The sequence below is a fragment of the Castanea sativa genome, chromosome 2 (genome assembly GCF_040712315.1).
Source record: "Castanea sativa cultivar Marrone di Chiusa Pesio chromosome 2, ASM4071231v1".
NCBI classification, from domain to species: Eukaryota; Viridiplantae; Streptophyta; class Magnoliopsida; order Fagales; family Fagaceae; genus Castanea; species Castanea sativa.
The window spans coordinates 6,946,515-7,001,158 of NC_134014.1; the positions used below are offsets into that span (position 1 = coordinate 6,946,515).

Genomic DNA, 54,644 nt, shown 5'->3' on the forward strand with positions numbered 1-54,644 from the left:
ATAGGGTTAGGAATTTAGTATTTTTAAATTTAGGAAAACTATTTTTTAAATTGTAAAACAGATTTAGAAAAAAGAATGGCAATGACATTGCTACTGATGTGGCTTAACCTGGGCATAACAACATTAAATGCTATACTCCAGATACTACTAAAACTCTATCACACGGATTACACAATATAAACCAATAATATTACCATCTCAAACATTAAAAAAAAAACCAAATAAATTTTAAACGTAGAAACAAACAATCATATATTAGTACAAATACCCAACCTAAATACATAAAAACCCATATATGATCCACAACACAAAAGACATAGTAACAAAATTAAAAAAGGAAAAAAGAAAAAGAAAAAAAAGAACAATACTATTAATCAAATCCTTACATTGAACTATTATGCAGGGTAGTCACAAGAATAGAGGTCAAGAGCAATTGGGATTTAGAGATACCTAAACTGAATCGTCCAGCTTTTCAGTATTAATATAGTGAGAGGAGAAGAAGAGATAAAGGAGTTAGAAAGTCAAAGCCTGGCGTTAGGAAGCTGAGGGGTTGCCATTTGAGATTGTAACCATGGAACAAAAAGGGATGCTCTAAAATTGTAACTGTGAAAGAGAAAGGGTTGGGAATTATTTTCTTTTAATTAGTATATTTAAATTTAGTAAAACTATTTTTAAATTGTAAGACAAATTCAAGAAAAAGAATGGTAATGACATTGTTGTTGATGTGGCTCAACTTGGGCGTAGTAACATTAAATGCAACGCTTCAGATACTACTAAAACTTTATCACATGGATTACACAATATAAACCAATAATGATATTGTCTCAAACATTTAAAAAAAAAAAAACCAAATCAATTTTAAACATAGAAACAAACAATCATATCTTAGTGCAAATACCTAACGTAAATACATAAAAACCCATATATGACCCATAGCACAAAAGACGTAGTAACAAAATTTAAAAAAAAAAAAAAACAGTAATAAAAAAGAATAATACTATTAATCTAATCCTTACATTGAACTATTATGCAAGATAGTCACAAGAATAGAGGTCAAGAGCAAATGAGATTTAGAGATACTTGAATAGAATCATCCAGCTTTCAGTATTAATATAGTGTGAGGAAAGGAAGAGATGAAGGAGATAGAAAGCCAAAGTTTGGGGTTAGAAAGCTGAAGGATTGTCGTTTGAGATTGTAACTGTGGAACAGAAAGGGTTGCCGTCTAAAATTGTAACCGTGAAAGAGATAGGGTTGGGATTTTTTTTTCTTTTTATTACTATTTTTAAATTTAGGAAAACTACTTTTAAATTGTAAGACAAAAAAGAATGGTAATAACATGGCAGTTGATGTGGCTCAATCTGAGCATAGCAACATTAAATGCTACGCTTCAGATAGTACTAAAACTCTATCACACGAATTACACAATATAAAACAATAATATTACCGTCTCAAACATTAAAAAAAAAAACCCCAAATCAAATTTAAACATAAAAACAAACAATCATATATCAATACAAATACCCAACCTAAATACATAAAAACTCATATATGACCCACAACACAAAAGAGGTAGTAAATTTTTTTTTTAAAAAAGCAATAAAAAAGAACAATACTATTAATCAAATCCTTACATTAAACTATTATGCAGGATAGTCACAAGAATAGAGGTCAAGAGCAACTGAGATTTAGAGATACCTGAACTAAATCATCCAATTTTTTAGTATTAATATAGTGAGAGGAGAGGAAGAGATGAAGGAGTTAGAAAGCCAAAGTCTAGCGTTAGGAAGCTGAAGTGTTGTTGTTTGAGATTATAATCGTGGAACACAAAGGGTTGCCATCTAAAATTGTAACCTAGAAAGATAAAGGGTTGGGAATTATTTTCTTTTTATTAGTATTTTTAAATTTAGAAAAACTATTTTTAAATTCTAAGACAAATTTAGGAAAAAGAATGGTAATGATATAACTGCTGATGTGGCTCAATCTGAGCGTAACAACATTAAATGCTACGCTTCAGATAATACTAAAACTCTATCACACGGATTATACAATATAAACCAATAATGTTAAAGTCTCAAACATTGAAAAAAAAAACCTAAAATCTAAATAAACAATCATATATCAGTACAGATACCCAACCTAAATACATAAAACCCATATATGACCCACAACACAAAAGACTTAGTAACAAAATTAAAAAGAAAAAAAAAAGCAATAAAAAAGAACAATACTAATAATCAAATCCTTACATTGAACTATTATGTAGAGTGTGAGAGACCGCAACTTCTTGAGAGGGTGCTCTCAAAAAAGAGATTTGGGTGTCTTTTCAAGGCATCTTCCTTTTTGGGTAAATGGTGTGAGTCGCCACTTATTTTTTTTTATACAAAAAAAGAAAAAGAAAAAAAAAGAAATACAACTTTACATGATCAAAATGTTTCATTGTCATTGATTGAATAAAAATAAATACAATCTTGATAAATTGAACCTTACAAGGCTTTGAGTCCTAGTTACAATCTACCAAAAGAATACATGGCATTTTGTCCTAGTTACAATCTACCCAAAAATAAAAGAAAGACAAAGCATATGTCTACCTATCCAAAAGAACTAAGTTCGGAGGCTAGGTTACAGAATAGGAAGGTGTTAGGCACCCATTTCACTCAGACAGAATTTGGTCTTCTAGACTCTAATGACCAATATACCATTTTTGTATGTTGTGAATGATATGTTGAACATACATGATACACTTGACCAAAACTAAGTCACATAAATCTATCTTATGAATGTATCCTTTTTTTAAAATAAAAAAATTCAGATTTGTTTTTGTAAATAAAAAAATTTATTTGATTCATTAAAAAGTAAAGAAAATTAGATATGTTTTTGTGAATTATAAAGAATGAGGTTTTTGCTAAAAAAATATCATATTTGTTTTGGAGCGAAGTTAGAAATTGTGATTTTTATTATAAAAAAAAAAATCAGATCCATTTTTTATGGATAAAATAAGAAAAAGACTTTTGTAGAAAAGGAACTACACTCATGAAATAAATCTATGTTACATGCATCAATCCAAAAATCATCTCAACTCTTTTAAATTTCAAAAAATTTGCTATTTTGTGACAAAGAAAATTTTCTTTAAGAAAAATCAGACCTGTATTTAATGAAAATACAGAGTAGTTTTGTGTTTAAAAAAAATCATATATGTATTTAATGAAAATACAGATCAATTTTGGGTGTTAAAAAAAATTAGATCTGTATTTAATGAAAATACAGATAGGTTTTTTGTGTAAAAAAAAAAACAGATCTGCATTTAATGAAAATACATATCAGTTTTTTTGTGTAAAAAAATCATATCCATATTTAATGAAAATACAGATCAGTTTTATGTTTTTAAAAAAATCAAATTTGTATTTAATAAAAATACAGATAAGTTTTTATGTGTTAAAAAAATCAGATCTGCATTTAATGAAAATACATATATGTTTTGATTTAGAAAATCAGATCTGGAAAATTCAGATCAGGCACTTCCATCATCAATTAAACCATCGAAACCTTCTTTCCTTTGGCATCTACAGTAATGTGCAATGGGTCATTGTGGTGCTTCCCCCTCTTTGTCAGAGTTGGAAATAGTGAGTTCCCTACTTAGGGACCCAATCATAGCATTCAAATCTTGAGAAGTTGTGGTTGTAGAGACTTGGATTTGATTGAGAAGGTTCACTAGATTCTGGTGGTGCTTGTATGAGGCCATAAGTAAACCCCATAAAGATATGTTGGCTTGTGTCTTCTGTAGTTGCTTGAGGACCTCATCTTCTTCAGCGGATGTTTGTTGGGTAGATTTATTCAGGGCTTCTATTGGGTTGTTAGTCTCCAAATGTGGGGGTTTAAAGTGTCTCCCCCCCTTGTAATGTGGGCAATTTTTGTTGGGTCATTAGGATCGGTATCTTGGGGTTTAAAGTGTCTCCCCCCATTTGTGGATGTCGGGTTACTTTATTGAGGTTCAAAGTGTCTCCCCCCATATGTAGGTACTTGATTCTTTGATTGGGGTTCGAAATATCTCCCCCCATTTGTGGATATTGGGTAATTTGATTGGGGTTTGAAGTGTCTTCCCCCATTTATGGATATTGAATAATTTGATTGGGGTTTGAAGTGTCTCCCCCCATTAGTGGATGTTGGGTAATTTTTGGTTTTCGGTACATCTTCACTCCATATATCATATCCTGTAGTGGATGTCATACCCATCAACTCTTCCCATGTCATCATAAAGCACTCAGGTAAGTCATAGATCAATTCAGATGAGTCCTCTTTACTCTCCTCTTCAGTCATCAAGCAATTAATCCTTGGTCCTCTCCCAAAATTGTGGTTGGGCAAGGAATTATTAGTGATGATAGGCCTTGTAGGCGGTGCAATCACCTTGTTGTCTATTAAGTCTTGAATGGCATGACGAAGGCCAAAACACTTGTCAGTATCATGGCCAGGGCCTTGGTGGTAGGCACACCTCTTATTCACATCAAATCTTGCAGGCAATGGGTTTGGAGTTGGTTTTGGGTCGAAGGGCTTTAGTAACCCTTTTGCTTTTAGCTTCTCAAATACTTGGCTCACAGGCATATACTACTCATGAAACTCCCTCCTAGGCATTGGAGGTGGCCCTTGTGATATTTGCATGGGTGTAATGGGTGCAATAAGTCGATAAGGATCATTTTTGTAGATATTAGAAACTTCTGCAATTTTAGAACTAGATTCTAAATTCTTTTAAAACCTTAGTGGGTCCCCATTCTTCATAGTGCCATTATTTATTGCATCTTCAATTTAGGTTCCAGTAGCAATCAAAGTTTTAAAATTAGGAAAATATTGGGCAAACAAGTACTTATGATATATGAGTGATAAATTCTTTACAAGCATAACTAACTGTTCTTCTTCACTTGGCCTATTCATCATCTGTGCAGCTTTGGACCTCCACTTGGTAATGAAGGTAGAGAAGGATTCTTTCGACTCTTGCTTCGTAGTTTCGAGATCTCTTCATGTTATATCCACCTCTATGTTGTACTTGTATTGCTTGTGAAACTCACGGCAGATGTCCTCCTAACTCCTTACTTTAGTATCTTATAGGTTGAGGAACCACCTAAGAGCGGCTCCAGTCAGAGTGTTTTGGAACATTTGCGCAAGTAGTTCTTCAGTTGCTCCTAGGGGTTGCATGGCCATCATAAACATCTTTATATGGGACTTTGGGTAACCGGTCCCGTCAAACTTGTCCAAGGTTGGCATCTTGAACTTGGGAGGCAATCTCACATCAGGGAAAAGTGAGAGTGATTGGTAGTCCATGAGGTCTTCCATCTTACAAGCTCTCCTAATCATCTCTTACACCTTGTTTATTCTCTCATTGATCTTCTTCTCTCCCTCTATGGTTGGGGAATTATGGTCAGTCTTGTTCTCCTTTTGGCCACTCTTCAGACTTTGAAACTGTTGTACCATAAGGTTCATGTACTCCCTCAGCTGGATTTGACTAGCTATCATGGTGTTTAGTAGCTCTTGGGTGTTCATGGGTTCTGCAGGCCATGTTTGGTTTAGAGACAACTCTATTTTCAATTCTCAAACCTCATTTCTCATCACTCTAAACTCTAATTTAATTCTCATATCTGTATCTATATTTTTCTGTAACTAATTTCAAACTTGTGTTTGGTTGTTATTTCCGGGTGTAGTTCTCACCTAAAAAAACCCAATTTTAGACAAAGTTGTGGATCCCACCACTAACCAATGACAGAGGACTAGAACAGATATATTCACTCCCCCTTGAATTTTCTTTCTCCTTCTCCTCTTTTTCCTCTGACTTCTCTTTCTCTTTTTCCCTTCATCTATCTCTACCTCTCACTCTCTTCTTTCTCATTAGATCAATTGATCAGGCCCTTGTTTGTGTTTAAGAATCCCATATTGGTATCTCTCTCTCACTCGAGCTCTCTCTCTCTCTCTCTCTCTCTCTCTCTCTCTCTCTCTCTCTCTCTCAGTTTTCTCTTAGATTTTGCTTGGTTTCACTGATTGTGGGTTTGCTGATTTTGGGACTGCATTTGATTCGTCTTTTGTCCAACTTGATGGGTTGAATGTTGAGTTTACTGATTATGGCTCAGATATCCAAATAAAAGCTAGATCAGAGACATGCAAGACCTAAATACTTTATATGTCCGAGATGTTGCATGGAGATAAAGTTCCAAGTTTATAAAGTTTAGCTATCTCAGAAAAATACTTTATAAAAAAAATCCACAGAGCTTTAAATGGTGGAGCTTTGGTGAAAAAGATGGAGGAGCTTGACTGCTTGAGCATGGTTTCAGACTTTGGATGGAGGAGCTTTAGTGACAAAAGATGGAGTAAAGGAAGGAAGAAAGAGGTTTAGAAAGAAAAAAAAAAGGAAGAAAGAGAGAAAAAGAACCGTTGGGAGTAATGAGAAGAGTCAGACCTGATGGTGACAAGTCATGTGTGGGTCCCACATAGATGTAAATATTTACCACAATGCCACAATAGCTCAGTTTTCATAACTTGAAAACTTCCAAAAGTTGTTTTCATTTTCACTAACTCAAACTCAAAATTTTGAGTTTTGAGTTATAAAAATTGAAAACAAAAACTTAGCCAAACAACTTAACATGGTGTGGGTCCCACAAAAAATGAGTGATGAGTTATATAAAATGAGTGATGAGTGATGAAAACTTGTTAGACCAAACACCCCCTCAATGTTCGGATGTCCTCCCTCTTCCGCCATGGTGATAAGATCTTCAGTCTTCTTATGGCTTAAAACTGTCTTGTAGGTCGAATATGGAATTGTGATGTTGCAGCAGTGGAGTGTCTTCTATGCTCACGGGCTTCAGTACCGTGATGGGAGTGACGGGCTTGGAATTGGAACTACTAGCTTGAGTATTGGTCTTGGGTTCTCTTTGGAGCCTTCCCTCTAATCTTGACCAAATCCTCCCCTAAGAAAAGGCTTGGTCAGGTCAGTCATAGCTAAGTCCTCATCTATATCAATCAATCAAACAAACACACACAACATGCAATGAAATTTTAACATGGACCATCCTAAGGGTAGGTTCTAAGTCATTACATTGTAGGGTGGATTTGTTGTTTTATTATTTCCCATAGCTAGGACGTTACACCTCCCAACTTGTAATGTAATGAACATTGTGTTGGTCCAAGCAGCATGGTCTATCCTTTACAGTCAACAAGAAATGATCCAGTGACTTTGAGCTATGAGTTGGTGAGTTCACCACTGGGTACCCGAATCTAATGAAGACCGGTGATCCATGGTTACTACCACCATATTGTTGAGATGGGTGCATGCATATTTGTTGCTTTGATGACACACACTATGACAGTTAGGGAAAACTCTTAACAAAAAATACAAACAAAAATATCATACAACACCTCAGGACATAAATAAACAAACAAACAATAATATCATGCAAGACCATGCAAAAGACAAGGGTATATATTTGGTCACTCAAGTCTAACACAAAGCTTAACCCTTGACATCCCCAGTGGAGTTGCCACTGTGAGAGACCGCAACTTCTTGAGAGGGTGCTCTCAAAAAGAGATTTGGGTGCTTTTTCAAGGTACCTTTCTTTTTGGGTAAGTGGTGTGGAGTTGCTACTTTTTTTTTATACAAGAAAATAAGAAAAAAATAAATACAACTTTACATGATCAAAATGTTTCATTGTCATTGATTGAATAAAAATAAATACAATCTTGATAAATTGAACCTTACAAGGCTTTGAGTCCTAGTTACAATCTACCAAAAGAATACATGAATTTTTGTCCTATTTACAATCTACCCAAAAATAAAAGAAAGACAAAGCATAGGTCTACCTATCCAAAAGAAGTAAGTTCGGAGGCTAGGTTACAGAATGGGAAGGTGTTAGACACCTATTCTGCCCAGACAGAGTCTGGTCTTCTAGACTCTAATGACCAATATAACCTTTGTGCATGATGTGAATGATATGTTGAACATACATGACACACTTGACCAAAATTAAGTCTCATAAATCTATCTTACAAATGTATCATCTTTTTTAGAAAAAATTCAGATATGTTTTTCTAAAAAAAAAAAAAGGATTTGATTCATTAAAAAGGAACCAAATCTATTTTTGTGTAAATAAAAAAAAAGTTGTAAAGAAAATCAGATCTATTTTTGTGAATTAAAAAGAACAAGGTTTTTGCTAAAAAATATTAGATCTGTTTTGGAGCGAAGTTAAAAATGGTAATTTTTATTATAAAAAAAAAAATCAGACCTCTTTTGGTGAATAATAAAATCTAGATTTGTAGAGAGAAAAAAATCAGAAATGTTTTTTATGGATGAAATACGGAAAAGACTTTCTTAGAAGAGGAACCACACTCATGAAATAAATCTATGTTACATGCATCAATCAAAAATCATCTCAAATTTTAACTTCTTCTTTTAAATTTCAAAATCTGCTATTTTGTAACAAAGAAAATTTTCTTTAAAAAAATCAGATATGTATTTAATGAAAATACAGATCAATTTTGGGTGTTAAAAAAATCAGATCTGTATTTAATGAAAATATAGATCAATTTTTTGTGTAAAAAAATCAGATTTGTATTTAATGAAAATACAGATAAGTTTTTATGGGTAAAAAAATTAGATCTGTATTTAATGAAAATACAGAGTAGTTTTATGTGTTTAAAAAAATCAGATCTAAAAAATTCATATCAATTTCTAGTTTTAAAAAAAATCTTTGATATTTAGAAGATTTTGAGATTCAAGAGAAAGATTAAAACAAACAAAAGAATCAACTAAAGACATATTTAAAGAAAAATTTAAACAACACATGGCAACAACATCAGAAATAAAAAATAATAAAAACATCCAAAATCTATTTATGCATCATCAAGTAGAATTAATAGAAAGGAACAGAAAAAGAAAAGAAAAACTACATCTTGCATGAGCGTGCTCTTCTTAGTGAAGGAATATTTTAGGATTCAAAGAAATTTATTCAATTCTCTTTGAAACCTAAAATATTTTGCTTACAGAAAAGAAATTCCTAAGGCCAGAGCCTCCAGAACGTCTTTAACGTAAGAGAGAAAAGAAAAGAAGAGAAGAGCTAGAAAGAGGGAAGTCAGAGAGCATGAAAAAGTGTGTTGAATTTTGAGAGACATCCTCTATTTATAGAGGTTGGGATGTTTGAAAAATTAGCTAATGATCAAAATACGAACTGGGATGCGTCCTTATCTCTAAAAAATCGAAAAGGATGAGTTTTATCTCAATCCAATTGCCCTCGGGCCATGGCTAGTGTTTGTGCCAATTGTCACTTGGAAAGTGCAAGTGCCGATCGACACTCCAAAAGTGTCAAATGACCCTTTTGGGTGCCGGTCCCGTGTTTGAGTTTTATTCTACTTTGGATTCATTTTTTGAGGTTTTTTGAGCCAAGACTTTCACTTAGACGCATTTTTAATCCATATTCTAAAAATTAAACTCATTTTCTGGTGATTCAGGTCTCTATAACAATGATTATCTTGTAGATAAGCACTCCCAAAAGTCTTGATTATCCACAATTTTATTGTTATTAGATTATCCTCTTTATTCTCATGCAAGAAAGACTATTTTTGACACTAATTAGCAACCAATCATAAAATTATTTAATTAATTTTAATTGTCTAGCCAATCAAAATTAATTTAAATTAATCATATGTGGTTGGTTCTACCTAAACAAAATACATGTAGACCGTGCAAACTTGATCATGCAATATCTTTCAATCAACGGTCCAATTTGGAAATCGGACATACCATTGTAATCGTTAGAACCTCAAGATCAATTTTATGATATGCAATGAATGAATTAGTGCATGTAATGTAATCATGAATATTAGGTATATGAATGGTCATTCTAGTCATCTTCCTTGATTAAATTATGGATGCAAAACCGAGTGTCTACACAAAGTAGTCACAAGAATAGAGGTCAAGAGCAATTGAGATTTAGATATACCTAAACTGAATCATCTAGTTTTTCAGCATTAATATAATGAGAGGAGAGGAAGAGATGAAGGAGTTAAAAAGCCAAAGTCTAGCGTTAGGAAGTTAAAGGGTTGCCATTTGAGATTATAACCGTGTAACACAAATGGTTGCCTTCTAAAATTGTAAACATGAAAGAGATAGGGTATTGGGAATTATTTTCTTTTTATTAGTATTTTTGAATTTAGGAAAACTATTTTTAAATTGTAAGACAAATTTGGGAAAAAGAATGGCAATGACATGGCTACTCGTGTGGCTCAACCTAGGTATAGCAACATTAAATGCTATGCTTCAGGTACGACTAAAACTCTATCACACGGATAACACAATATAAACCAATAATGTCTCAAACATTTAAAAAAAAAAAAAAAATCAATTTTGAACATAGAAACAAACAATCATATATCAATACAAATACCCAACCTAAATAAATAAAAACCCATATATGGCCCACAACACAAAAGAGGTAGTAACAAAATTAAAAAAGGAAAAAAAAAACAGCAATAAAAAAGAACAGTACTATTAATCTAATCCTTACATTGAATTATTATACAGGGCAATCACAAGAATAGATGTCAAGAGCAACTGAAATTTAGAGATACCTGAACTAAATCATCCAACTTTTCAATATTAATATAGTGTGAGAAGAGGAAGAGATGAAGGTGTTAGGAAGCCAAAGTTTGTATAAATATTTTTGCTATGTGCTGTCCTATTGAGACTAGAGGTAAGCCAAACTCTATTGGGAATTGTCCTCCTTTGAAAACAACACACTTTCCATATTATTAGTCTAGCAAATATGGAAATTAAAATCTAGAAAGATTACAAAATGGCTGAATCCAAAATCTGGAAAGATTATAATAATTAATTATCATTATTTATTTGATAGAATGAGATTTTAATTTGTACTTTTTTAGTTTTTTAAATTAAAAATTTTTATAATTGGAGGAGAAGAGATTTAAACACTTGAAGCCTCCATTAGAAACACTAGAAAGTGTCAATGAGTATGCTACAATGCTCTTGGGGAGTATGTTAATTCCATAAAAACTAGTAATTTTCTTTCAAGAAAGAGTTCTTTTACAGCCATAAGAGAATTTCACAACAATTTTACAATAATCTAAGGTGTCAACTCATCACAAAAGTCAAACTAAAAATAGATTATACCCAGATCAATCAGAACTGAAAATAAAAAGGTTGTCGTAAAAATAGAGAGATTTTATTGTGCCCAAGACTTTCAAGAAATGACAACTCTCCAAATTAAAGCAAATGGAGCAAATCTTAATGGGGGTAAGGTAAAGTTTAGGTACTATTTTTGTAAATTTTAACCATTAAAACCCACTCCACTCCACGAAAAAGAAAATAAAATCATTTGTATTCGCATCTTCATAACTCAAGTTGGATAAATCAATTCTTTTTTCTTTTCTTTTCTTTTTTCTTTTTTTGTGGTGAAAACTCAAAATTTAAATACAACAGCAAAAATATAAGTTATTCTATATTTAGAAGCTGCGAGCTTGACTGTCGTTACTCATATTGAGATTGACTGCCGTTTCAGTTGTTATCATCTTTTATTTGGAAATCTTCAACTTCAGTCAATCTATTTCGATGGCCAACTTGCAAATATTTTTGCTGAATCACACCCAATTGCATTCACAAATTTCTCAAGTCAAGCTCATCTTTTATATGCCATCTTGAGTTGAGTTAAAATCTTTATTGTTTTTTATTTTATTTTATTGTTTGTTCATGCTTTTATTGAGAAAAATACAAAGGAGAGTCACCACTTCCTTCATGAAACATGGTCTTACTAAAATTTCTCTGTGAAGAATATCAGCAGCAATACAACTAAAAATACTGCATGTCAATAAGAAAAAGCTCATTCCTATTGTCAGACAACTGCCTTAATCCTGTGAAAGTTATTTGGGTGGTCTACTCCACAGCCTTCTTTGTTCATCAAAACTTCCTATCACAGCTGACTGCTTCAGGTCGTTGAGCCTGTTTGCAAATAGATCATAATAAGCTGTATAATTCACATCTTCCAATATTTTGACTAGTTTTCCATCTTTTTCATCAATCATAGTTTGTCCATCTGTGGACTCAACACCTTCAGCAAAGACTTTGACAGGTTTTACTTGCATGGTTGGCTTCATATCACCAGCAAGTACAAGTGCACCAAGGATTTCCTGGGAGAATATATCCTGCAGAATATCATTCAGTCAAGCAGCTAAGCAGTGGAAACAAGAAGCGGGGCACAACCAAGATTTTTCAATTCAGGGAGATCCAAAATACTCATGTATCCAATTTGTAACCATCTGCTAAAGTTTAACATGTTACTAAAATTCCTCCGTGAGAAAAAAAAAATGTTGAAATTGGGTTGGATCTCTCTGCAGGGATGCCAGCAGCACTATAATTAACTTGTGTGTGGGTGAGAATGCTATTCTTAGCATGAAAATCATGGAAAGTGTAGGAGTAGCAGTAAGTACTTCAATTCACAGATTAAAGTATTTACCACATGATGATATAAAACGTGACTTTGTTGCAAGCCATATAGCATTGACAGTAATTGGCTGGCGAACTTAGCTTCAGGTGTCCTTTTTGTCTCCTGCAACTTTTTTAAGATCCTTGGTAATGAACCGACTCTACGCTGGATTCCAAGTGGGATGAGGGTGATGTTAAGGTTCGAATCAAAGACTGTCTTTGCAGCCAAAGGGTCAAGAAACATATTGAATTCTGAAAATTCATTGGAGTGAATAGTAAAGACATTTCCTTTGTCCCAGTCACCACGGCTGATGTGTCCTCCAACTATATATACATCCTGCAATGAGATTTGAAATCATTGGATAATGTTAATATCATCAACTAGCCTATCCTCTGATACCTGATTTATTTTAACATAATGTCAAGGAAAATGTTGAGCTAAAACTCATGTATAAAGAATTTAGGAGCATAACATTCCAAATCTTTAGCTTGCTCATGTACTTTTCAAATTTAATTTACATAAGAGATTAAGAAGTATATGAAATTCACTTACTTGATAAAGAGAGGTGGTATTTTTCTCTGATAGAATAATCTTTGCTAGATTAGTAAGGGGTCCATTGGTCAGTATGGTAATCTTAGATCCTGGATCAAGTGTATTCACTACAGACTTCCAAACTTCCAATGCTAGAGGCTGCTTCTGAGGTGCCCCTTCCTTTACAGAATTCTCTTGTGTGTACCTGGTACAGAAGTTCAGATTTTGGTTTCATGCTCAGACTATTCAACCCACAAATAGTCCAGACAAAATCAAAACACTACATCATTACTAAGTTGACCATGACCAAGTTAGATACACACATGCACATGGTACAAGAGCCAGAAATTATTCTGATGGGTGAGGGAAATACTAAACAAGTATAATATCACGCCAATGTATTAAGGTATAGAACTTTTGTGAATTACTTTATACTAATCACTGGATTATCAATTTTATATTAAGCCCCTAAAGCTCTGTTTCATCAACAAGTTGACTTATCGTCTGCATATATACTGGCATATAATATATTGATATGTCTCCATAAAGATAAAAAGAGATGGATATTTTCCTGTTAAGTATTTAGGAGGGAATATTTCCTTAATGGGAAAAAAATCTCATAAGAGCGGCAACCCAAGAGATCATAATTCCTACCATGCTTTTTAAAATAAAGCAGACAATTCAATTCACATTGCATATTCCATTTAAAAATCAATTAAAAAATGAAATAAAAGAGAAACTAAGAAGTAGAAATGTAACAAATTAATGCACCATGTATAAAACAATAGCCTTTATGTGTACTTCTTATAGGAACATAATTTTAAGTACCTTCTAGGGCTTCGTGGCAAATCTCGCGCCAGACCATAGAGAGTGTCAGAGTCAATAAGTCCACCACTCCCATGTGGGATAGCCTTAATGTATTTGCAGTCTCCAACACTAGAGAAGAATGCATCAGATTGGTTCATTGCAAATATATCTCCAAGACCAACTGGAATGTCATCACGGCCCATCATATGAAGTAAATCATAAATGATGTCTATTGTTGCAGCACTTGCCCAACCGGTTGGACTTACTATTATTGCCTAGATGAAAGAAGAAATATAATGCACATAAAAACTGCTGCTTTTGATATCAATTGAATCTCACAACCAAAATAGTTGCCATCTTAATTAGGATCAAACCTATGTTGTGCAATATTTTAAGCATGAGCTGTAGTATTTAAGCTGAAAGAAACTTGTACAAAGTGCTCGAATTATACATTGTTAGAAAGGTGTGACAACTAAACCGTAAACATCATAAAAGAACCTAAAATAGAAAGCCAGGTGAAACATGAAATAAAGAACACTATACTTTGAGGTTGATCACTTCCACAGGTACTTTTAGGAGATAAAACAGAGTTAGAAAATCTCCAGCACTCATATCCATGTCAAAAACAACAGGTTTCCCAAGTTTGTTTGATCCAAAATCTGGTTTGTAAAGAACTTCTTTGTAATAAGGAAATTGTGTTGTAAAATTAAATCTCCCCGTATGTTGCAGGCAGTTTATAACCTGCACAAAAGTGTATTAAATTTCATCAACATATACCTCAATGTAGGATGTAAGACAATTTCAACGAGTTACGAGAGCATGACAGTACTTCATGATACAGGTAAATGTCACTGCATGGAAACTGTGTGAGTGTGTGCGAGTGTGTTAATTTGTTTCAAGCATAAAATAACAAATCTCCCTTGAATGATATTCAAGAATTTATGAACAAAAAGAAACACAGGAAAACTTACATCCAAGAAACTTCGATAAAATTGTCTGTTTAGTGTGCTTTCATTGTTCTGATTAGGTTTTGCATCAGTAGCAACTAGAATGTGAACTGCTTCTGGACCAGTTACCTCTGCTGTATAACCATCCTATTGGATTATTGCATAGTGCATGAATTTTAAACAAGACAAAAATATAAGTCCAAGTAATATTATTACTTCTCTACAAATGAAGAAAAACTACAATTCAGCCTGAGCATAAGTATTTTATATGTATGTATGCACCTACCAAAGAAGAATTAAGGAGGAAAAGAAAGAGAGCTTTGGTGGGTGAGACAGATAAAAAATGAGTCCAATTTGGGGTAAGTGGTAACTATTAAGTGGTTGTCTATGGAAAGTTACAAGACTAAAGCTACTACCTGACATTTTCCCTTCCCATTCTTCACAACGCAGAATGGATCTCTAAGTCCGGTCTGAACATGACCACTATGTACTCCACCCTTTGTTAAATTGAATCTTGGAATGTCAAGGCCATCGAAGAATAGATTGGAGCCATCATTCATCCCATAAGGTTCGTTTGAAGTGACTACAGTTATATTCATATACTCCATTTCAGCAAATTCATTTTCCCCATTTGGGTTGTTTGATTTACTCATGATTGAAGCTGCCACACCAGATGCAAAGGAATCCCACATAAAAAATTCCTGCAACAAGTTAAATTGTATTACCTTAACTTACTTGATCCTTGAAATTGACGAAAATAATATGTTTAATAACTTTGCAAGTATTCATATGGCATACTCATAATTCACAGTCAAAGGAAAAGTCTTGAATAGAGTAAGATCATGTTAACATAGATTGACTAGAAGTCAACATCAAGAACCTTTAAGAAAATACCGTATAAAATTGGTCCCCAAGCAGTGATGCATCACGAGCTGTTTTCAATGACTGGAAGCAGTATTGTGCCTCATATGTATTCTGACTCTGCTCAAATGTGTTAAAGAAATTCTTACTTATTGGGATGGAGTTTGTTGCATCCAGAGGAACAAGGGTGATGGGAATTCCAGAATGAAAAACCTGAGAGGAAAGTAATCATTATCAAAGGCAGTCACTTTTAGCTTCAAGAGATACTTTAATAATAATAAAAAGCATATACTATGTTGATGTAGTGATTTTGCTTTTGTCAACAAAAAAAAACTATATGTTAATATATCAACAAAATCATTGATTACATAAAGAAATAATGATTGGTTATTAGCTAGTCCTAAAAACTGCCTTACCTGGTATGCAGCAAAGGGATCACCAAATATATTGGACTCCGCATAAGGATTACTAGTATAATCTGTGAACAAATTACCAGTCGGGTTTTTTGTCCTCACACCACCACCCATGATATAAATATGCTTGATGTTTTTCTTTAGATGTGGATTACTCATAAGGAAAATGGCAAAATTTGTACATGTTCCAATAAGAAGTACAGTTATGGGACCTGCTGATATTCTGTCAATCATCACTTGCTGAGCAGTTGGTTGCCAAAGAGGAGTATAATTCCTTCTCCCCTAATAACATGAAAAATAATGTGAGCCATGTAATAAATGATATAACCATATAGAATCAAGGAATGAACAAACCTCTATTCTCATGCGAACTAATAGAACCGTTATTGAAGTTCAGATATGATATTTGCAAACCCATTGAATAAAGATCTAGTTTGGGTTTTCAATATCAAGGAACAGGAATATGGTTTGTACATAATAATGATGGGAACTCAAAAAGACCATTTACATTTACCTTATGTAAAATACAAGAAACAATCTCTCTACTTATTAATATAAATTTTTAGCTGAATTCTCTGTTTTGGACAAAATAGTAAATATACATTTAGTGAAAGTACATTTGACATATGAACAAACCATGAACCAGCATCAATTTCAGAAAAGCAAAATATTTTCCCTAGCAATAAACAGAACAGTACAGCTAAAATTATTTTCATTTCCTGGTAAGAATGAATTTACTAACCCTAGCAAAATTTACCAATAAGAGGTTAGGCCTTGGTGCAATGCCAATTGCCTTCCACCAAAAGCAATAGGTTACAAGTTTGAATCCAAGAATTAGTCTCTAAAAAAAATTGAGTACTGTGTAGCAGTCACCTCTCCCTGACATTGCAAAAATGAAAGCTTTGTGCACCACAATTTACTAAATAAACGCAAGACAAACTCAATGGGCAAGACACATCTTTAGGTGTCTGTCTTATACCAGTTCACCATGATTTCAATTGAGAACTTCAACTTATGGGAGTGATCCTTTGGTAAGTTTCTACTTCAAGCAAGTTAATCATGTCAAAATTGAAAACTCACATGAAACCGTATTGACATAGGACAAAAAGTCAGCATATTCATTTTTCAAGAAGCACAACATTAGGTCAAAGACTAAAATTTCACTGTTGGAATATTCACATGTGAGTGGTGTGTTTTGCTAAGTGGTGAGATCCCACTTTGAATACTAATAACATGAATGAGTGGTTAATATAAATTAATTGGGACTAAACCATTGGCTTAAGCTTTTATATTGTTATTTCATCAGCATGCCATAATTTATGGAATGCAGATCCACAACAGGCACAAGCAATAAAGATTTCATCCAAAATAGAAATTACTGTACAAATTCATACCTGTGGCAGGAAAGCTTTTCGGATTCCAAAGTTGGCATCAAGATCTAACCGCCCTCCTCGACCAACAGGATTAGCTTGTCTATATCTACAATATCCTGCAGTTGTATATCCCTGATACATTAAACTCACAGTTAGAACCATACACATAATAACACATTAATTTACGAATTCATTATGATTTTTAAAGCCAAACATTCACAGTTGAGGCTTTGAAAATTATAAAAAAGATGTAGTTTAGTATGTCAATGTACATGCATACGACCTTTCTAGTAAATTATACATATATAATTATTACAAAACACTTGTTCACACCTGTTCAATAAGAGGAAGATAGCCTCCAACATTTGGCAGTATTGTACCATCTTCAAGTATCCCACCATCACCTCCAACTCCAACCGCAACATCATCACGGTCCATCATGTAAAGAATGTCATAGATTTGATTCACAGCATGTCCAGCATCAGACCATCCATTTGCACTGATAGTGACTGCCTGCAGCAAGTTAAAACCAGAGTCACTATCTTCTCATTGAGGGGAAAAGAAAAGGTCACTATCTTCTTTAATCACAAAAATAGTAGGTGCTTTTAGGATGTGAAATTGATAAATTGTAGCTGTCATCAGAGCAAATATGGCTGGTGATATTGGTCCCAAACTTCTAGAGTGTGCATGAGTTTTTGGCGGTGGTAAACTCATACTTAACGTGTTTACACTTTACAATCACAAATATGGCTGATGATTTTGATTCTAGAAAGCCTACTTTAGATAAGATAAATAAATCATTGCCTATGAGGAAGCTTCAGACGTGTAGAAGAAAATAGGCATGGCAGATCACCTAACACAATCAGAGGGTGAGATTTGTTAAAAATATTTAGTATTCGTTTTAGGAATGATTGTTCTATACCTATTATTTCATAGTGGAAGTTTCGATTGGACTAAGTCCCGTGGATTTTTCTTTCTTATTAGAGGTTTTTCCATGTAAAAACTTCAAAATTTTGTTTGTGATATTGTGTTAAGTTTCAGATTGTTGAGAGTGTCGGCAAATCCTAGTGCCATGACATATCAAATCTACAGCAAATCTTCAAGGATTTTCCTTGGAGTGCTAGAGGTTTTGGTTCATGGAAGAAATTCGCATAGGGTTCTAGCTCTGTTACAATAAAGAAGGTAAGTGGGGCATTTGCAGTTGTTGCAATATTGTGGCTATTCATACAAAGGTTTTGTAAGAAGATTATTTGTAATTGTTTTTCTTGCATAGAATTTTTATGGGACTGAGTCCCCGATGGTTTTACCATTTTACTATTAAAGAGGTTCTTCATTGGTTGTCTACTTTGTTACCAAATCTGTGTCTTTTTTCTATTTTATTATTATTGTTTAGATTTGTTGAATTAATTTGTTTATTCCAATACATAAATTGATTGAGATCTAAATAAAATATATTCAATTTGCATCAGATAAATTAGAACACATAGGGGCCAAAACAGAATATTTTTCAAATTGTAGTTGATTTTTCCGTTAATGTAGAATATTGTGTTTGGTTAATTTATTTGAAGTACTTATCGAATTTGTAAATAGACGATAAAAGGAAAATATATATGTTGTGCTTTGTTTTTATTATTGCTTCTTTTCTCACAAAAAACAAAAACATTCCACTGTTTTTGACTCACGAAAAATGTTTAAGATTTAAAGTAGGTGCGGTAGTGGTAAAGATGGCGATGGTAGCAGAAACAGTGGTGTGGTGACAGCAATAGTGCAGATGGTGGGACATTGGCGCAATATAGTGATGGTGGTGACACTAGAGGTGATTATCAGCAGAGACAGTGGTCATGATTATAAGGAACACATTTAGGATTAGTGTTCTTTGATGAGGAAACTCTGTTCTTGATGATTTAGTTGTTGTATTTGTGTGTTTAAAGTTCTGGGATTTCAATTATGTAAGGTTTTAAAATGGCTACTGAAGAGGAAATATCACTAGGAATATTGATGGATGATGGAAATGCTTGTGAATTCTTGGAGAGAGTCATGTTCTCTATTATGATATTGCTTCTAAGGAATATCTATCTACCTCCAAGAGAAAGAAAAGACAAGTGAGGAACACACAAAATGCAACAACTTGACTAAATTTCATTCCAGATTATTGAAATTAGAGTTAAAAGCATATATCTAAGGATGATTAGCCTAATACAACAAGTGATCATAAAGATTTACATGTGTTTATACCCTAACTAACTCAAGCTAGTCTATCTCGAAATAACTAATTTGTAACTAACTGAGCTCTTAATGTGAACCAACTGAGCTCTCAATTGTCATATATCAAGGCTGAACCATAGATGTCAATAGGCACTTACGATCAAAAACTCAAACCTTGAGTTTCCGCCTTCGTTTGCAATTTGATCAAGCTGGCATGAACTTCAAGCTGTGACAACGTTTATGGCCGTAATGGTGGTGGTTTTGGGAGCCAAAATGAATGAAAGAGGATGAGGAAACAAGTGAATAGTAGAAAATATTTCAAAAGCGTAAAACATTTTCCATTGCACCAGATATGGAGGGAAGTAGGAAACATTTTTCCAAAAAAAAAAAAAAAAAATTGCCTAAACAAACTAGCTTAAAATGGCAAGAAATAATTAACGTTGAAACAGTTTGAGTTTCATCTGAACTTACTTCCACGTTAAACTCTGATCTGTTTAGCTTCAAGAGGTACAAGAGACCAAGCAAATCATCAGTATCAACATCTGTATCCAGAAGAATTCGATGCGGGAGACCCTCAAAACTGTACAGATTAGCTCCAGCAAAAGAATAAAATAAAAAATAATAGAGATTAGCTCCAACAACTCCTATAATCATTAGTACTACAACCCAGAATTTCCCTTGCAGCAACATTCTCATGCTTTCAAATCCAACCACAGAATTCTCTTCCCTGCAAACGACAAAAATATCAGCATCAAACATTGAAAGCAAAGTATAACAAAAACATACAACAAATAATATCCAACACAAGCTGTACATTAGAGGTGTTCATATATCACAGAATGAGAAGTTAGTACAAGAAGGACTAGGTTGAATAATGGATCAAGATCATCTAAAGTTCATATGGTAACTCTACCATATATAGAATGAAACAAGATTAGGTTTCTATGAATTTATTAAATCACTTATTTAGTAAAAATGGTTGGAATTTTAAGAACTTTATGAGATAGAGTTACCCTAAAACTCTGAAGGATCTTAATCCAATGAATCATGGTGAAAATGCCTGGAACATGAATCATAACACAACTGCATAATAACTGTCACTAGCAGTCTAGCAGGACTTCATTTTATCGTTCAGATTTAGCTTTCAATAATAAACTAGTGGCAGACCCGCATGTTGAGCGTAATAATTTTTTAAGTAAAATATTATTTTAGTCCCTAGACTTTATAAAGAGTTTTTTTAAATTAAAAAAAAAATTTATCATATTTTTCATAATCTTGTCTATAACATTTTTTACCATTATCATATATTTATTAGTTGATGATTTGCATAACGTAGACATTAAATAAGAGGTAGAGCTATTCATTAGATTTTTTTAAGTCATGATGAATGAAGATTATGATTATATATATATATATATATATATATAAAAGGTTAAATGAAATGTTAAAAAATGTGATTATAAAATTTTTCAATTTTATTTCTAATATAATTTCCAAATTACTGAAGAACATCTCATTTTTAGTTGTGATAAGAAATGTGGGGGGTAAAAGGACCCAAATGGGCATATGGGCCTTTGGACTGTAGCATGGAGGGCCGACCTGCTCCAGAATTAACTACGAATTGGCCCATACGCCAAGGATCCGAGGGTACAGCCGAGAACAAGCTTCTCCTCGGACAAATCCAAGAGAACTCAAAACTTCATTATGAAGGTCAAGGCATAACTCTGGAAAGACTAATGGTTAAAGGGGGACACCCTGAACCTTCTAGATGCACCAGTTGTAAAGAAAATATCAAGTGCAAAGGCTGCCACCTCCGCATTAAAGGCTCTGCACCTACCTCCCTGGCCGCATTAATAGGGAAGTGACCCCTGAACAGTAGGGCTGAAACTTCTAGTCACTGTCCAAAGGGTATCAGGGAAGGAAGTATTTAAGGGGGGTGGAGGTCAGAGAAAAAGGAAGGAGATCAACAACAAAGAAAGAAACTAAGAATTGTAACTTTTAAGGAAGAAATAGCAATAATACAGAAGTTGTCCTCGGCTTACGTCCGAGGAGGCCTATTTTCAGTCATCTTTTGTTATCTACATGTGTTTGTAACTCTTAACCCGTTATCAAATTCTCAGCACTTCTAATCTAGGTTTCAAGTCCACGCTCTACAAATTTTATTGTCTAAGGCTCGTTGGGCCTGAGCCCGTAGTTGTCTTTGGGTCCAAGTGCAATTGTGCACTTACAATTGGCGCCGTCTGTGGGAACCTAGTCTAGTAGGAGTTGGGATACTATGGCAGGCCTGGGTTCTGACCATGCAGAGTCACAGGGATCACAACCGGAGGATCTTTTCGAGCGTCTTGAGCGTCGAAGGGATCGAGAGGGAAGTGTCCATACAGAATACCCCGGGGCTAGCCATACTCATGGTGGGCATAGCACCACCCATGAGGATGGTGCTAAAGCCATGCAGAAGGAGATTAATCGTTTGAAGAGAAAGTTACGGCGCACCAGACGCAGGTCTTCACCGTCCTCATCTAATCCTTCCTCGGAGGAGGTACGGGGAGACAACTACAGCTCAAGGTCATGCTCACCCCCCAGTGCAATGTCCTCTGGTAAGGAGGACGACCAGCCAGCTCGCAGACGCAAGAAGCCTCCTTCTAGGGGCTTAGGGAACGATGCTATAAGTCGGGCGTTGCACCAACTCTCCAAGTCTCCGTTTTCACGGAGGATTGAGAAGGGGAGGCTTCCCAGGAGGTTTACTCAACCCACCTTTACCATCTACAATGGCCGGACTGATCCGGTGGAGCACGTGAGTCACTTTAACCAGAGGATGGCGGTGCACTCTCACAACGAGACCCTGATGTGTAAAGTTTTCCCCTCTAGCTTGGGGCCTGTTGCTATGAGGTGGTTCGACGGCCTTAAATCGGGGTCTATAGGTTTGTTTGGGGAGCTTACTAGAGCATTCGCTTCGCGGTTCATTACGTGTAGCAGAGTACCTCAGCCATTGGACTCGCTGTTATCCATGACCATGAGGGAAGGGGAGACGTTGAAAGCATACTCCGACCGTTACTGGGAGATGTTTAATAAAATAGATGGCGACTTTGATGAGGTGGCTCTCAATACCTTTAAGGTAGGTCTTCCTACTAATCACGACCTGAGAAAGTCTTTGACTAAAAAGCCCGTCAGCAACGTACGTCGCCTCATGGACCGTATTGACGAGTACAAGAGGGTGGAGGAAGACCAACAGCAAGGAAAGGGTAAGGAGAAGGTTATCCCGCAGGAGAGAAGAGATTTCAGGTCGGACAGGTACCACAATAACAAGCCGAGGAGAGATTACATTGGGCAGTCCGGCAGGGCAGCACCTCAGGCCGTGAACACTGTGTTCCGAGAACTAGTACATCAGTTGCTGGAGAAAGTTCGTAAGAAGCCCTTCTTCAGGTGGCCTAGCAAGATGGCAGGAGATCCCACAAAGAGGAATCAGAACCTCTTCTGCCAATACCATCAAGATGTGGGCCACACTACCGAGAATTGTCGAACCCTTTGGAACCACTTGGAGCAGCTTGTCAGTGAAGGAAAACTGAAGCAGCACTTGTGCCAACCTAGTAGGCAGGGCAGTCAATCTGGCTCAAACAATCAGAGGAATAATTCATCTCGGCCGGCATTAGGAACAATTAATGTTATTTTTGCTGCACCTGGCAGGACCGGCTCGGGTCCCACCAGGGTGATGGCAGTTTCACATCCTCAGGCCAAGGAGTCGGGCTGCAGGCCGAAGAGGTTGAAGCTAAACTTGCCCGTCTTGGAATTTTTCGAGGAGGATAAGATAGGGACTATCCAACCCCATGACGATGCTCTTGTAGTTACGCTTAGGATAGGGAACTATGATGTGAGGAGGGTGATGATAGATCAGGGCAGCGGTGCAGATATCATGTACCCTGATCTATTTAAGGGGTTGAGATTGAAGCTGGGAGATCTTACTCCTTATGACTCGCCACTTATAAGCTTCGAAGGGAGAGTCGTTGTGCCGAAAGGACAGATCCGTTTGCCCGTTCAATCCGACTCAGAAACGGTTGAGGTGGATTTCATTGTGGTTGACGCGTACTCTCCATATACAGCCATCCTCGCCAGGCCATGGTTGCACGCTCTTGGAGCTGTCTCTTCTACCTTGCATGTTAAGGTTAAGTTCCCCTCGGGGGAATGTGTTTAAGAGGTCCTCGGCAGCCAATCGGTGGCCAGGCAATGCATATCGGCTGCAGTGCTGCACCAGACGGAAGCCGAGTCTTCGGCTCTGGTCACCAAAGACTTATAGCAGTTAACAGCTCCTGATGCATCTGGAATGATGACAGGAGAGGAGGCTCATTGTGAGAAGTTAGAGAAGTTTTTGATAGCCGATGATCCAGAGAGGTTCTTCCAAGTCGGCATACGTTTGCCACACCAGGAGAAAATGGAGTTGTTGGAATTTCTGAAGGACAATATTGATGTTTTTGCGTGGGACCCGTATGAGGCTCCAGGCGTAGATCCGAGCTTCATTTGCCATCGTTTGAATGTCAACCCTGCCATTGTTCCGAGAAGGCAGCCACCTCGGCGTTCTTCCAAAGAACATTCCGAGGCTGTAAAGGAAGAGGTGCTCAAACTCAAGAAAGCTGGGGCTATTAAAGAAGTTTTCTACCCCGAATGGTTGGCGCATACGGTTGTGGTTAAAAAGAAGAATGGAACGTGGAGAGTATGTGTGGACTTCACAGATTTGAACAAGGCCTACCCCAAGGATTCGTTCCCAATGCCGTGTATTGATCAACTAGTGGATGCCACTGTCGGACATCCTCGAATGAGTTTTTTGGACGCCTTCCAGGGTTACCATCAGATTCCACTAGCATTGGAGGATCAGGAGAAAACTGCTTTCATTACTCCAACAGGGAACTACCACTATAAGGTCATGCCATTCGGGTTGAAGAATGCTGGGGCTACCTACCAAAGAATGATGACTAGAATGTTTGAACAGTAACTAGGGAAGACCATTGAGGTGTATGTAGATGATATGGTGGTGAAGAGCAAAACAATACCTTCACACGTCAAAGATCTAGCTGACACCTTCCAGGTGCTAAGAAAGTACAAGCTGCGCCTTAACACCTCAAAGTGCTCTTTTGGCGTGGGGTCCGGAAAGTTTTTGGGATACATGATTACTCACAGAGGCATAGAGGTGAACCCAACGCAGGTCAAGGCTATTTAGAATTTGCAGCCTCCTCGGAACCCAAAAGAGATCCAGAAATTGACCGAAATGATTGCTGCATTGAATAGGTTTATCTCTCGGTCATCTGACCAATGCCGTCCTTTCTTCCAATTGTTGAATAAGTGGAAAGGGTTTCAATGGACCGAGGACTGCGTGTTAGCTTTCCAGCAGCTTAAGCAATATCTTTCTCGGCCACCCATCTTGTCTCGCCCCGAGGCGGACGAGGTCTTGTTTGCTTATCTCGCAGTGGCCGTACACGCGGTCAGCCTGATCCTTATAAGGAATGAAAACGGGGTGCAAAGACCGGTCTACTACGTTAGTAAGTCTTTGAATGAGGTCGAGGTGCGCTACCTACTCTTGGAGAAAGCGCTTCTGGCCATAGTTCACGCCACACGCAAGCTTCCTCATTATTTCCAGTCTCACACTGTAGTGGTTCTGACCCAATTGCCTCTCAAGGCGGTATTACGCAACGCCGATTACTCTGGTAGGGTCGCAAAGTGGGGAACCATTTTAGGAGCTTTTGACGTTAAATACAAGCCTCGCACCTCGGTGAAGGGCCAGGTCCTCGCTGACTTGGTGGCAGAGTTTACTGAACCATTGCTTGAAGAAACTCTAAAAGAAGCACACATGGATGGAAAATCAGTTGGTGTGATCACAGCCGCAGTGCCTTCGACTTGGAAAATGTATGTGGATGGGGCAGTTAATCAGAGAGGGTCTGGTGTCGGACTTGTTGTGATATCCCCTGAGGGAATTATCTTCGAAAAATCTCTAAGGCTGTCATTCTCGGCTACTAATAATGAAGCCGAGTATGAAGCAGTCTTGGTGGGCATGAACATGCTACATAAGATGGGTGGAAAGGAAGTCCATGCGTTCTTGGACTCTCAGTTAGTGGTCGACCAGGTCACGGGGACCATGGAGGCTAGGGACCCAAGAATGCAGGAATACTTGGCCCAGATCAAGCGTCAGCAAGCAGAATTTGACTCCTTCGTCTTAGCTCACATCTCTAGAAGTGGAAACACCCATGCTGATTCTTTGGCTACGTTAGCAACGTCCTCGGCTCAGGGTTTGCCCAGGATTATCCTTGTGGAGGATTTGCTAAAGCCAACTCTTACCCCCGCCAAGGCGGCCCGCATCCATCTAATAAGGCCTGGACCTAGTTGGATTGACCCGGTCATATCTTTTCTTAGGAATGATATCCTTCCTGAAGACAAGTCTGAAGTAGATAAGATACGTCGAAAGGCGCCACGTTTTTGGTTGTCCGAGGACCAAAAACTGTACAAACGATCCTTCTCAGGACCATACTTGTTGTGTGTGCACCCTGAATCAACGGAAGCACTTCTGGAGGAACTGCATGAAGGGATTTGTGGAAGCCACACTGGGGGAAGGTCCTTAGCCCATAGGGCCCTGACTCAGGGTTATTGGTGGCCAAATATGCAGAGGGAGGCTCAGGACTATGCCAGAAAATGTGATCAATGCCAAAGGTTCACCCCTAATATTCATCAACCTGGAGGGGTTCTCAACCCTCTCTCCAGTCCTTGGCCTTTTGCGTAGTGGGGATTGGACATAGTGGGGCCATTTCCGAGAGCTGCAGGAAACAAAAGATGGCTTCTTGTGGGAACAGACTATTTCACTAAATGGGTTGAGGCCGAGCCCTTAGCAAATATCAGAGATGTTGATTCCAAGAAGTTTGTCTGGAAAAATATTGTCACTAGATTCAGTATACCACACACACTTATCTCAGACAATGGCGTTCAATTTGACAGCAAGGCCTTTAGGCAATATTGTGGTGACATGGGTATCATAAATAGATACTCCACCCCAGCTTATCCTCAGGAAAATGGGCAAGCCGAGGCCGTTAATAAGGTCATAGTCAGTGGGCTTAAGAAAAGGTTGGACGATGCGAAAGGCAGATGGGTAGAAGAGCTCCCTCATGTTCTGTGGACGTATCGGACCACACCGAGCAGGTCCACGGGAGAAACGCCATTCTCTATGACTTATGGAGCCGAGGCGGTGATACCTCTGGAATCTGGTTTTCCCACCCTAAAGACGAGCTCTTTTAGCCTGGAGAATAACAATGGACTCCTGGAGAAAGGTCTTGATTTACTTGAGGAACGACGCGAGGCAGCTATGGTCCAAATGGCTTATTATCAACAGAAGCTAAAATGGGGATATAATGCCCACGTGAAGCTAAGGCCACTTGCACCTGGTGATCTTATACTAAGAAAAGTTGTAGGCACTTCTAAGAACCCAGCTTGGGGTAAGCTAGGACCCAACTGGGAAGGCCCCTATCGCATTGTTTCAGTAGCAGGCATAGGGTCATATCGGCTAACTGACCTAGATGAAAGAATTGTACCACACCCATGGAATGTAAATAATCTTAGAAGGTATTATTATTAATAAAATGTGCTTTTGTCAGTTAACATTTCAAAGTTATAAGTACCTCTAATATCTGAAGTTACTATTCTTAAGAATCAAACAGAAACTTGGTTAAGTGTAGTCCTCGAACCATAAACCTTGTGGAAATTGATGTCTTGTCATTTGTTAAACAGAACCTTAGTTATGCTGGGTCCTCGGACCTCCTACTTTGGGGAAATTAACATTTGAAGTTACTATTCTTAAGAATCAAACAGAAACTTGGTTAAGTGAAGTCCTCGGACCACAAACCTTGTGGAAATTGATGTCTTGTCATTTGTTAAACAGAACCTTAGTTATGCCGAGTCCTCGGACCTTCTACTTTGGGAAATTAACATTTGAAATTACTATTCTTAAGAATCAAACAAAAACTTGGTTAAGTGTAGTCCTCGGACCACAAACCTTGTGGAAATTGATGTCTTGTCATTTGTTAAACAGAACCTTAGTTATGCCGGGTCCTTGGACCTCCTACTTTGGAGAAATTAACATTTGAAGTTACTATTCTTAAGAATCAAACAGAAACTTGGTTAAGTGTAGTCCTCGGACCACAAACCTTGTGGAAATTGATGTCTTGTCATTTGTTAAACAGAACCTTAGTTATGCCGGGTCCTCGGACCTCCTACTTTGGGAAATTAACATTTGAAGTTACTATTCTTAAGAATCAAACAGAAACTTGGTTAAGTGTAGTCCTCGGACCACAAACCTTGTGGAAATTGATGTCTTGTCATTTGTTAAACAGAACCTTAGTTATACCGGGTCCTCAGACCTCCTACTTTGGGGAAATTAACATTTGAAGTTACTATTCTTAAGAATCAAACAGAAACTTGGTTAAGTGTAGTCCTCGGACCACAAACCTTGTGGAAATTGATGTCTTGTCATTTGTTAAACAGAACCTTAGTTATGCCGGGTCCTCGGACCTCCTACTTTGGAGAAATTAACATTTGAAGTTACTATTCTTAAAAATCAAACAGAAACTTGGTTAAGTATAGTCCTCGAACCACAAACCTTGTCACTGTTCTTAATATCTTGTCACTGTTCTTATTCTTATCACCCGTTTTATGGAAATCATTATCTCACATTCATTAATTTGGATCTCAGGTTCTTCATTTTTAAGTGTTAAACAAATTTTTGTAAGGAATGGTCTTCGGACCTTACATCCTACTGAAAGCAATATGTCAAATTACAAAGGTTTAACCGTCATGTGAGTTGTCTAACTGTGACATTATTTGATGTCTAAATTAAGTTATGTGGCTGTTTTGAAGACATAGTTGTTTGCATGGTGGAGTTATACTTATTTATTCTGTTTTCCCTTTAACTATTTGTTATTGAAAACTTTCATGGCAAGCACAAAAAGAATAAAGTAAAACAAAGACAACATGAACGAAAGTTGAATAAAAATTTTCTTCATTAATTATATACAACGAAGGGGAGTACAAAAAATTCCTATACTAGGCCCTAAACTAGGGAAGGGGGGTCTTGAAGGGAGCTGCTGCCAGCCTCAGTACTCTTCAATTCCAGCTCAAAGGTAGACAAGGCTTGTTTCCCTTTGTCTGTTGAAGGAATGGGGGGCTCCACGCTTTGGATCTGCTCCTTCTCGGCACCACCGCACTCGTCCTTCTCTTTATGGGAACCTTCAGGTTCTGCAGGAGCAGGAACAAGCTCTTGCACCACAGGAGGAAGGGCAGGAGAGGCAGCAACAGGAGGGTCTTCAATTTCCTGTATGTCTAGGGGGAGCCAGATGTTCTCGGGCTTCCTCAGCTCGGAAGCTTGAGGAACCCCTGCTGCATTCATGGCCTCTCCCTAGACCTGCTGACAGTACTCTCGGCACAAGGCCGCAAAAGCCTCTGTCAGCTCTTCTTGCGTTCTAGTCACCCCCTCCTGATAACTAGCCTTCTTCGCGGCCTCTAGGGTGTGCTTGTGGGTGCGAGCTTCTTCCTTCGCCCGCGTAAGCTCCTTTTCCAAGTCAGAGCGTGCCTGTTGGACTTGGACAAGCTCGTCATCCTTTTGGTGGAGAAGCTTACGCTGCCCCTCCACTTGGCTCTCCATCGTCTTCAGGCTGGCCTTGTCACCATCTCTTTCTCTTTTCAAGTCGGCCAGCTGTGACATGAGCCTCCCGTTTTCTGCTAGGGCCTGGTCTAGGGACCTTTCTGCCTTTTTTCTTAGCTCTTGCTCCATCCCAGCGCGCTTCCGAGAATCCTCCACGAACTTCTCGGCCGCGAAAACCTCTTGGATGGACTGCAAAAATGTTAGGAGGTTAAATGCAGCGAAGTGTTTACAAATAAATATAGAATATAAGTGTAAGATGGAACTTACCAGAGCTAAGCCCCTTTTTAACGAGAGGAACAGCTGCGGCTGGGCCATCTTCTCCAAGGATTCCATATCCTTGGGCAGCAGAAGAGGACGCTCCAACACCTCGGCTAAGTGGTGGGCGTGGCCTTGTTGGACTGCCCTAATGCTGGAGTGGCAGGGAATTGGGGCGCCATCCAGCCTCAAGTCAGGAGACCAGGTGGCTGGTGCTCGGCGCACCTCGGCCACGTCCCTGATCTCCCCACTTTCAACTGAGCGGGCGCACCCTTTGCCCTTGTCCAGCTTCTGCTGCTGGGCCGGCGGCGGCTGTTGTTTCAGCTTCTTTGGCTTCTCGCCACCAGCCCCCTCGGCATCCACTTTTCTTTTCTTCTTAGAATCGTCAGTGGGATGTTTTGGCTCTGCTGGAAGAGGGGGTGGTGGCAAGGCAGGGGGAGCTTGGGACCCTCTTGCTCCCTTCTTTGCCACTCGGGCGCCTCTATCAGTCATAAGGTCCTTTAGCTTGTCCATCTCTTCTTCAATGGAACTGTCGTCCGGACGCGCTATCACTAGACCCGCGATCCCAGAGGCCTCAGCTTCTTCTTCTTCCTCGTCGGAAAGGATAACAAACGGGTTTCCGTGAGGTCGTGGGGAGTCCTCGAGCCGAAACTGGTCTATCTCCTCGTCCAATGTGTTTGAAGAAGACACTCGCTCCTCTGGGACAGCAATTGCCTGAGAGTGCACGGCAAGTGAGATGGCCGCGATGGGCTGTGTGTACAATACGGTGTGAGGGGCGTCAGGGATGTCGTGATCGGCCAAAAAGTGAGGTCTGGCTACGTTGATTCTCCTACGCCTTCGATCACCCGCGATTATTGCGTTCTCGATCTCCTGGAAGTCCGAGGAGACGGGATCGTACCCCAGAATCAAGTGGGCCGCCCTAAGTTGTAAGTCTCTGCTGACGAACACCTCGGAACGTAGCACTCTATTCAAATCTGCAACGTTGCAGTGGCTCAAGCGTGGGCGTACGTTTTGCTTATCTGCAAAGAAAAACATTCAAATAAACAAACATGGTCAGAGGCGCAGAACATATAATAAATTAAAGGTAGACGCTCAAGTAAATGCAAATGCACATTCCTAGATGATTTAGGGAGTTATGGGATGGGAAGTTAAATCCTAAGGTGTCGCACCTGGAACTCCCCACTCAACTGGGCAGTGGGGGCCGTCGTGCCAGTTGCCAGAGACGATGAGGTAGTCATCCTTCATGCCTTTATTGGACTTGGGCAAACAAGAGATCAACCTAACTACGCTGGAGCGGGATTTGATGTAGTAACCTACTCTAGTGAGTTTGTGGCATTCGTACATAAAGACGACATCATGCCAGGTGAGGTTCAGACCCATTTACTCGTTTAGAGCGTCGACGCTACCCAAAACTCTAAAAACGTTTGGGCTGCACTGATCGAGACACAACCGGTGGTTGCGGAGGTACTCCCTGGTTACAGGCTTCATTGGGAGGGTCATCCCACCTTCTATGAAGGCTACCATTGGGATGATGACCTCTCCAGCCTTCCTAGAGTCGGCCACAGCTTCCGCCGGGCAGTATTCTAAACCTACGTCGCTGGGAATACGATACTTGACTCTAAAGCCTTCCATCCCAGCGGCGGTATCAACTAAACATTTAAACTTTCCCATCAGAAAGGAACGAAAAACTAAGTTCTAAGAGTGAGAACTGTTATAAGGGTAGCCAAGGACAGGGTCCGAGGAGAAAGGGTTAAGAGAAAAGAAATGAGAACTTACAAATCTCAAGTTGTGCAAATTTCCACGGATTTCTGCAGACAAAAGGCGATTGCTGATGTTTTGATGGGATTAGCCTCTGGAGAAATAAATGAAGGCGCAGGTTCCCGAAGCGTCACGACGTGCGGGAAGCGGCCTCGAAATTGTATTTGACCCGCCCAAATTTTCATGGAGTAACAAGGACCGTTGGATGCTCATCTCACCGTTGAACGTGGGGGACAAGGTATAACTTACGGTAATAAATGCGCGCGTTTTTTAAAATAAAACCGCCAAGTGGCATCCTCTAGAACGCGAAACGGTCTTCACACGCGTAGTTATTTACAGAACGTGTGGGGAAAGTTTTCGTTGGATCAAAACCCTATTTTTCTCCTCGGATGATGAAAAATAGAGTTTTGAGGGGCTATTGTGGGGGGTAAAAGGACCCAAATGGGCATATGGGCCTTTGGACTGTAGCATGGAGGGCCGACCTGCTCCAGAATTAAACTCTACGAATTGGCCCATACGCCGAGGATCCGAGGGTACAGCCGAGAACGAGCTTCTCCTCGGACAAATCCAAGAAAACTCAAAACTTCATTATGAAGGTCAAGGCATAACTCTGGAAAGACTAATGGTTAAAGGGGGACACCCTGAACCTTCTAGATGCACCAGTTGTAAAGAAAATATCAAGTGCAAAGGCTGCCACCTCCGCATTAAAGGCTCTGCACCTACCTCCCTGGCCGCATTAATGGGGAAGTGACCCCTGAACAGTAGGGCTGAAACTTCTAGTCACTGTCCAAAGGGTATCAGGGAAGGAAGTATTTAAGGGGGGTGGAGGTCAGAGAAAAAAGGGGGAGATCGGCAACAAAGAAAGAAACTAAGAATTGTAACTTTTAAGGAAGAAATAGCAATAATACAGAAGTTGTCCTCGGCTTACGTCCGAGGAGGCCTATTTTCAGTCATCTTTTGTTATCTACATGTGTTTGTAACTCTTAGCCCGTTATCAAATTCTCAGCACTTCTAATCTAGGTTTCAAGCCCACGCTCTACAAATTTTATTGTCTAAGGCTCGTTGGGCCTGAGCCCGTAGTTGTCTTTGGGTCCAGGTGCAACTGTGCACTTACAAGAAATATAATTTCTCTAGTTAAAGTTTGATTAGTTTTAAGTTTAAACTTTGTATTATTATATTTAATTGTTGATTATTGATTTAATTAAGTGAATGTAATGGTTGATTTTATTGTACTATAAAGTTTTCAATGTCCTATTGACCACCTTTTTATTTTCCAAATAACGGTTATTAATTGACGTTTGATTTCATTTATTTTTTTTCTTCCTTTATTTATTCTTTATTAATTTGTATGTTCCCTTGCTAGTTGTAAATTTTACAATTATCAATAAGAAATAGATATCATGGATGACTTAAATAGTTATAGATGTAGTTACGCTAGTGGTACATCAAAGGATTTTTTTTTTTTCCCTTCTAAATTTTCAAAAAAATATGAAAGACATTTCTCTAGTTTGGTCTCAATCAATTAAGATATCCATATATAATATATTAACAGAAGCAATAATGGGCCTTAACTTTTTTTTTTTTTTAATGTATGAAGTGATTAGATTAGTGGTACGTCAAAGTTTTTATAAAAAAAAATTAAAAATAATTCCAAGGAATTGTAAAAGGCCTTTTTTTGAAAAAAATAAATTGTGACTTTTTGAATGGTAGAAATATGATTGTTTTAATTACCTTGTTTATAGATTTCATTATTAAGTTATAAACATCTAAATTAAAGTAGATGAATATATAAATACAAAATTATATGTAAAGTTACAACTACACAAGATAAATATGTATAGATAATATATATATATATTATTCATGAATCATTATTTCATAGTTTAATTATAAATATCTAAACTAATTTTTTTTTTTTGAAAAAAAGAATATAAATTAAAATAAATGAATATGTAAGGTAAAAATATATGAAAAGTTAAAACTACTCAAGATGAACGTTTAACCACTAGTAGATATGTGTTTTTTGAAAACTAAAATTATACTCAATTGCTTTAGTTGGAACTATATAACTATGCAAATATTATTGCAAGTGGTTCCATCATTTGCAAATTATCAAGTTTGGTGGCCTTACAAAACATATATTTCATTTTGCAAAAAACTTTACATGAACTCCTCTTTTGTGACAACCTTTTTTTTTTATTTATTTTTTCTTTTTGCTGAAACAACTTAAGAATATTAAGACTGAAGTTAACACATATGGTAGTTGTAAAACACATCAATGATATGAAAAATACAAAGGATTAAATATTTAAAAAGCATTTTTAGTAGATTGTAATATAAAAAATTCTTTTCTCAATATTTTATGTAACTTTTCCCTTAAGATCAATATTGTTGGCATCCTTTAAAGATGATATGTAATATTTTTGAGAAGAAGAAGAAGAAGCAGAGACGATGCTAACACATAATATAAAGTTTTCATGATTTAAATTTGTGGCAAAAAAAAAATTAATGTATCTATGATAAAAGTTTTTATCTAAATGATATATAGTAGTTCATATTTTTTTAGTCTTGATTCAAAAAGTTTGTTCTCAATAGCTTTTAAGTCTACAAATTGCTCAATCTATAGGCCTAGACACATTCAAAGAGTGCTATCTAAATTATAAATTATATGACCCTTTATCACACAAATATTTTGATTCCCCCAATGTATGGTAAAGGAAAGCAGGTTTGTATCTAGCCATTTTCTTGATTTGTGGTGCATAATTTAATAGTATGGGTTGGATTTAAATGTTGAATAAAATAATATGAGAAGAAAAAAATAGTAAAAATAAATTATATAACAATAAACATCGAATTATCCAAGTCATTTTATGTAATATAATAACATTATATTATTATATACTATATGTATAATGCAGTAGGATAATATTTAATCAAAGAGTATATAAAAGATAACAACTTAAAACGTAAAACTAAATTACATCAACCCAAAGTAGAATTCTAATTAATACAAAAATTCATCAACCTAAAGAATTGATGCAATAAAAATAAAAAATCAAAATCAAACAAAAAAATGAAAAACAATTGAGAGAGAGAGAAGTAACCTTTTTTGTGTGAGAAAACTATGCATAGAATGAAAATGAAAATGTCAAATTTATAGTAAGATATTGAGAATAAGAAGAGTTAAAATAAAGGAAGATAAAAAGGTAGAGAAAAAAAATGATCTTAAGGTAGAAAGTAGCGGGGAGATGAAGAGGTAAAAGTGAGGGAGAGTTTAGAAAATTAATAATAAAAATAATGGTTAAAAGATATTTTAAAAAATAATGGAGTTTTTAAGTCACCTTAAATGAGAAAATGTTTAAAAAATTATATAAGAAAAATTGGAAACAAAAAATGATGATGTGGCTGCTGATGTGGCTCAACGTGAGCGTAGCAACATTAAATGCTACGCTTCAGCTTTTAGTAATATATAGAATTTATAGATAGATATATAGATGATGTGGCAAATAAATAGTGGTAACTGATTTTAAATTTTTGAAGATATATCAACACCCAATTCCTGACTCTATTGTAGCTTAAATGTTGTGTCATCCTATACTCTCCATATTAAAAATAAATGAAGAAAATCCTTTTCACATCAAAAAGACACCTAAGCAGTTCAATTTTCTGTCTTCAAAGGCAAATAGTCACTGCTAAATTCTTGGTCTTTATTTGCTTACATACAAGAGTGTGGCTTGCATCCAATGCATTGGAGTTCTGGACTGGACACAACATACGTCCAAAATTGTCCATGTGTTAAGCTTGTATCATGTTTAGTATTCCAATGGATTAGAGGGAAGTCTCATCCTACATAAAAAATAAAAAATAAAATATAAACAAAACAAAACAAAACAAAAAACCAAAATCTTAGCTTCAATGATATTTGAGAGAGAATATAAAATAGTTAATATTTATCTTATTATCTAACTTTTTATCGAGAGTGATGTTAGAGATACTACTACATAAATCTTACATTTTTTTTTTATAGGAAGACTAAGATTTTATTAATTCAAATGAAAAAAAGAAACGTACATCTTCTAAGAGTATGTTCTAGAGCGTATTCTAAGAAACATGGGCTCTCCACAATCTAAGTTCACCTATCCTTCAAGGATAATGCTTGTTGTCGTTAACTTTTAGGACAAATTATAATTTATCCATGTGTGATTTGACTGAAATTTAAATTGTCCACATGTAGTTTAAAAGTTGGCACTTTGCCCATCGGTTCACCATTAGAATTCTGTAACCCACTTCTGTACTTCTACCATTAAAAACACATAAAATGGTGAAACTTTGGTTTAAGAACATTCTTTCTCTCATAAGAACACTTTCGAACCTATCAATCCAAACAAAACTATCAAGGGGATAGAAAAGATTGAAAAAGAAATCTGTGGTGTGTTTGATTTGTTTTTAATTTTTGGTTGCCGTGACTGTAGATTTATGTTCAAAATTTATGGGTTTAATTTTTGGTTTAAACCCATAAAACCAAACCAAAAACTAAACCCAGAAATCATGAACATAAACCAAAAATAATCGAGTGTCAAGTTCTTCATAAATGTAGAAAGCCATGTGGGGAATATGAGGTGGCTATCAAACAAAACTTTAGGAAATGTCAGTTGAAATGGACGACGAGGCTGTTGTCCACGTTTCTCTCATATATATTTTTTTTAATATAGGAAGGACCTGTGATTCTTTTTGTGATCTATCATCTATCAGTTGTTTGTTATTTCAGATTGATATTATCATTTTCTACTCTCTGATTGGAATTCGTTCCTAAGCTTTTGAATTTTTGCATTACGACAATGCCTCTGTAAATAGTACCATATGTTATAGAGGCATTGTCGTAATGCAAAAATTCAAAAGCTTAAGAACGAATTCCAATCACAGAGTACAATATAATAATATCAATCTGAAATGGCAAACAACTGATAGATGGTAGATCACAAAAAGAATCACAGGTCCTTCCTATATTAAAAAAAAAAATGAGAGAAACATATGGTACTATTTATTCAAACCAAATATATATATATATATATACACGTGTGTGTGGGGTACTATTTAAAAATAAAAAAATAAAGGAAAATTGCCCCTTATGCTTATTGTATCAAATATGTTAGAGATATAATAGACATATTAACCCAATGTAATAGACTCAAACCCACTCCTACTTGTACTAGTAGTCTAGGGTTTAATCGCATATGTATACTCATGCTAGGGTTTATTGTAACACAAGTTATTGTATTACACTCTTACATAAGAAAGATGTATCCCTTACGGGATTCATCCGTTAATGTAGGCCGACAAGACTGAATCACGTAACCCTCGTGTTCTTGGTGTTCCTATTCTATACTGGTCCTTCTGCATCCACTCTAGCATATACAATATGGTATAACACATTGCGTTGCTAATGATATATTTAACATGGTATCAGAGCCAAACTTCGTACTTGGCATCTGTAAGGTTGAATTTATTCAACCATGTGTTAGCTTTATTCTGTGCCAAATTTGTTTGTAATTCAGCAATTAAATACCCTGTATTTAAGTGGGAATCATGTAAGGGTTGTGTGTGTGAGAGTGTGAAGAATTCAAGTTTGTGTACAATCAAGAGGATTCTCGCGAGTGACTCGCGAGTGGTGACTCACCAGAAGTGCCACACATGTGAAGCATGCAGGAAGTTGAAGGGTCATGACAGTTGGAGCACTACTGGACAAAAAATACAGTCTTACCAATTAGTTATCTGGCAACTGAACTTGCAACTTGTCCCAGTCGTGAGTGAGTCGCTAGAATCCCCTGTTTTGCAGATAAATAACTTTTAACATTTCCTCACATACCTTACTATAAATACTCTCACACCTACAAAATGTAGAGAGCTTCCAGAGAGAATTTTGAAAGAGAAACCCTAGAGAACAACAAAATTGATTCATCCACAATCTTATACCTTTGATTCTCAAATTGCTCTACTCTCACCCTCACCATTGACATACCCTTGAGATTGCCTTTAGCCAAATCCTTATCTCACCATACTCATATTAGTGAGAAGGTTATTTGATACTTGGGAAGCAGTTCAAAGAGAACCAATTCATTTGGTTGATGCAATAGGCTTATTACGGGATCCAGTAAGCTAGAAAAGACAAGGTTAGGCTTAACCCTATTGAAGCAAGAAGCTTGGAGGGCTTAGGTGCATCGGGTAGATTAGGCTTGAAGTGTCTATTGCTATTCATGTATCTCAACTGATTTTTCGGTGGATCATTTTACCGCTTGGAGAGCGGCGGAGAGGTTTTTCGCCAAGTTTTTCGGTTTTCTCTTCGATAACACATGCTGGTGTTATCTTGTATTTGCATCTCTCTAACCCTTATTCTTTGCTTTTAATTACTAATGTGTTGTAATTAAATTATGGCTTAGAGTAGTTTGTTTATTTGGGTATAGCTTATATTTATCATTCCGCACATATATTGTTTAAATATAAGCTTGTGAAGTAAAATTTGAAACTAATAATAAATATTCACTAGTGTTTTACACACCAAGTGAACTTTCAACATCAAATAAACATCTCTACACAGTAAAGAAGATTCATACATGCATAGCATAGATCCATAGTACCCTTGCTTGTTTTCAAATTTGAACCCTACGGTATCACACAGCTTCCACAGATTACCGTCGTTGTCTTGCCACCATGTCTCAGATTATAGCCCAAGAAATTCGTGCCTCCCCTTTCAAATTTGTGCAAATCCAAGCTTCACCTAATGAAACCAACACCATAGACATGCTTCACAACTCTCCGGAACCTCTCCCACACGCCGCTGAATTTCTCAACTCCCAGATAAGATTATTGTCACATGCGCCGCTCTGTCGGCCTTGGTGTCCTCCGATCTGCAAAACCTTAAAATATTACGGCCAAAATCTAAAGCACGCGTCTCCACACGCCACTTGGAAATCCTCTCACGTGTCGTCGTCGTCACGCTCCTCCTAGATAAGATTATCGTCATCCATGACGTCATTTGATGACGTCAGCAAAAAGCCACATCAACTTTATCAACGTCAACCCTAGCCATGTCATCAGCCACGTCAACAGTGTTGTCTCGTCAGCACCACATCACCTAGCTAACCATTGACTCGGACCACCAGGATCTGACCCGTGAGCACTGACCGTTGACTTTGACTTTTGCATTGACCTTTGACCAAAAGTTAAAATTTCCAATTGGGCCTATCTTGCTTAGTTTTTCGCATAGATTTTGATTTTGGACTCCGCTTCTTCATTTGAAACTCCAAAATTGGTCAATTGGCATATTCTTCATTGTGTTTTCTTCAAATGCATTTTTCAAGGGATTTTCTCATGCTTATCCAACCTTAAGCCATCATCGAGCTTCCGGCCTTGAGTTTGAGGGAGGGTGTTAAAGATATATTAGACATATTAAGCCAATGTAATAGGCCCAAGCCCACTCCTACTTGTACTAGTAGTCTAGGGATTAATCGCCTATAAATCCTCATGTTAGAGTTTATTGTAACACAGGTTTGTACTACACTCTTACATAATAAAGATGTAGCCCTTAAAGGATTCCTCCGTGGATGTAGGCCGACAAGGCTGAACCACGTAACCCTCGTGTTCTTGGTGTTCATATTCTATGCTTCCATTTCTGCATCCATTCTAGCATATATAATATGATATAACACATCGCATTACTAATAATATATTTAACAAAACGGTCAGATGTCCCTAAGCCATGTACTTCTTCTCTAATTCTTATCCAAAAACTTCTATTTTTGGACCTTGAAATAGTTAGGACTTTTAGTTGCATAAGATTGTATTTATGTTTCCACAATTTTGAACATAAACTCAAACCAAAAACTAAACTCAGAAATCTTGAATAAAAAACAAAAATTAAACCCATAAATTTTGAACATAAACCTGAAGCCACTGCAACCAAAAATTAAAACCAAATCAAACACCACAAATTTCTTTCTCAATCTTTTCTATCCCCTTGACAGTTTTGTCAGTTTTGTTTGAATTGAAGAACTTGAGAATGTTCTTATGAAAACGAAGAATATTCTTAAGCCAAAGTTACACAATTTTATAAAATATGCTTTTAAATCTTGATTTTTATGTTTTTGTCATGTCTTTTGTGTTTTTAACAGTAAAAGTATAAGGGTAAGATACGGAAGCCTAATGGAGTGAATCTCAAGTAGGCAAGGTACTAACTTTGAAATCAATAATAAGCAATTTAAATTTCAGCCAAACCATAAGAAAGTTGTGATTTGGCCTAACTTTTATTATGGTAAGTTATCCTCCTATGGAAAATTAGGCACTTTTCTTATTATTAGTCTAGTAATGGAAGCTAAGAATCTTGTAGTTTAACTAGTAAGCACCTCCAAATGTTTTTATTTCTCTTCTCATGTAAATATCGAATTATAAAATAAAATAAAAGTCACATAAAAACGGAAAGATTATAAACGGTTGAATCCAATATAATAGTGTTCTTCACGGAAGAAGATCCTCTACTTTTACACACTTTCCTTGTTATTAGTCCATTAAAAATAACTGGGAAAGATAGATGCATGTATAAGTATTGATATCTCAATCGCCAGGATCGGGTTGAATCAATTTCTATCAATAATTCTTCTCAAAAAAAAAAAAAATTCTATAAATAATGAGTATCCAATTCATATACCAATTGGACAGCAGCGCATGCTCACGACATATATCCAACTATATATCAATAGTAGGATTTTGTTGTGTTTATGGAATTATTCTAAAGCTAATCTATATTTATATATATATATATATATATATATATATATATATATATATATATATATATATATATATCTATATAGATTAACTTTAGAATAATTCCATAAACACAACAAAATCCTACTATTGATATATAGTATATATATCTAAAAGTTGAAGCGTAGTATTTACTGTTGCTACGCTCTTTTAAGCCACCTCATCCTCCACATCATTGCCACATCATTATTGTTTTTCATATTTGTTTTTTACGTTTAATTTTTTTTGACAATATTAAATATATAAATACATTGGCTTTACAAATTCATCTTAGGCGGTTTTAACTTTACATATTTACTTACATTAATTTTGATGTTATAACTAAGTATTGTCTATACATGTTCCTCTTAAGTGGTTTTTACTTTACATATAATTTTGTCCATTTATCTTCCTTTATTTTGACTTTTCTTATTCTCATCTTCTTATTATAAATTTGTCACTCTCTCCCATTTTATGCATATTTTTCCCACACAAAAAGGTTATTTCTCGCCCCCCCCCCCCTCTCTCTCTCTCTTTCTCTCTCATTTTTTGTTGGATTTTGTATGATGTTTGTACTCCCATTGTTTTATTATTGACTAATTTAAATGTGTTACTTGATGCAAATATTTTTTTTTTTACCATTTTATTTACAACACAAAATAGTTTTAATGTTGTTAACCAGATTTAGGGAAAAATCATATTATAATATGTCCATATTTTGTGTTGTTGTCAGGTTTTAGTTTATTAGGAAAACAACTGGATAGTTTGGACATTACAATGAAGAACAATTAATGTAGTTGAAGAAGATGGTATTTGGGCAGTTTCCTTTCATTATTCGTAAATATTTTGTTTAACAAATTAGAAGCAAATTGTTATGTCTTTATTATATGATATTTTTAGATGCTTGAGCAATTGTTTTAAGCATTTATGAATATTTTGTATTGCTCATATTTGTTGTCTCATTTGTGTATTCTTTGAGATTTTTAAGAAAAAAAAATTCAATTTTGTGTTTAAAATTATTTATTTATTTATCTACTCATTTTTCATATGTTGGATTAGGTGTTAGATTAGATTATGATAGTATTAACATTATACTTCTTATTTTTACACACAAAAAAAAAAAATCTCTAAATTTCCCCGTTGTACTCTTGGTTACAATCATTATATGTAAAGTTATAACCAACACTTTTTTTCTTGAAAATAATGGCATATTTCTATTGTGTCACTTCAAAATCTTATTAAAAATTTTGAATTTGATTATGCATTGGATATTTAGCTTGATCACATCACGTTTGAAATGTTTTACATATTCGGTTAAAGAAGTTTGACTTTGATGAGATTTTTTTTCTCTTTTTTTTTTGAATTGTAATTTTTGTTGATTTTTTTTTAATAAGTTTTTTGGGGTTTTTGATTGTACCGTAGATACAATTGGATTTGAAAAAAGTTTTTTTAAAACTAAAAATAATAAAATTCAAATTTTATATACTTTTTAATGATACACAAAATGTTAGAAATAATTTTATTAAAAAATTAATATTTTTGCTACCTTTTGAATTCTTGAGAAAAATTGTATTGTTATCATTTGGTACGAAAAAAATTATATATATCACATTTGTTATTGTTCCAATAATAAATGAAAATATGATTATGAAATACATTACTATTTATTAAATTGGTCTAAACTGCAAAAAAATAAATTTAATAATATCATTTTAAAATATTATCACGCGCAACGCGCGGGTCCACGACTGGTAATAAGATAAAAGAACACTCAAAATTAAGTCAATGCATCATTCATGGGAAGGGTTTCATCACTCTTTGTGTCAATATGGTTTGTGATTTGCTTTCTCCTTCTAACCAAATTCGCTTTGTTTTTCTCCTTCTGTATGAATTCATTGATCTTCTTTCTCATTTTATAGATTAGCTGTGCATAGACATGGAAATATTGTAGCTGGTCTCATGGCTTTAGATAGAAAACATGTTTAGACCCCAAATTACGGCTTATATCAATTTCAAGTTAATTTCTAATCTATGCCCAATTGTTAATATGATTAGCCAATTGATATATACATGGATACACAAATGCAATAGCAAAAAATCAATAAGACAAAATCAAATCCTGTTGTTAGAGAATTTTTAACCAATTGACTTAGAGCCAAAGTTATTTTGGCGGTGTACTCCACAGCCTTTTCTGTTCATCAAAACTTCCTATTACTGCAGACTGCTTCATATCGCCAAGCCTATTTGCAAATAGATCATAAAAAGCTGTAGGATTCACATTTTCCAATATTTTGACCAATTTACCATCTTTTTCTTCAATAACAGTTTGTCCATCTTTAGATTCAATCCCTTCAGCAAAGATTTTAACCGGCTTTACTTGCACGGTTGGCTTCAGATCGCCAGCAACTGCAACTGCACCAATGATTTCCCCAGAGAATATAGCCTGCAACCAAAAATCATGAAAGTTAATATGAAAATCATGGAAAGGGGAGGAGGGGCAGTAAGTACTTCAATTAAAAGACTAATATTTTGGCTAAATCTTGTTACACTCCTTATTGCATGCTCCTGTACACACTTCCAGTAAAATTGTGTTTTCAAAACACGATTCCAACCAACGTGACAGTGTGTGTACAGTGAATGTGTAATAGCTGGTGTGTGATAATTATTACCTAAAATTTTTACCATATGATTATATAAATGGTGCGATTGTTGCAAGTGGTGTAGCCTCAACAGTAATCGGCTGGCAAACTTAGCTTCAGGTGTCCTCTTTGTCTCCTGCAACCTTGCTAAGATCCTTGGTAATGAACTTACTCTACGCTGGATGCCAAGTGGAATAAGTGTGATGTTAAGCTTTGAATCAAAGACTGTCTTTGCAGCCATAGGGTCAAGAAACATATTGAATTCTGCATATTCGTTGGAGGGAACAGTAAAGACATTTCCTTTGTCCCAGTGACCATGACTGATGTGCCCTCCAGCTATATACACATCCTGCAATGAGATTTGAAATCATAGGATAATGTTAATATCATAAATATGTGTTTTACCCAATACCTGATTTATTTTAACATAATGTCGAGGCAAATGTTGTTCCAGCTTGGCAATACAGCACTTTGTGTAATGAGAAAAAGAACAACATGCTTCTCCTAGACATCTCTATATATATTTCTGCAAAGATTTTGGGTGGTAATTTTACTTAACTCTTAAGAGAAGATTAACATCCATCATAATAGTTGGATCATAATCTTAGATTGCCCATCCACTTTCAATTCCTTCTCAAATTTAAGTTACCTAACAGATTAACAAGCACAGTTACCTGGATAAAAGAGGTGGTATTTTTCTCCGCTAGAATTATCTTTGCTAGATTAGTAAGGGGTCCATTGGTCAGTATGGTAATCTTAGATCCTGGATCAAGTGTTTCCACAAGAGACTCCCAAACTTCCAATGCAAGAGGCTGTCTGAGTTCAGGGTGATCAGTGTTTCGAGGAGCTCCATACTTAACAGAGTTCTCTGCTGTATACCTGGTACAGAACTCTAGATTTCAGACTCACCCTCAAGACTTCACACCCAAATATATAGACAACAGCAAGAAAACACTAGCAACATGACAATGACTGAGATAAGATATAAACATGTGCAAGATGATAGAGCCAAAAGTTATTCTGATGTTGACGAAAAACTGAACAAGTATAGGATCATGACAATGACAAACGTATAAATCTTGTGGATTACTTTATATATAAAGCTCCTAATGCTTTTTTGCATGAAGACATCGACTTAATCGTCTGCATCTTTAATTTATACCGGATATCGATTTGTCTCCTCAAAGACGCCTAGAAAAAAAATGTATTTTTTCCTATTAAGTATATAGGAGGGAAATGTTTCCTTATTCAAAATGAAAAATATATATATTTATTAAAATGATGACAAAAAGGTTTTGCAAGTGAAATGAATACTGAAACAAAATAAATTGACCAATGACACTATAATAGATATATGTTGTGAAGCAAAAACTGGAAAACAACAAAACATTATGAAAGTGTCAAGACTCAAGCCGTCAAGGAAAACAAAAAATAAAGACATAGGCATTGTTCAGCCGGTCTGGAAGGAATCTATTTGACATAATTTAGAGAGTTCGCTATCTTACTCAACAGTACAATGAATCACATCTAAATATTCGAGCTCACTCACCCAAGTTTAACCATAATGTTTCCTAGTCAATCAAGGGTTTATTCTCTCTCTTATTGATTACATGGCTTCCTTTAGTACAGAACATTTTACTTATCCTAGCAGTATTCACCCATGACAAATTGCACCTTCTTCAGCTAATAAAGTACATCAATAATAAGTCTTTGCCATTTATCAACTCTAAATGTGCAACAAAATGCTTATAAATACAATAATGGAACATTAGAGTTGTTGGATATTTTTATAAAAAATATCATATTTATTTTAATACTCATTCATGTGAATTGAGGAAATCAATTATCCCTTATTGTCAAATATGTTGAATGCTAAATTTTGAAATTCAAATATAATTCAGAATTTGAATAGCTATTGTCAATGGTTTTAATTAGGGAATTTTTAGAATATTAATGTGATATTAATACTATAATTGCTAGCATATTTGGTTTTATTACAAATATATACTTTCCATTCTAAACGTTTTGTGTTCAAACGTTCTTATTTGAATATGACATAATAACGTCATATATGGAAGATTTTTCAACACTTAAATGTACAGCTATTGCTGAATTATTTTATATTATAATAAGTTACTATATATATATAATGGAAAATGGTCAAAACAGCTAGCAATTTTTTGTAATACATAGCATTATGACATATTTCCCTTGTTCTCAAGGTATAGATTTGGCAAAGATATGTTTTGATGTCCGGCTTATATATATAGAAAAAGAAAGCTATTAATCACACATTAATTTCAATAATTTTATGACCAATTAAAGTTTTAATGATAGCAAACATTTTTATTTTTTGGCTAAGGACAAGTAACATGTCTGGCTCTATATATATGGAAAGAAATAAATGTTTCAGACACACATATTTTTATTTTTGAATTACAAAGCTACAAACTTTTCAAAAACAACTTTTTTTTTCTTAAACACTTGCGATCTATTGCTTCTTACTACTCACAAAAATATCTTATTTTTAAAAAAAATTTCTAGGAAAAGAAAGTATTATAAAGAGCTTATATCCTACGAGCAGTGTAGGCTCGCAAGGATAATCAGCAAAGGTGGCTGGGCTGTTATATCCTGGGAACAACGTGCAGAAATTATTTGTCTAACTATATCGGATATACCGTAGACGGCACAATTTGTCTCAAGACAGTAACTTGGTCCACGCCTCATCTCTACCACCTATTTTTGGTAAAATCAAATTGTGTAATTTCCAAGGAAAATTAAGGTATTATCTCTCTTTTATTTCTAACAAGAGTTAATGATCAAGGTGTTAACAAAATATTAATGATATATGGTAAAGAAGGAAGTAACTGTACAAGACGGAAAATTCTTAGGTAGTCCCGGAGTATAGTGAAATAGTGCTCCCTCCTCTCACATTCATGGTGGACCCCATCATGAATTTAATGAGCGGACCCCACCATGAATGTGAGATGAGGGAGCACCATTCTCCGTGCTCCGAGAGTATCTAAGAATTACTCGTACAAGAGTGGCTACACAAGATAAAATAATTATTACAGATTGTCATACTTTTTAAAATAAAGTAAACAATTTATTTCAAATTATATGTCCCCTAGAGATCTAAAAACTAACAAATTAATGCACCATATATAAGAGTAGCCTTCATATGCAGTTGTTATAGGAACATAAGTACCTTCTGGGGCTTCGTGGCAATTCTCGTGCCAAACCATAGAGAGTGTCAGAGTCGATAAGTCCACCACTCCCATGTGGGATGGCCTCAATGTATTTGCAGTCTCCAACAGCTGAGAAGATTGGATCAGATTGGTTCATTGCAAAAACATCTCCAAGACCAACCGAAATATCATCACGGCCCATCATATGAAGCAAATCATAAATGATATCTATCGTTGCAGCATCTGCCCAACCGGTTGGGCTTACTATTATTGCCTGGATGAAAGAAAAAAGATAATGCCCATTAAAACTGCTGCTATTGATATAATTGAATTTTAACAACCAAAATAGTTTCCATTTTGAGTCACACATATTTTGTGCAATATGTTAAGAATGAGTCAATGTGTCGAAGTATTTAAGCAGAAAGAAACTCGTACAAAGTACTCAGAATAACAAATTGTCAGAATGGTGTGGAAACCAAAAGGTAATAGTCATAAAAGAACCTAAAACATGGAGTCAGTGAAAGATGAAAAATAAAAGACCACTCTACCTTGAGGTTGATCACTTCCACAGGAACCTTAAGCAGGTAAAACAGAGCTAGGAAATCTCCGGCACTCATATCCATGTCAAAAACAACAGGTTTCCCAAATTGTCTACTTCCAAAATCTGGTTTGTGAAAAACTTCTTTGTAATGAGGAAACTCTGTTGTAAAATTAAATCTGCCAGAATGTTGAGGGTGGTTTAGAGTCTGCAAAAAAAGTGTAATATAAATTGATCATATATATGTCATTGTAAGGATGAAAAACAACCATAATGAGTGCACAAGTGTACTTCAGGATACAGTTACACTCGAATTGTGCATGGAAATCTTGTGTGTGTGTGCGTGTGTTCAAGAGTATCATGTGTAAAATAAAAAATCAGAGATGAATGAAAAATAGTCAAGAATTTATGAAAAAAATGAAACATAGACAAACTTACATCCAAGAAACTAATAAAAAATTCTGTGTCTAGTGGGCTGGCAATGTTCTGATTAGGTTTTGCTTTTGTAGCAACTAGCACGCGAATGGCTTCTGGACCAGTTACCTCTGCTGTATAACCATCCTATTGAATTGTTGCAATAGATAGCACATGAACATTTGAACAAGACAAAATATAAGTCCGAGTGATATTATTAATTCTCAACAATAGAAGAACACTACAACACAGCCTGAATTTGAGTGTTACATATGTATTTATATATGTATCAATGTATGTATATTTGTATTCCCCCAACCAAAGCAAAATTATGCAAAAGAGAAGCAATAGCTTTGGTGGGTAAGATGGAACAAATATGAGGCCAATTGGTGGTGACATCTAAAAGGTTTCTATGGAATGTTACAAGACTAAACAAGAGATACTACCTGGCACTTTCCCTTCCCATTCTTAACAATGCAAAATGGATCTCGAAGTTCAGTCTGAATATGACCACTATGTACTCCACCCTTCTTTAACTTGAATTTTGGAACCTCACGGCAATCAAAGAATGGATTGGAGCCATCATACACCCCATAAGGTTTGTTTGAAGTAACTACAGTTATATTCATATACTCCATTTCAGCAAATATATTTTCCCCATTATGGTTGTGTGAGTTACCCATGATTGAAGTTGCGATACCAGATAAAAAAGAGTCCCACACGAAATAGCTCTGCAACAAGTTAAATTGTGTTACAATAACTTGATCCATTAAACTGATGCAAATCATATGTTTTGTAACTTTGTATGTATGTATCATATAGATAACTTGTAGTCAAAGGTCTTGAAAAGAGCATGATCATGTCAACATACATTGACTGAAAGTTAAGCAACTTTAAGAAATTACCTTATAGAATTGGTCATCAAACCATGTATCACGAGCAATTTTCAGTGACTGGAAGCAGTATTGTGCCTCATATGTATTTTGATTCTTTTCAAATGTGTCAAAGAAATCCTTATTGATGGGGATGGTGTTTGTTGCATCCAAAGGAACAAGGGTGACGGGAATACCAGAATGAAAAACCTGAAAGAAAAGGAAACATTGTCAAATGCTGGCACTTTTAACTTCTAGAGATGCACCAACAAAAGAGATATACTATATTGATGTAATGCCGTTTAAAAAAAAAAAAAAAAACCTATATGCTGTGTTACTGTGTCAACTAAATGAATATACCAAGGACAATGGTTGGTTAATAGTAAGTTTTACAAACTGCATTACCTGGTATGCAGCAAAAGGATCTCCAAATATATTGAACTCTGCATATGGGTTACTAGTATAATCTGTGAACATATTACCATGGTCACCACACTGCTGAGGCATGCAAGATGAACTTGAGTTTTGAGGGCAACAACCAGTTGGGTTCTTTGACCTCACTCCACCACCCATGACATAGATATGCTTGATATGTTTCTTTAGATGTGGATTATTCATTAGGAAAATAGCAAAATTTGTATGTGTTCCTATAAGAAAAACAGTTATGGGACCTGCTGATATTTTGTCAATGATCACTTGTTGTGCTGTTGGTTGCCAAAGAGGAGTATACTTCCTTCTCCCCTGATTACATGACTAATTATGTGAGCCAGAAATATAAATGATATGACCATCATGAATCAAGAAATTAACAAATTTTTAGTTTTCTCGTGTATTAATAGAACAGTTATTGAGGTTTAGATACAATATTTGCAAACAAAAAGCATACAGATGGTTTAGGGTCCTTGGCTACTACTATGACACCATTCCAAAATCAAGCAATAAAACATCAACTTATGATTTGTATTATAATGATGGGGATGAAAAACTATTTACGTTTTTTTTATAAGTAAGGGGACTAAACACTTTTACTTTTTACCTTGTGTAAAATACAATAAACCTAATATATACAAAAAATTTGTTGAATGCTTTGTTTCATACTTAAATAGTAAATATTATTGTAGAGGAAGTACATTTACTATATGAACAAACCATAACATCAATTCTACAAAGGCAGAGATTTGCCCTATTTAGGTGTCTACATTATTCCATGACCTTATTTTGCCACTCTGGTCACTATGATTCTAAGTCAGAATTTCAACTTTTGGGAGTATTCCTTTCGTCAGTCTGTTTTTCTTTTTTCTTTTTCGGAGAATGTTCTTTTTCATGTTTCATTGGTCCTTTATGTTAGGATTTTTCATTTCTGTTTAACAGAAATATCCTTGCCACTTCCTTCCTCAGACCATTTCATTTGCACACTTCCAACTCCCACATCATAATCATTCTGGCAACCTACAAGAATTTGGGGCTTGGACTCAGCTTGCTCAACAAGGAGGAAGCTTAAATAATATGGAAACATTTATTGTATCTTATGCTCAAGGTATCCAGCTCTAGCTGACTTCTACATATAAAATGGTTTCAACTAAATACAAATTGAACATGAGTCCTGAATCCTAATAGGGCATACAGAAGAAGAATAACCACTTACAGAACATTCAATGAAAGTTCTATACTTACAAATGCAAAGTTAAAAGGATAAATATAAAGAAGTAAAGCAGGATACTGAGACAAACTTCCCCAGCCAAAGCAAAGCCGTATCTGCCAAATGCAAAGTATCAGCCAACATGTTTCAAGTAAATTATTAAAATAAGACTGCTGGGTCAATGCGCAAGTAAGCCTATCAGTTCTAGTTGCTATGGAAAATCAGACAATGATTTGCAATTGCTCAAGTGATACCTTATTTTTTTCTAAACCATTGTCAACTGAGGACACAAAGAGCCCATGGAGAGTATCATTATGCAAGTAGATCAACATGCTGTAATTTATAGGGATGCAGATCCACAAGAAGCACAAGCAACAAAGATTTCATCCAATATTGAAATTAATGTACAAATTCATACCTGTGGGAGGAAAGCCTTTCGAATTCCATAATTCGAATCAATATCCAATCGCCCTCCTTGACCAATAGGAATAGCTTGTCTATATCTACAATATCCTAAAGTTGTAATCCCCTAATACATTAAGCTCACGGTTAGACCATGCACATAAGAACATGGGTAAAATTAAACCATTACATTGTGGATTCATTATGGCTTTTAAGCTAAGCATCCAGAATTATGGATTTTAAACTCAATATAGTGTAAGGATGCTTTCAGACTCATTAAAGATTTATTTTAGGATGTCAAGGTAAACGTATATGATCTTTCTTGTAAATATTACATAAAATTCACACCTGATCAATAATAGGAAGATAGCCTCCAACATTTGGCAGTATTGTACCATCTTCTTGTATCCCACCGTCACCCCCAACTCCAACAGCAATGTCATCACGGCCCATCATGTAAAGAATGTCATAGATTTGATTCACAGAATGTCCAGCATCGGTCCATGAATTTGCATTGATAGTGACTGCCTGCAGCAATATAATACAGGAGTAAAAGAAGTATCAACATCATTCATCAAGCAGTAAAAGAAGCATGAACCATAACTTCCAACAAACATCATATAACACAAAATTCTGAGTCTTCAACTTCTGAGGCAAGATATACTTATGAAAGTTTCCTGAAATTTTTTCAACAGTTTGCTACCAATTAAAATGCTAAAAATTCAATGATGAACTGACTTACTTCCACCTCAAACTGTGATCTGTTTTGCTTCAAGAGGTACAAGAGGGCAAAGAAATCGTCAGTATCAACATCTGTATCTAAAAGAATTCGATGTGGGAGACCATCCACAGTGTACAGATTAGCTCCAATAACAACTCCTATAATCCATAACACTACAACCCAGAAATTTCTCTGCAATACCATTCTCAGGGTTTCACTCAAAACCCAGAATTCTTTTCCCTCCAATACCACAAAACATTAAACACAGCTCCTTCTCAGTCCTGAAATATACAAAACAAAACAAAGTATTATAAAAAACATACAAACAAAAAAAGATAGTCCTTACACTTGTCCATCATGCCCACATCTAGTTACATGCACGTAAATCACCATAAATGACACGAGTTCAAAATACAGGAAAGAAACAACTACTTACTTCTTGCCACGTCAAAACACTATATATATTTCTCCCTCAACTAAATGTTTCAGCAAAGCACGCTCTTGACAAACCCACCAGCAACCTCCCTCCCTCAACATTTCTCTAAGGAATTGAAACTTTTATCTCTTGGAAGAGCATTGGTGAAGATGTCTGATACTTGTTCTTTAGTGTTACGTGCAAAAGAAGTGGTGCTTCTGTTACCGATGTTAAAGAATTGCATAATATTTGGATGTTCTGCATAATTTTAGGAACAGAATTAGTTGTTGCATAATATTAGGAGTAATTGCATTGCATATGTATTTGCATCTTAGTAGGATAAGGGAATCTGTTAATCATTTGATTGGATTGTAACGGCTAGTGGAGCTAGTCTTTGAGTTTTATATTAGGATAGGTTGTTCCTAAGATGCAAGGGTTATCTTGTATAAAAGGAGCAGTAGTTCATTTGAATAAAATCATCAGAAAAATTATTTAAGCAGAGTAATCTGTTGAGGTCAAGGATTCCTCAGTCATTCAGTCTTGCAATATTTGAGTTGAATCTCATCATCTTCCAAAACCTCTCTAATAAAGTGATGCTTGATGGCAATATGCTTAGTATGACTATGGTATATGTTTCATCTTGTTCATAAATTCTGGAATATTTTTCATTCAACACAAGATTTCCGTGCATAATTCATGTGTAACTGTATCCTGAAGTACACTTGTGCACACATTATGGTTGTCTTTCACCCTTACAATGACATATATATTGATGAATTAATATCACATTATTTACAGTACAGTTTCCTCATTACAAAGAAGTTCGTCACAAACCAGATTTTGGATGTAAACAATTTGGGAAACCTGTTGTTTTTGACATGGATATGACTATGAGTGTTGGAGATTTTATAGCTCTGTTTTACCTACTTAAGGTGCCTGTGGAAGTGATCAACCTCAAGGTAGAGTGGAGTGGTCTTTTATTTTTTATCTTTCACTGGCTCCATGTTTTAGGTTCTTTATGACTATACCTTTTGGATTTCACACCATTCAATCAATTTGTAATTCTGAGTTCTTTGTACAAGTTGCTTTACTACGATACATTGACTCATTCTTAACATATATATTGCACAAAATAGGTGTGAATGTGATCCATGTAAAAAATGGAAACTATTTTGGCTGTTAAAAGTCAATTATATCAATAGCAGCAGTTTTGAATTGTGATGTGCATTATCTCTTTTCTTTCATCCAGGCAATGATAGTAAGCCCGACCAGTTGGGCAAATGCTGCAACGATTACTTCATATGATGGGCCACGATGACATTCCGGTTGGTCTTGGAGACGTTTTTGCAATGAACTAATCTGATCCAATCTTCTAAGCTGTTGGAGACTGCAGATACATTAATGCCATCCCACATGGTAGTGGTGGACTTATCGAATCAGACACTCTCCATGGTTTGGCACGAGAATTTTCAAGTAGCCCCAGAAGGTAATTACGTTATATAACAAGTGCATATGAAGGCTACTCTCTATATATACATCAATTTGTTAGTTTTTAGATTTTTTAAGAAACATATAATGTGAATTAAATTGTTAAAAAGTACGAGAACCGTAGAAATTATTTTACTTTTGTAGCCACCCTTGTACAGTTCCTTCTTTATCTTATACAATAAAATTTGGGTCCAAACATGTTTAGTTACTTGGACTCCAATCACTAATAGGACAGTGATAATATTAGTCCTTATCATGTATAATACAACCAACCAGTGAATCATATGTGCATTGCACATGACGAGACATATGTCATCTTCTTATTGGTGGTTAGAGTTCAAGGCCCCAAACATGTTTGGAATCAAACATTTTCCTATCATTAATACTTTGTTTATTCATTGCCCATTAGAGCTAATGTTCCATCATTGTATATAAGCATTTCATTGAGACCTTGAGTCAATGAAAGGCAAAGACTCTATTCTTTGAGCTACTTTATTAGCTAAAGAAGATGCAATTTAATAGGGGTGAATGCTGCCAGGGATAAGTAAGGGACTCAATTTTATATCTCCTAGGAAATAACTACACAACAATCTAAACGCCTCATCAGACCTCTTCCCTTACACAACCCAGCAAAATAATAGTATAAGTTATTTTATTTGGTAAATATCCCCTTTTGAGTCATTTCATCAAATAACACAATCCATCAATTAAAATGCTATAAGCAGCCACATTGGGAGGACAATTTAATTTCAACATGTGAGTTAACAACAATACCTGCTGTTGAACTGTAACATATAAAACAGAGTTGTAAGCAGTGAAAAAACCAGGCTTACATTCGTCAAGAACTTTAATTTAGAAAAAGACTTCCCACGGCCTTTTCAGTAATACCCATTTGAGCATACCCCGAAATGAGTCAAATGAATGAGGATGGAGAGAACTACATTGGAAATAGCGATAGTCACTAGTTATGGGATGCTCGGAAGACCACGGCGGCTTCTCCGTTTGGAGGAAGAGAGTTTCTTCTCCCTTCGGAGGAGCCGAGGGTCTGTTTTGTTATATAAAAGTAAGGGGCAGCTCTAAAAAGTTTTTTAAAAGGAAAAAATTTAAGGATAAATTACCGGCTTTATTTTTTACATTATATTTTAATTTAGTCACTAATTTTTCAATTGTTTAATTTGGTTTTTAAGCTTTCAATGCCGTGTAAACTTAGTTCTTATTATTATTTTTAGATAGAAAAGTCTAATGTATCAAATGGCCTAAATAAAAAAAATATCACATCAACTACCACCTAGACTAAGGCATCAATTTCTTTTTTTAAGACAACACGTCAGTTTTTTTTTAGAAAACACAAATCAAATCTTCAGAATTTTGCTTAAACAGGGGCAAGCCCATCATGTAAAATACTATCTCCCTAAAATTCAGAATCCCTTCTCCTTCCTTACAGGTTCATCCCCTCTCTCTCTCTCTCTCTCTCTCTCTCTCTCTCTCTCTCTCTCTCTCTCTCTCTCTCTCTCTCTCTCTCTCTCTCTCTCTCTCTCTCTCTCTGAGCAAACCAAACAACAATAGAAGCAATATGGTGAAAGTCCAAAAACTTATAATTAAAAGCAGTATGGTGAACGAAATTGGTGCTCTCTATCTCCTTGTACCCAAAAATCGGTACAATTAAATTTGCATAGAACTGAACCTTCACATTTTGGATCATTCCAAAAAATTAAAACAAGAGATAAAAACCTAAGAGGAAAATAAAATCACCAGCTCTATTGGCCTTTATATCTAGTCGTTGCCGTCAGGTGTCACATTTCTCTCTAGAGGACCAAAATGTGATGAAATTGTGACCGTGACTTAGGGATTTTTGTTATTTTAACTTTTTAGAGGAAAGGGATTTTTTTGTTGTTAATAGACATGAGTTAGGATTCAATTATTTGTTTTTCTTTCTTTCTAATTAAAAATGCTAACATGTTAGCCCAGGTGGCAGATGATGTGACAATTTTTTTTTTTATTAGACTGTTTGACACGTCAAACTTTTCCATCCAATAGATAACGGCAAAAACTCAATTGACATAATATTGAAAGGTTAAGGACCAACTTGACATAATTGAAATGTTAATGACTAAATTGAAATCTGGTGTAAAGGTAATGATCAAATATGTAGTTTACCCAAAATTTGATAAAGAAATCATTCAATTATATCAACGTCACAAAAAACAAAAAAAAAATACACGTAAATATATGAAATATTATAATTTCTTTC

At 35.8% G+C, this 54,644-nt stretch overlaps 2 protein-coding genes across 2 annotated transcripts; both read right to left on the bottom strand.

Moving 5' to 3' along the window:
* Positions 1-11,789: 11,789 nt before the first annotated feature.
* LOC142626274 (nucleoside hydrolase 3-like) lies at positions 11,790-20,321 on the bottom strand. The gene is made up of 12 exons (XM_075800078.1): positions 20,073-20,321; positions 17,730-17,909; positions 17,418-17,528; positions 16,027-16,305; positions 15,644-15,823; positions 15,166-15,450; positions 14,774-14,896; positions 14,346-14,543; positions 13,824-14,077; positions 13,017-13,200; positions 12,495-12,800; positions 11,790-12,183 (listed from the first exon to the last, which is right to left on the bottom strand). Exons 1-12 carry the CDS (start codon positions 20,295-20,297, stop codon positions 11,902-11,904), a joined length of 2,607 nt encoding a protein of 868 aa, XP_075656193.1. The 5' UTR covers positions 20,298-20,321; the 3' UTR covers positions 11,790-11,901.
* Positions 20,322-42,238: 21,917 nt separating this feature from the next.
* LOC142623235 (nucleoside hydrolase 3-like) lies at positions 42,239-50,700 on the bottom strand. Its single transcript, XM_075796631.1, has 12 exons — positions 50,512-50,700; positions 50,118-50,297; positions 49,786-49,896; positions 48,134-48,469; positions 47,762-47,938; positions 47,303-47,587; positions 46,881-47,003; positions 46,453-46,650; positions 45,925-46,178; positions 43,391-43,595; positions 42,760-43,065; positions 42,239-42,520 (listed from the first exon to the last, which is right to left on the bottom strand). Exons 1-12 carry the CDS (start codon positions 50,692-50,694, stop codon positions 42,239-42,241), a joined length of 2,640 nt encoding a protein of 879 aa, XP_075652746.1. The 5' UTR covers positions 50,695-50,700.
* Between the last annotated feature and the right edge of the window lie 3,944 nt (positions 50,701-54,644).

Excerpts from the sequence above, each read along its gene's own strand:
- LOC142626274 (XM_075800078.1), bottom strand. The coding sequence starts at position 20,297 with ATGAGAATGTTGCTGCAAGGGAAATTCTGGGTTGTAGTACTAATGATT. Across the intron at positions 17,910-20,072 it reads GATCAGAGTTTAACGTGGAA|GCAGTCACTATCAGTGCAAA; the intron begins GTAAGTTCAGAT and ends AACTTGCTGCAG. Across the intron at positions 12,184-12,494 it reads ACGTTTTATATCATCATGTG|GATATATTCTCCCAGGAAAT; the intron begins GTAAATACTTTA and ends GATATTCTGCAG.
- LOC142623235 (XM_075796631.1), bottom strand. The coding sequence starts at position 50,694 with ATGGTATTGCAGAGAAATTTCTGGGTTGTAGTGTTATGGATTATAGGA. Across the intron at positions 47,939-48,133 it reads ATCCTTTTGCTGCATACCAG|GTTTTTCATTCTGGTATTCC; the intron begins GTAATGCAGTTT and ends CTTTTCTTTCAG. Across the intron at positions 46,179-46,452 it reads TGGAAGTGATCAACCTCAAG|GCAATAATAGTAAGCCCAAC; the intron begins GTAGAGTGGTCT and ends TCTTTCATCCAG.